The sequence below is a fragment of the Biomphalaria glabrata genome, chromosome 17, assembly GCF_947242115.1.
Source record: "Biomphalaria glabrata chromosome 17, xgBioGlab47.1, whole genome shotgun sequence".
Taxonomy (NCBI): Eukaryota; Metazoa; Mollusca; class Gastropoda; family Planorbidae; genus Biomphalaria; species Biomphalaria glabrata.
The window spans coordinates 2,235,773-2,307,861 of NC_074727.1; the positions used below are offsets into that span (position 1 = coordinate 2,235,773).

The following is a 72,089-nucleotide window of genomic DNA, read 5'->3' on the forward strand; positions in this document are numbered from 1 at the left end:
AGATGCAGCACTCAAATGTGCAGGTGATCAAAGTTAAAGTTCCACTTTAAGACCTTGCAATTTAGATCTATAGCAGAGATGATATAACCGACATATATTTCTGCGGCCCATAGTTAACGAAGATGAGGCCAGCACAACGACCAACCGCTTTCCACTTTCCCTAACTAATGACAGGTACGTATAAGAGTTTAGTGGACACACAGACTACCTAAAGATCCCGAAATTCAAAATCCCAGTCTTTACTGACATTAGAATCCAGGACCCCCAGTTCGGAAGCCAAGCGCATTACCACTTAGCCTCAATAAAGATCTTTTAAAAATGTCTTATTTTTTTTTTTTTTTGCAAACGAACCAAATGTGATGAACTTCTATATTTAGCCCCGAAAGATCACGTGACTTATTTAGTGAGACTCATACACAGAAGCCATAAATAGCAATGTTTTTGTTTGTTTGTGAATTCGATGTACAGAATTCGAAAGAAATTATATGCGAATTATTGCTCTAAGTCTAAATGACGTAATAATTTCTGGGCACCTTTAAGCACTGTAGAATAATATCAAGTTTAAGGACATATATTAGAATACAGCATGGATACATTCTCTTCCCAGCTCTATTGAACATATTTCTGGAGTATGTCATGATAGAAACTCTAGAAGGATATACTGACCCTGCCCAATTTCGAGGCCCGAGAACGTTTCTACAGTCTACGACTGACTTACAAGAGTGTGCACATGAAAAGTCGTTGAAATTCTGAGATCCGAGGTGAAGGTTAAAAAAAGTTGGAACAAACGATTTTGTACAGCGTCAAACGGGACACCTATCTATAGGTAATAGGCACCTATACTTGATGTCTGCGGTGTGTCAAGGGAGTCGGTCGCACGCCTTGCAAGAGGTTTCGCAGTTCTGAGAGCTGCGTGGAGAGTGGAGACCCACTTGCAATCGGTAGCATCTCTTAGCATCGAGTAACATCTACTAGCATCTCTTAGCATCGAGTAACATCTACTAGCATCTCTTAGCATCGAGTAACATCTACTAGCATCTGTTAGCATCGAGTAGCATCGAGTAGCATCTACTAGCATCTCTTAGCATCGAGTAGCATCTACTAGCATCTCTTAGCATCGAGTAGCATCTAGAAGCAGCTGATAGCATCTCTTAGTAGCATCTGATGGAATCTAGTAGCAATTGGTTGCATCTGTTAGCATCAAGTAGCATCATCAGTATCTAGTACCATTTATTAGCATCAGATAGAATCTAATTGTATCTACTAGCATTATGTAGCATCTGAAAGAATCTAGTAGTAACTAGTAGCCTCTAATCGCATTTAGTAGTATCTAGTTGTATCTGATGGCATCTAGTTGTATCTAGTTGTATTTAGTTGTATTTAGTTGTATCTAGTAGTATCTTGTAGCATCTAATAGTCTCTAATAGCAATTGGTTGCGTCTTTTAGCATTTAGTAGTATCTAGTTGTATCTAATTGCATCTAGTAGTATCTAGTTGTAACAGTATGGTTTAAGATGTATACGAAACAGAACACTGGACCACAAACATCGGACAGCATAAGACGGCAAAAAGAAAAAGCTTACATGACTCGATATGGTTACATTATGAGCTGGTGGAGAGAGGTTCATGGCAAGGAATTGAGTAAAACGCAATAATTCTTATTCTATGGCACCACTACCACAAAAACAACAGGAATCTCATATTGAATATGAAACAGTATACAACTATTCCAGTGGGTGCTATTGCCCCACAAAATTAGATATTCTCACATTGTCCTTATATTTCACTAAGCCCTACATTTTATTTCTTCTTCTTTCTTCTCATTTTCCTGTCGGAGGGTTCTGATCAGTAATTCGTTATCCTATATCTGAGATCAACTGCGCAGTGATTTCCAGATCAGGAAGTTCTCCACATATTTACAAAACGTCTCTTACAAGTTGGATTATCGTTAATACTTGATATATGTAAGTTATGGCCCTTAGTCATTGTGAGCTATGCATATATTGTTGTGAACAAGGAGTTCTGCCCAAGATGTCGCCCAGTGATGAATGGAATAAAGGTGTACGGCCCAATATCGACATTCGCTGCCTTAATTCTTTAATACATAATTAACAAATATAATGATCTGTATGTCCATCCATCCGTCCGTCTGTCATGCTCAGATATTCCAAACAAGAAAATCTTTTTTACATATTTGTTTATATGTTTTACGCGTTAAAAATAAAACTACTTATAAAAAAAATTCATGTTTTAAATTAGGTATGAACTCAAACTTAATGTCGCTCAAGTACGTGGAGAAGTTGGAGATTCTGAAAAGAAACACTTCCATCTTTGCATACATCGGACTTGATGACATGAACTCTGAGGGAACATTTGTCTGGCACGATGATAAAACTGTCATTAAAACTGAAATGATTCGTAAATTATTCAAATCAGGTAAGAATAATTTTTTTTTTTGCAGAGCTGACAACTTCCAAACCAGCTTTTTAACGTATTTTTGATTTGGTGAAATATCGACAAAATTGCATCTGATGGCATATAAAATGTCCATTTTCAGTGGCCCCCAAAAGGGGAAACACCGCTATTAGTATTGTGTCTATATTGTAATAACTTAAGTGAGGCAACTCAACGAGGACATAGACGTTTATTTACATAGAGACATGACAAACACAAAGGGCATCTGCCTTGAGTACAGCATCTCCATATTGGCTCTCTGCTTGGGCGGAAATCGTTTTTTTCCTCATGTCAACATCCTGTTCTAGTTTAGTTACTAGAAGTGCGCATCTCTGCACTAGCCTGGATGGTGGTGCGCATGGCAAAGTCATAACAATATATACATATATATTGTGTACATATATATGGTTATAACCCCGTCATGCACACCGCGATTCGAGATAGTGCAGGAGGTGCGCACTGCCAGAAACCAGACTGACAAAAGATGTTGACATTAGAAGGAAGAAAAGAAGGTCAGCGCAAGTCTAGAGCCGATATGAAGAGACTGTGCTAAAGGCAGATGTTGTTTTATGTACTTGTGACGCCCCTGTAAATAAACATCCTTGCCTCCTTGAGTTGCCTCAATTAAGTTATTATACTATATTGATTTCTAGTGTAATAGATTCCAGTTAACAGACAACGTCTACTAAGTTAGTTGTTTCCTGTCTGATTCAGGCACCCATTAAATGCTGGAATGTCTATAGGGATGAATATTCACTTCTGTGAATTTATGAATGGACCTCATTCACCAATCGTAAACAAACAACATTTAGCCACGTGACAATATTGATAAAACAATGAAAAAAAAAAACGTATCACGTGATAGCCTTTATGGATTGCGTAATTTGTATAGAAGAGATAGAGAATCACGTGGCTAAATGTTGTTTGTTTACAATTGGTGAATGAGGTCCATTGTACGTTTGTATGTAAATCTTTCTGAGTATTTGATTAGGTTTTGTTTTTGTTATTTATTGTTTCCTGTTTTTTTTTGTTTTTTTTTTTTTGTTTTTTTTTTTGTATAAGTGCTACTTTATCTTTTAGTCCTTTGACCTAAGATTCACTAAGATAAGTAATGTTCCTACTGGTGATTCTATATTAGAACGCATCTCGAGCCTCTTTAAAGCGAGAGTCGCCTCTGAGTTAATTTCTAAAACAAAGTCTTGGTCGTTAATCTATGGGACAGATCATGTTTCTTTGACCAATGGTTTAGGAGGGTGTCATGTGGCCAGCACACCGACCGCTTTTACTTTTTCCAAACCATTATCAAGTACCCATTAGAGTTGGCTGGATTTGTGGGCGTTCTTATGATTCCACGGTTAAAAATCCGAGTCTGCATCGAGATTTGAACCTGAGACTCCTCTGTTTGGAAACTAAGCGCTTAACCACTCAGCCACCCCGTCTCACTCTATTCTAAACTCTTTTTTTTTAATTTTCATTGGAAACACCTTTGTTTGAAACGCAATGTATTTGAAATTTTCATTGGAAACACCTTTGTTTGAAACGCAATGTATTTGAAATTTTCATTGGAAACGCCTTTGTTTGAAACTCAATGTATTAGAAATTTTCATTCGAAACGCCTTTGTTTGATATATTTAAAATTTTGTATTTAACTGTACCCCTTTGAAATGTAACCTTTAACCTTTCCCCTTTTTTCCAGGTGAACCCAACAACGGCAACAATAACGAAAACTGTGCCAGGTATGAACCCGTGAACTTTGCCCTCAACGACGCCGTCTGCTCCGACTATATCCGATACATATGTGAAAAGTTATGTTTTCATTGGTAACTTGCGTTAAGCTTTGTCTACCGATGTGAAGGCTTTGTAAATAAAATGTTTCTTATTTCACGTGACAAATGCCAGTGGCATGAATCATTATTCTAATGTACTTTTAAACGTATTGATAATAATAATAATCAGGCTTGTCTTCGAGTCCGAAGATTAATGAGGAATACAGTATTTCCCGTGGCTGCGCAGCCCCAGCTGTGACCTACATATTTTGCCACATTTATTGATAGCACTGTTATGAATTGAATAGCTCTGTTTGCATGTCGTACTTAGAACGCAATGTTAGGATTGATATTAAAATAAATATATCTTAAAAAGAAATGTTTGTGTTGAAATGTCCTTTGTCTTTCTGGATCCTTTTACTACACAGTCATAATAATTGCATCATTATTATTAAGATTGACATAAATAGGGGGGGGGGGACCTTCAACATCAATGAAGTAAGAGTGATTCAGAATCTTCGAATCACAACAAAATGAAGCTGATTCATAAATCATTTTGTTGATGATCGCAATTGCCAATACAGTTATTACCTTTGTGTGTGTGAATATATATATATATATTTGTGTGTGTGTAAATATTCAATTATTCAATCACCAAACGAAAATGGATACATCCTAAGTGAAAACAATAATGGACAAATATGTTTGTTCAATCACAGAACTGATGTCTTCCTCTCTAATTATGAGAGTGAGACAAAATGAAGCTACTGTTATGATCGGAGTGCAGAAAGGTGGGAGTGTCGAAAGACGCCTATGACAGAAATAAAAACGTCTTAAAGTTAAAGCTCAGAATATTGTGGAAGTATTGTGTAATCCATTCTTTGCTTTCAATTATAATTAAGTAAGAGTCGTGTGTCGCAGTATTTACAGTACCACGTAATGCAATATATATATATATTTATATATATCTGGGAGAAGGTTTCTTTGCTGGCTTTTCAAATCCAATTTTACACAATGTTAAGTCTCAATTTTAACTCCAGCCCCCATGATGGAAGGCCGACTTGTTAGCCACTAAGCTATTCAATTACTTGTAAAAGTAGAAAGTTTTATAGCCTTTAGTTAGTTTAACAATTTTTTTTTTAGATAACTACCTAATTCTATACACAAGGATGATTTACTTAGCAGGCCTTACATTCTCTCTAGTAAGCAAAATTAATTAATTACTACTAATTGATGAACTAATTGGTTGATTTTTTTTATTGGTTTGTGTGTTGTCATCGACATTCAATATTTGTGCAAAGTTTCAGCTTGATCCAAGAATGAAAAGGGGGAGAAATAACATGTACAAGATTTATACGAGACAGACAGACAGACAGAGTTGACATAATCATTGTAAAAAAAAAGAAGTAGAAAAAGATCAATCAACAAAATGAAAAAGTAAATACAACTGAATATTAATCTAGCATTCTAAGAATCGAAACTATAAAACTGTCAAGTTGAGCTCAAAGGTCAAAGGTCATAGTGTGTATTAGGACTATAAGGTAACGTAATCAAACGCTGCTGATAGTAATTGTACTTGACATGATAGTATGAAATGGCTATTAAGGAAAGATGATATAAGATTACCGCGGTGGCTGAGTGGTAAAGCGTTTGGCGTCCGAACCGAGGGTCCTGGGATCGAATCTCAGTAAATACTAGAATTTTTAATCTTTAGGGCGCCTCTGAGTTCACCCAGCTCTAAAGGATATCTGACATTAGTTGGGGGAAATGTAAAGGCGGTTGGTCGTTGTGTTGGCCGCATGACACCTTCTTTAAGCGTGGGTCACAGAATCAGATGAACTTTACATCATCTGCCCTATAGATCACAAGGTCTGAAAGGAAACTTTACTTTTATGATATCGGTGCTAATAAATTAACAATTTAACGCCATCTGTAGCAGTGATGAAACATTTACACGGTAAATATAGCTGAAGATAGTTATGATTGATTATTGATTGTTTATATTCGATTGGTTATGGATTATCGATATTCGATGTTATCAAGGTGCTCCGTAAAATAAATATTTAAAAATACATTAGAAATTAATACTTCAAAAATGATTGAAGCCATATTATGACACAGGATTATCGATTTCCTTTCTCCAAATGTAGAGATGTATTCATTGTACTGTCTTGTATTAAAGTGTAAATTCAAAGGGAGATAAAAATCCTCGAAATCGATAGCAATTGGGAGATAATGGTATCCAACGTATTATCTTGCAGCTCCAGGGAGGTAATGAAGAAGTTGACAATAATTGAGAATATTGTATTTACCTATTATGATCTTTGAGGATAATATTAATTTGAATGGTTAAGCTTGACTTCCGAACCGAGAGTCCTGGGTTCGATTCTCTTCGAAAACTGGGATTTTGAATTTCGGGATTTTTAGGGCGCCCAAGAGTCCATGCAGCTCTAATGGGTACCTGACTTTAAATTGGGGAAAGTAAAGGTCGTAGTTATGGTCACATGACACCCTGCTTGTTGATTGTGGCCAATAAAATATGAATGTGTCTATATAGTTATAAAAGTTTTCAAAGAGGTTACCCAAGTTATTGTAAGTTTCATAAATAAAAAATTATATAACGCCTACGGTAGTGTAGTTGTCTGCCAGCGGTTAGATGATACTCGTGAACTAATGTTAACAACAGTCTGTATTTAACGAACGCATGTGTTCTATAGCAGTGATGCCCAAAATACGGCCTGCGGGCCAGATCCGGCCCGCGACGTGCTCCCATCCGGCCCGCGACGTCCATCCATCCGGACCGCCGTAACGTTGGCAAAAAAATATAGAAAATATTCCTCCCCCCCCCCTAAAAAATTCTAAATGTGTCTTTACCTACGTTAGGGCCCTCACTTTTTACTAATGGATTACTACCAAGGCATTTAACATTTGTGGGTTCATGAATAGGATTATAGAATCTACTACGAAAAGTGAACGGATCTTTACTATTTGTAGCACATGATACCATTGCTAGCCAACATGCTTGTTTTTATAAAGAAAGTGTGGCTGTTTTGTTTTTTTTTAATAAGAAAAACAATATATAAACAAAACGATTACCATTCTTTTTGAAATGTAAAAGGAAAATTCAAATATCCTAATAATTCAATGTAAGTACTAGACCCCCGAATTTTAAATAAAATATTTGCAGGTCAATTTTATTTGTTTTATATCTTTTCCATCATGCGGCCCGCGACACTAGTGTTGGAAATTAAAATGGACCGCAGATTGAATTAGGTTGGGCATCACTGTTCTATTGGTAAAGACGTGTTTTATTGACAGAGACTAAGACTGTGGCCTTTTCATGGATTAAATAGTATTTTAATTGTTCATCAGTGTTTGAGACTCTTCTCTCTACTTGTCAAATTGATATTGTCCGTCTGTGTTGTTTGTTAATTACACTGGAATACAGCCGAACATGAAACTGACGTCTAGATGATCATAAGATTAGAGATTGCATTGTGTTGCATTTAATGACAAAAGTTATAATGTTAATATGGTTTGTATAACTAACAAATCATATTCTCCTTGTTATGTCCCTTTGGCAATGTTGTCTTTCGTGTTTTGTTTACCTTTCCTGGTGGCGAGGTTTTAAGACCTGATTAGACAATCCTCATTGACTAAACAATGATACACCCTGCTATCAGTGATTGTCAATGTTTCTCTTTGATTTCATGACCAGTTTTTATCTTCTGTTTTCTTGTGCCATTGATTCATAACACATCATCGTCTAATTTGTACATTTGTAGGAGGCTCGACTAAGGTAATTAAAACTTCATTTATTTATTCCTAAACTCTTTCTCTCCTAATCGACGATGCCAACGTTGGTTTGACACCCATTAAACTAAATTGGTTTTATTTAACAAACGCTATTATGTGTTGTGTAAAAAGAGCATGCATTCTCCTGTAATTCGATACCAAAATTTAACATTTTCTGATAAAAGAAACAAAAAAAAATTATTGAAGCTTAATCATAACAGGATAGTGACATACAAATGAGCAAAATAAATAATGCAATCGAAACGAGGAGAATAATTACGGAGAGAAAGAGTTAAACCACTTCCTTGCTTTTTATAAATTTAATTTGTTTCTGTAAATTTTTAAACAAATTTCAAACATAATATTTAATTCGATCAGATCTATTCGGAATTCCGTTGGAAAAAAAACATTCAGAGGATTGTATTGTCATTCGTATTACGTTTGAGGAGGGACCAGACGAGTAGTCCTGCATCTTAGATGAACTGGACAGTGGTTTCCAAAATCAGGCAGCTCTCCACCTAGGTGTTCTTCCATAACGGCGCCATGGTGCTGCGTTCAAAAATTACAAGTTCTCAAAATACTTAGTGAAAGAATGCTTAGTGAAAGGATATGTAATTTACTTAATTTAAACAAATGAATCTAAGTTTAACCTAGGTCAAAAACTATATATGATTCTAGAGCTAGATCTCAATATATAGATCATGCAAGCAAATGTTTTTGTAAGTAAAATATATATGTAGGTCGATTAGCTTCTTAATAGCATCATTCATACTATTTGTAACTTCACACATTCTCTTTACTTATCACATTATTATTTTGTTTATTTTTTTCCAATACACTATATCTTATCTTATATAATCGTTCTGACCACAGCTAATGCCCAGGCATTCATTTCATTTCCCTGAGATGACCCATAGTCGCTTCGTGATTGAATGAGGCCATGAAAATTCCATTGATTATGGAATACAGACGTTACTTCAAAAAAGAAGATGATTACGTCCTACGCGTCATGCATTTAGCCATGCATATTAACCACTATATGAAGGACATGCACATTAACCGCGGGCCGCGGCTAGTTGTATACTATAGTATTATAAATTAGTATTATAAGTATTATTATTATCATTATAAAACATATTAGAATAAAATCATTATTTTTAAAACGTCGCACTTGAATCCATATCTCTCAATAATGAAGAGGTAATTTTCATTCTTGATATCAAAGCATTTTTCCTTTCTTAGAGTTGAATAGAAGACCCATTTACCTCGTAATGTCACAGCGAAATGTAAATAGCATTTGGATGGCTGCCTGGTTGTGCGGTTTGCGCGCTGGACTGTCGTTCGGATTTATCGACGGTCGAGGGTTCAAACCCTGCCCGCTCCCATCCCCCGTCGTCCTGCGGGAGGTTTGGACTAGGAAGTAAACTATCTTTAACTCTGAAGGAACATCCGAAACATGTAAAACATTTTACAAACATATAAACATTTTACATTCAGTGACCTATATATTTTCATGCATACATTTTTAGCACACAGGCTCTACGTCGAACTTGTATGGATTGGAACCAATCTAATGGAGTATACAAGGAATAGAGCATGGTCATCTGATAAATAACTTCCGCTATACAGCGAGTCAGAAAAGCTTCACGAATCATCAAAAAAAAAAATGAATTAATAAGATGTTTGGAATAGAAAAGGTAAGGGACAATGCATCGAAATAACTGGATCTTAATATGCTGTAAACGTGTTACCACATATATTACTTATAATGTTAGATACATAATGCAATATTTATGTAGTTAATATGTGCAGTATAAAGATCTACACCCAATGTAATATAAATTAAGCTGGCACCGAAGCTTTAACTGGCGTGCAGGTGAGAACTTGGAAGGTGGCGGCTTCCTAACGAGACAGCTGGAGATTTATTGCAAAGACCGTGGAATGTACAATTGAGAAACAAAAAAATACTCAGCCGATGATAGACGTAGACGACGGAAAGAGGACCGAAGCTGAACACAGGCAGATGGCGGTTATGTCTGCACTGGAGTCTGGATGTCTTGATATAGTATGCAGCTTTGAAGGACATGGTCAGCATTCTCTGGGGATGCTCCACAAGGGCAGGTTTCGCTCGTCCCGACTTTAAGCTTCCGGAACATATGTCTCATTCTGTTGTGTCCGGTTCTGAGACGAAAAATTATGCGTTGGTCATGTAGAGATAGTATTTAATAGGCGTCCTTTTTCTTGTAAGGTGTAAGCTGGTCCTATTCTCATTTATTCTACACTCTATTATTTTCATCATTTCTTCTGGGTAGAGAGGGAGTTTCATTTGATTGTTCATTCTTCCCTCATTGGCCAGTATGTCTGCTTTTTCATTGCCTTCAGGTTCAATGTGTGCTGGTATCCATTGAAGAACCATTTCTTTGCTGTAGATGTTGAGGTTTACAAGGGCTGTCCTGAGTTGCTTTATATAGACTCTGACCCATTGGTTGTTGGGATAATGGATTTTTAGAAAAGAGTTAACTAATTCCTTGAGCTCCGTTTGGTTGTGATTGGATATTTGGGTTATGCTTTAAATGCTGTCTCTTATAGTATGTCCTAGGGAGGAAAGGCATTATGCTACTTTGTTGACTCAATAGTGATATCTCCTAAGTGGTATTGCTTTTTAAGGCTCTGTGATTTTGAACAAAATGAGTTCTTTTTAGTTCTTTCAACATGAAATAAAACTCACCCTAATCAGGGGTCAAGAAGTCCTATTAAGACTAGATCCAAGGCGATCGCTAAGGCTGTCCAGTAAGGTAAAGCAAAGGACAAATTCAGGACCACATCAAAACGTGCAGTGTCTACTTTCTGACGTCAGAACGGTACCTTACTTTAGGGCACACTTTTACGTAGACAATTAAACCAGGTACATAGCGTCTTTCTGGACACCAAGATGACCTCATTTGGATCCTATGACGATTAATTCTTGTACAAGCATACTCTGAGTGTCTCTCACAGTTCAGTAGCGGCAAGTTCTTGTCCTTCTTAAGTTAATATTATTGGACCTAAGCCATGGGTTCTCAACCTGTGGGTCGCGACCCCCTTGAGGGGTCGATTGAAGATTTGTCAGGGGTCGCCTAAGACCATTATAAATATGGATTGTATTTAGTGTATTCTTCTATTGCTGTGTATGTTATGGGGGGGGGGGGTCGCGGCAGAGTGGGGGATAGTAAAAAAGGGTTGCCGAGCTTAAAAGGTTGAGAACCGCTGAGACCTAAGCTGTTCTTACTAAGAGAAATTGTGAGTCGTAAACCAAAAGGTGGTGAATTTGTCAAGTTAACAATGCCCCGGGGTTCCGCCTCGTACTTCAATGAGGGAGCCAACTGCGGTACTCGGATCCCTTGGCTGGCTAATGGTTGGAAAGGGGCCCATACGTGTGGTGATGGTCCCCCCACGGGTACGATGGGACAGCATAGGCATAAGGATGGCCCCCACGTGGGGCTTGAGCTTCCGGCCACACATGAAAGGAGGAATTCATGCAGAGGTTCGGAAGAGCGTGCAGCATGCCAAGACGGGTGTGAATAAATGAATCACTTAGTAGACGCGACTCTCCTGAAAAGAGAGATCGGTGAAGAGCCAATTTCTCATCCTGGCCACGAGATAAAAGACTTTCTCGGGTCACATGGTTCATAAAAGGGACGCGCTTGTCTCGAACCATATGGACATCTGAATCAGGCTAATGGTTGGAGGGTGGTGGCCCATGAAATTTTTGGTTGATGCCATGTGGATAAATTTGAGAAACACTGATCTATGCCTGCGCACTTCTTGCTGTGAGTTCTAGAGAGGGATAGACAATCAATCTTGATGTTGAACGTTTAAAAAATGTATTTTTGTTTGGCTAAAGAAACACCGCCTAAATGAAATCAATAAACAAAACGCAAATTATGCATTTTTATTCTTTTCGCCATATTTCCTTGTTGAACGCCAAGTATGTTGCCTGGCAACAGGGCACCGGTGTCATAATATTATCATCTATTGTTTATTAATGAAACAGGATCGATTCTTATTCTAAAATTGAGAATGCATCTTTGACATGTATAAATTCCAAAAAACAGAAGTCGAATCAAGTAAAGGTCCTTAACTTTGATCTCATTCTTGGCTGATGTTTTAATTGTACATTCCAGAAGATGAATTAATTTATTTCAAAATTGTGTTGACAGGAATAAGTCGGTTCTGGTTCTATGTATTTCCATGATTAAAAAAAAATGATTTGGTATTAATTAATCAAACTGAGCTACTAGTTCTAGGTAATAGGTTCTCGGTATTTGTGTTAATTTAGGTCACGATTTCTTAATCTATGTAGAGCAGCGGTTCTCAACCTTTTAGGCTCGGCGACCCCTTTTTACAACCCCCCCTCTCTGCCACGACCCCCATCCCCCGTACATACATACAGCAACGGAAGAATAGACAAGGGGGTCGCGATCCACAGGTTGAGGACCCCCTGATGTAGAGGATGAATTGATATAATTAGATCCATTATGCAGATTATATTCGTTCTTTTTCGGTCTATAGTTTTCAAATGTTTTTAATGGTTCATCTATTTTTGTTATATTCGTTAATATTCTTTCTGCTTTCCAATTGAAAGACATTTCTAATGTCCGTGCAACGATTTGGACTTTAGTGCTAATCAATTATTCGCTACAAATTAACTGTTAAAGGATTTTTTTAAAAATACACAGGACACTAATTCCACACAAAGTTTCTTTTTTTTTCAGTACGAAAAAAATACTATTCAGTAATCTGTAGAAGCGAAGTAAGGTAGTTACTATCCGTAATATAATGTAGATATTTCGAGTTAGATAATACATTTAATAAACAGCATTATATTCTTATTATAGAGTGTATTCAATTTATTATATTACTATGTAATGTTTTTAGAAATCTTACTGTCAATGATTGTTTTTTTTTTTTTCTTGCCAATGAAAAAGAAAAGCTTCTTTGAAAATCTCAATGTTTCAATTTTCTGATTACAGAAGTGTCCTTAAAAGACCAACAAAGACTTGAAATGAGTTTCACCAAAGATGTTTTCATGTTTTTAGTGGCAGCTGTTTTCTTGTTTCAAGGTACACATTAACAGTTTACGTCATAATGATTTTTTTTTGTTTCAATATGCTTGTAGGTTAATTATTATTATAGCTTTTATATAGCGCTATTTTCATGCTTATAGCATGCTCAGGGCGCTTTGGTCCAATCTCATTTGTGGACCAGTGAGGGGGGGAGGGGGTATCTAGGAGTTGCTACCTTTAGGCAGGGTTAGGTAATAACAGGGTCAGTAATAACACAACTCTGCCCGTGACGGGTGTCGAACCTCGAGCCCCCTTCTAGGTAGCCAAGCCATGCCAAGTTCAAGCGCACCTGGCCTCTTGACCACGCTTCCCACAACACAACGAACAACTGTAGTGTAGATCTCATACCTAGAGGCCTACAACTTTTTAAAGCCGTTTCTTGTCATTTTGGATTCATGTATCGTCAGGATTGAACGCAGTGGTCGTCTCATCTCAATTAAGGCTAGAACAGAAAGATTTTAATTCTCCTTTACTCCACTTTCAGTCAGAGTGCTTCAAGGTCACTCGTGGTCACCCGGAAGTACTAAGAAGCCTAGTTCATCCAGCACTGTGTATGTGTGACTTTGAGTGTGTGTGAATGCTGTTTATGTTTGCAATCTATATTACTATTGTTGTTGCAGTGATGCTGGGATGGACAATGGCTACATGGTCGTGCGGTATGCCGTTCGGTCGACTCAATAGTCCAGGGCTCAGACCCTGCCCGCTGCCATCCCTCGTCGTATCGCGGGAGGTTTGGACTTGGAAGTAGATTATCTTCAACTTTGAAGGAACATCCGAAACATGTAGAACAAATACTTGTAGTCAAACTGAATTTCCATCGTTTGGACCTATAAGTCCTATAAGTTTTTTTTATCCGATCTCCATTATTTTTCAGTCTGAAGAGATAAAACTTTACATCACGTGTGTCAAGGGAAGTATATAAAAAAAAAAGTAAATTAACCCTTTCAGACCTTGTAATCTATAGGTCATCTGTTAACGGTTAACAAGGATGTCATGTTGCCAGCACGACCAACCACCTTAACCTTTCCCTAACTAATGTCATGTACCCATTAGAGCTGGGTGGACTCAGAGGCGCCCGAAGATCCTGAAATTAAAAACCCCAGTCTTCACCAGGATTCGAACCACGGTCCCCGGTTCGGAAGCCAAGCGCTTTACCGCTCAGCCACCGCGCCTCCAAGGGCAGTATTACCGTTGAAGAAAAAATATGAGTCTAGTGGATTGAGCTGAGCCTAATCGGATTCGTTATGCTCTATGATAGAACGAGGAGGGTGTATGAACTCTCCACGTTCATATCGCTCGTGAAATGGTCATGGGAATCATGCAGAAATGATTAGCCTATAAGTGAATTAGTGAGATAAGTCGTTGATTGACCCCCATGTAAAGACCGAGTCTGTCAAGAGACACACAATTCGATTCAGTCCCCAGTGAAGTCAGTCCGAGACAGTGAGTCCAGAATGAAGCAGCACGACTCCTGGGTGAGACCAGTAGAGTTTAATACAGCAGGACCATTATGTACAGTGAAGCCTTGGTAGTTACTGTATCGTGTTGTCAGGGCCGGTCCTACAGATTGCGGAGCCCTATGCGAAACGGATAGTGCGGAGCCCAGTCTTGGTAGGGATAAGGATAAATAGTGAAAATTAAAATTTTGAATAAGAAAATAAATTCGTCTTTGCATTTTACTCATTCTTTACTAAGTAAAATATCACGGTCAAATTAACTATACGAGCCATCTATAGAAGATGGTAGTTTTCCTACAAAAAAAAAGGATAAACATTCAGATCTGATTTTTAGATTTACTATCGACTTTCAAAATATATGCCAATGACTATTGAAGTAAATTAAGTATTTGAACTTCTTGTTTGGATAAAATTCGTCTTATTATTAAGTTTCTAAATGAAAGCTTACAAAGATTTTTTTTTTATTTCGAGAATGATTGGCGTTTTCCATATTGAATGACACACCGGAATGACAATTTGGTCTGCTTTTAAGGAGATTTGTATAAGGTTCCAGATTTTAATAATTTCATTAGATTTTCATGACTTTTTCGTATATATTTTGCTATTTCTGGAGTCCTATAAAATAAGGAGGCCGTAATAACCATTTAATAATTAGTTAAAATTGTTTTCATTTAATAATTTACACCTAGAAATAACGCGGAGCCTATGAACGTGTGGGGCCCACTGCGGCCGGATAGGTTGCAGTGGCCTAAGTCCGGCCCTGCGTGTTGCCAGTTGTACAGTTTTGGCTGCAGGTTTATTAGTTATTAAAGTGTCCCGTCATTTCGCAGCAGAGTTGTCAAGTTTTTGTTTATGTTGTGTTTATAGTGTAAGCAGAGAGCTTGGTAGCGTAGCAATACATATAATCATAAATATTTCTCTTAAGATACATAAAAAATAACTATTTTGTTATAGTTTTAAAGCAAGAATAAATCATAAACAGTTTTTTTTTATAGATCTAAATAACACACTTAACAATCCTTTGTAGATATTGTCGGCCTGATGTCTACCTCATATTTACATAGATACCCACGTGACCACGCAGACCTGTGGTCAACAGGACCGGAAGTGTTCAGCGAAGACAAAGTGCAATGCGCCATGTTCTGTCAGACGAACCAAACTGAGTGTCAGAGTTTCTCTTACGACCAGCTGACCGGGAAATGTCAAATAGGTGATTCTAACGGAATTTTTAGTTCTGTCAGTGATATCTTATCTTATATAATACAGACACTACTTCAAAAAAAGAAGATGATTACTTCCTACGCGTCATGCATTTAGTCATGCATGTTTAACTAATGACCTAAATTCTGCCAAGTCACTGGTTTTCCTGGCTAATATTAAAACGAACTGTTGTAGTGTAGCTCGCTTTGTTGCGATTCCTGTTCAGTTAATCTTTATTTCAAATTAGCCATAAAAAGAATACAATTAGAGGCCAATTATTTTAAATAAAAACTTTTTTTAAAGCCTAAATTATTCTACTTTTTAATGTCAAACGTCACTTTCATTTAAGTTTCTGATATTATCTTTCCACTTTCAGAGATGCGATATAGCAAAATCTAGAATTTAAGTAGCCAGGGTGTCATGTAACCAGCACAACGACCAACCGCCTTTACTTTACCATTATTTTTACTAATGTCAGGTACCCATTAAAGTTGGGTGGACTCATGGGCATCCTGAAAATACTAAATTTTTAAATCCCAGCCTTCACTGGGATTCGAACCCGAGACCCCCGCTTCACAAATCATGCGCCTCACGACTTGGCAGCTACGCCCCCTCAGTTTTAAAGAAACAGAGCTACTTTCTGGGGCAAAACTAAACTGTTGAAATGCAAACAAAAGTTTCAAAATTCATCATTTCTATGTTATTCTAACTCTGAATAGACATCAGAATAGTAATACGACTCCTATTATTAATATAATTGTTATTGTTATTATTATTATTATTATTATTATTACAGTATTAATGTTTATTCTCTGGAACTTGTGATAGTAAGTGTACGTGTTTTGAGTGGCTGGTAATGCAGTGTGTGTGTGTGCCTGTGTATGAAATGACCAGTGGACCTTGAGTGTACATGGTTGAGTGAACAGCAGTGTGTCAGGACTGTGTGTAAAAGGAAGTCAGTTTTAGAGAACAGGTGGCTGGAGTAAAGAACATAAATAGAGACTAATAAAAGCATTGTGTTTATCGAAGCGCATTATGTTTTAGTGTCTATTAAAGAACTGCTAGGGCAGCAGTTCTCAACCTTTTAAGCTCTGCGACCCCTTTTTACAATCCCCCCCACTCTGCCGCGACCCCCCCCCCCCCCACACACACACACATACAGCAATAGAAGAGTAGACAATACCAATCCATCTTTTCGATGGTCTTAGGCGACCCCTGGCAAATGGTCAATCGACCCCCAAGGGGGTCGCGACCCACAGGCTGAGAACCCCTGTGCTAGGGGCGAGCTTCGTTAAAGAAAAACAAAATTCATTGTAGTTCCTTTAAGTAGTATCCACTGAGAAATTATAGCAATTATGCATAAAACCCTGAACCATAATCTTCAAATACAAAAACAAAATTTAATAAAATACTCTGAAAGACACAAAGATAAGGGCACACTCCTCGTCCCATACGCTAGGACAAATTTGTACAAATACTCCTTCTTCCCTAGTGCTATTATGCATGGAATGGGTTGCCTGAGCTAGCCAGTAAAACCAGTGACTTGGCAGAATTTAAGTCATTGGTTAATGGGTTCTGTGGCATTTTACGTCTCGAGAGACGATCTTTTCCCTTTGCAACTTCTTGTGTGACAAAAGAGGCCAATCCTTGATACACAGCTGCGATCGCAGGTTGTGCATATATAATTGGTTAATATGCATGACTAAATGCATGACGCGTAGGACGTAATCATCTTCTTTTTTGAAGTAACCTCTGTATTATATAAGATAAGAAGATAAGATAAATTATCTGATGATTTGGTAGGTCTGCAGCAGTAGGCCTATTTCCCTCTCTCAGGTAATGAGGATCCTATTAAGAATGCCCAGGGCTTCTAATGTGTATGTGTCAGTGCCATTGTCCCATCGGTTTATATTATTAATACTAATATTATTATCCTTATTATTTAAAAAGCGGTCTCTACATGCTTTGCTCTGGGAATAAATGTATTTGATATTATCATGTGTGTATCGTACAGTGTTTGTATAACACAGTGCACGTATCGTATAGTGCGTGTATCATATAGTGTGTATATTAAACATTGTGTATCATACAGTGTATGTATCATTCTGTGTGTGTCGTATATTGTGTGCTCCATACCGTGTGTGTATTATATAGCGCGTGTCGTATATTGTGTGCTTTATACAGTGTGTGTATCATGCAGTGTCTGTATCATTCAGTGTGTATTAAACAGTGTGTACATCATACAATGTTTGTATTAATGTAGCTTTGACCCTGACATATTTACATATTTCTAATCCCCAGGTCGTTGTGTAATTCCGTGGCCTAACAGCACAAGTTCTTCCATACAGTTCTATCAGGTGCAGCAGCCGTTATGCGAGAGTACCCCAGGCTTCAAGATGTTCACTTTTGGCAACATCAGCGCCTGCCTCTGGCTGTCTTCCTCATTTAAAAACTTCACAGATGCAAAAGCTCATTGTCAAGGTACTGCAGAAAGGTCCCGGATTCAATTCTTTTCATTCTCATTGTAAATACGTATCATTTAAGTCAATTGTTTCTTTTACAACGAGTGGTTTCCCTTTGTATATAATAGATAGAAATGTTGTCTTTGGCCAAGAAAAAGAAGAAGCAAAATTAACAGTGGCTGGTGATGTGGGAATGGTGGTATGGGTACTTTCTACTTCAGAAAAATATTGTATTTTCTTAACACACACTTGTGCTAAATTTCTGAAAATTTGCAGTATTTTTACAAGCATTGTGGGCGTTCAATAAGGGTGGTTGAAGCCTTAATCTGTGGGTGTCTTTAAAAGTGTGTGTGTGTGTGTGTGCGTATTTTTCGTGTGGCCTATGGAGGCAGGTAATGTAAAGGTCATCTGTATCTATGGCCGACGGCTTACGAAACTGTCACGAGGCCGGCACAACGACCGGCCGCTTCTACTACCGCAAGGCATGACAAGTTAATTATCTAATGGCTTAATTTGTTTTTAATTGATACTTGCTTTGTTAGGTAAAAGAAATAGTCTCGCAAAATTTTTAGCTTGATCCGAGATTGGTTGTGGGAGAAAAAAACGTGTACAAACTTTTGGGCAGACAGACACACAGACAGACACACAAAGCTTAGTTAAAAAGACACAAAGATTGAGTGGGAAGCGTGGTCGAGAGGCAAAGTATGCTTGAACTTGGCTTGGCTTGGCTACCTACAAAGGGGCTTTAGGTTCGACACCCGACTCGGGCAGAGTTGTGTTTACTAAGCCACTAAAGGCAGCACGGAAGCTATAATAATAAAAAGGCAATATAAGCTTTGTACAAAAAATGATCTTTTGTCTCTTTAGGTATGAAATCAACTCTTGCGTCAGTGAAAAGTGTGGAAAAGCTTCAACTTCTAATTAGTAGCCGAAATCAAGATGCATACATCGGACTTGATGACCTGGTCAAGACAGGGACATTTGTATGGCACGATGATGGCACTGTGTTACGAAGTGAACTGATGCCTCAAATATTTGCTTATGGTGAGTTCTCGGACAATTAGTTGTGTATTAACTTGCTTTTCAGGGGCATTGCGAGGTAACTAGTTATGGCTAAAGTGGCTTCCGAACCTGGAAGTTCCGGGTTCGAATCCTGGTGATGACGGATATTTAATTTCTGGATCTTTAGGGCGCCTCTGGGTCCACCCAGCTCTAATAGGTTCCTGAAATTAGTTGGGGAAATGAATGGCGGTTGGTAGTTGTGTTGGCCACATGACGCCCTCGTTAACCGTGGGCCATGAAAGAAAGATGAACTTAACATCATCTGCTCCATAGATCTCAGGGTCTGTAAGGGGAACGTTACTTTACTTTGACATATATTATAGCTGTGGTACAATGATCATGTATTGCAGCGGTTCTCAGCCTTTTAAGCTCGGCAACCCCTTTTTACAATCCCCCACTCTGCCGCGACCCCATTCTCACACACATATAGCAATAGAAGAGTAGACAATACCAATCCATATTTTCGATGGTCTTAGGCGACCCCTGGCGAATGGTTAATCGACCCTCAAGGGGGTTGCATTTTAGAGGTTGAGAACCCTTTGAGTGTAGAGTTTTATACTGATCAACGACACAAAGGTAATTAGATGGTATATTGGTTAAGTCTGTTGGTCACTATCAGTATTTTATTTTAATCTTTTGTAGCACTATTCCTTCCTTATATATATATTGTTATTAAAATAGTTGATGGCTTTCTTTTAGTGGATATTTAGATATATTATAAACATTTATATATATATATTAATTGTTTAAAATGTTACGGTATAGATTTATTCATCCTTTTGTTTGTCTCAGTTTATGTTGTCTCCCCTTAAACGTAATGTCCAAGAATTAAAGTATTTATTTTGATTTTTGGACGAATCCCACGTTAAATGTATTATGTCTTCTAAGCAAAGATCAGTGGCAGGTTTTTCTCGGTTCAAAAAAAAAACAACCCAGCAGTCTTAGACATTGGTGATCAGTTATCTGCGTTTCTGTATTGATTAATCTATGCCCATCACGTCATCTCAATGTGCTGTCTTTCACGACACTTGATCTATGACGGAAATGTTTGTATGGTGTGTTGCTGCTTTAAAAGCTGGATTGGAAGAATTTAAATTAATAAAATTATCAAACGTATATAATAGTAAGCTATTGCTGATAATTAATAAGGCTTAAATTAGAATGCCCTGCGCTATTATGACTGACACCGTCCCCACAACTAAAGAAGGAAAAAGTTCAAGTATTTTAATTCATAATTTGAATTTTTTTTTCGGTTTAACTACTTTGTTTTTTAACGCGCTGCTTAAAATTATTTTACTCTAAAATTATTTCATATACGCTTTTATGAAATTGTTCTGTAACATATTTGCTACACTTTTTTTTTCATTGCCTTTTAACACACGTTGGACAAGAGGCGAAGCCTTAGAGAACCCCGGGAAAGACTCCTCATTTTCCTTCTGTGTACCCATCAGCCGTCCGGGTGCCTGCCATAAAGTGACCCCTTGATAAACGGTGTTGATATTGACAGGGTTGTTAGCAGGACCGACCTTAGATTATTTGAGGCCTTAGGCCAGGGGTTCTCAACCTGTGGGTCGCGACCCCCTTGGGGGTCGAAAGACGATTTTGCAGGGGTCGCCTAAGACCAACAGAACTATGGATTACGATTTTTATAACATTATCGAAAGCGCTGTTACTTTAGAATATTTACGGTTGGGGTTCGCCGCATGGTGGGGTAAAAAGGGGCTAAAAAGGTTGAGAACCGCTGCCCTAGGCGAAGTGTATTTGTTGGCAATTTATTTATAACCTACTGGGTTAGTGTACTCCTTTAATAACATTAGGGACAATTTTCGCTATTTCTACTCTTCAGAAAAATTGTTTTGATTCTGAGGCCTAAGGCAGCTACCTAATGTACCTATGGCTAAGGCCAGCCCTGTTGTTAGGGCCCTCTTCCATCCCAATCAGTAAAATAGACGCATATCCTTGGCACCCCATAAAGGATCCTACCTTTACCTTTACCTATTCCTTGGTCTGTTGGACCGTTGAGGCACCATGGAAGATTCGTCGACCGTCTTTCTCCTTTCCTCTCTGTCTTTTGCCTTAGAACCTCTTTCAATGGTAGACCCGTCCATTCTTTTATGTTGTCCTCCCATCGCTTTCTCTGTCTGCCTCTTCTTCTTTTTTTCCTGGTACTGTTCCCTGAAGGAAGGTCTTTGCGAGCCCCGAGGATCTTGTCATATGGCCATAGATTTTAAGCATGCGTTTTTTTTAACGATAGTTAGCAGGTCATCGTGGGGTCCGATCGCTGCAGTATTCCTGTCTCTAATCTCTTGGTCTTTGATGCGGTCTTTGAAAAGATCATGTCCTCACTATTGGACGTACTCCACCTGGGTGTCAGGTTGAGGCTCAGAGGCGTTGCCGTTCTCCACCAGATGACGATTGTTTAAAAATTAGAGCTCGTATGAATAAACACAACAAGCGAAATATACAAATTACTTTAAAGTAAAAAAAAAAAAATTATCTAAAGGGAATAACTCCACGTTTACAACCGTATATCTCAATAATGTAGAGTATATGTCCATTTTATATTAAAAAATAATTAATTAGCAGCCATTAATTTACTAATCTATTTATTATCTTCTTCTTATATAATACAGACGTTACTTCAAAAAAGAAGATGATTATTAATTGATTTGTGTAATGTCTTCGCCAATGGCTAATTGTGCGGAGTTTCAGCTTGATCCGAGACAAAATGTGGGAGAAATAACGTGTTCAAAATTTTAAACAGATAATTAGAGGGAGTTGGTATAAGCTTTGTAAAAAAAAAGGATGTTATCGTGTTCCTGTTTGTGGGAATAACTAAAGCTATATTGTGTTCAAGAGTCTATACATAGTAGAACATGCCATAATGTTGTAAGTCTAACAAAAAGTGTAAGCGTATAGACTAATTAATTTTTTTAAGTTAAGCTATTGAAGTCTTATTTTAATTTTCGGTACAGTGGCGTAGCTAGGACTTTGCCATCATTTGGGCGCCTGGGCAGGAGGAGCTTGAACTCTTTGAGAGCCCCTGCATTTTGCGTAATATTTAATGTAAAACAGTCATTTGGGGGCCCGACTCAAGTGGGGGCCCGGGGGATTTTTTAAAATTCTCCCTCCATCCTAGCTACGCCTCCGTTTCGTTACCAACATGTTGAGGTAATTAGCAAAAGCTTATTGTATAATTTCAGATGAGCCCAGCTTTGGCGTCACTCCAGAGAACTGCGTCATGTACACCAAAAGCCAGCTCGCCCTGAACAATGTCGTCTGCTCTCGAGCACATTATTACGTCTGTGAAAAACAATGTTTCCAGTTTTAATTCATTGTGTTGCCTTGGGAGAGGGGGTTGGGGTAGAAGGGAAAGGAAGGCCCCGGGGGGGGGGGGGATGATGTGAAATGTAACTCTAGCTTTGGACAAATTTGTTAACAACTAGTTGACTGCAGTGTCCTTATGTTAAGCCAACTTGCATGCTACACGGTTGTGATCGTACTACGAAGAAGAAGAAAACCCGTAAGGCTGAAAGTGGGAAGAAGGGCATGGACGCGTCCACACTACTAAGTTTGACGGCCAATCGCCGTGCAGTGCTTTGAAACAACCGTGTCTTTTCAATTTGACTAAATGACTGCTATGGTTTCAGTCTATTATAAGGCCTACTAACACAAGCTATGTTTGAGTTGCTGTTTTTTTTTTCACCTGGGTATCGCCATTCTGGATTCAATTATGTTATAAGATTGTCTGAAACTTATTCTGATCTACTTATTACCCGGATGGTAGCCAGACACATTCTCTGGGGCAAAACATCAGAAGTGTACGAAATAATTCTTCTTCTTTCTGTTGATTAAATGGGTGCAAGCGGATGTACCAATAGTATTATTATTTCTGGTTCTCTATTTTACCGAGACGGTCAAGCTAATACAGCAATAAATATGCTAGGGTATTCTTTCTAAGAAATGGAATACAACTAATTTACTTTATGTTCAGCACGCGAAATTTCCACCCAAATGAAAGTCACTACATATACACTAGGCTTTTTTTCCGTAGAACAAAAAACGTGTACTATGCAAGCGGTCTTAGGAAAAACATTTTTATTTTAAAGTTTTTAATTGTTGAGATATCAGTAGACATGCTATCTACAAATAAACTACTTACTGTACAAACTGTCTTAAAGTTGTTTTTTAATAAGAGACATTATTATTTTTTAATCTGTTTGACTAATGGTCGTGCGGTTTGCGCGCTGGACTGTCGTTCGGACTTATCGATGGTCCCGGGTTCAAACCCTGCTTACTCCCATACTCCGTCGTGCTGAGGGAGGTTTGGACTAGGACGTAAACTATCTTCAACTCTGTGTAACAAAGCATTTGAAGTTAGTGTAGCCAATTGTGTTTATTGGCTGTCGTTGAAGTATTTGTAATTTATAAAGTATTTGTGGGAAGCGTGGTCGAGAGGCTAAGTCTCACTAAGGGTGAACTTGGCTTGTCTCGGCTACCTAGAAGGGGGCTCGAGGTTCGACACCCGACTCGGGCAGAGTTGCGTTTACTGAGCGCCTAAAGGCAGCACGGAAAACCAACTCCTAGATACTTAGCCTGAAAAAAAAAAAAGAAACATTACCCCTACAACATTAGGACAGTCGAGCATAGGGAAAAAGAAGTATTACCCTACCAGCTGGAGATGGCAAAGTTAATCGGGCTGCTGCTGGTTTCTGCTGGTGTCGATTTTAAATTTTCTTAGCTTTCTGAGATAGAAGAGTCGTGTAAGACTTTTGGTGTAAAAGTTTTTGACAGTTTTGATAGTTTTTTTTGTTTTTGTTTTGATGATTGTACCTAGTTATTTATATTCTTGCACTTGATCTATGGTTTGGTTGTTTATCTGAGTTTCAGCAAGATGGGATTTATGATTCATAAATAAATACTCCATAATAAGGGTCATTAGATTGAATAGTGAAGGAGACAAAATAAAGGGACATATAAATTTGAGAGCTAAAAAATTGTATTTATTAAGGGATTTAAGAGTGTTCCAGGCAAAGAAATATACCAACTTTTTAAACCTTTGTGAAGCAGGGTATGTGCTAGTACGTATTATAAAATATATATTTCAAGCTAAGCTTTGAAAAAAAATACCGGTTTTTTGAACACATTTGTTTAAAGTAACAATTGGTGATAAAATAATAATAATAATAATAATGACAGATACTCGCCACAAAAAAAAATGAAATGGAAAAACAAAGAAAATATGGGAACCTAGGCTTGGAGATAAAGCGTCTATGGAAGTCAACTAAAATAACAATATACAATTTACAATATATATGTTATCTTATCTTATAAAATACGGACGTTATTAACACTCGTTCGTTTCTAAAATAATAATAATAATGTTTGTCTTGAATCCGAAGATTAATAAGGAATGCAGTATTTCCCGTGGTACACAGCCCCAGCTTGCGACCTACATACGTTCTCACGTGATACGACACAAAAAATAACATTCTCGTATATGACATAAATTGTCGATATTTACTGTTTTAAAACTTATAAGAACATATACATTCTTATAGCATGGGAAAAAATGAACGGGCGTAGCCAAAGAGTAATGCAAGTAAGCCATATATCTATGGTTAAAAACAAAACGATTTGCACACCATCGATTGAAGCAAGAATTTTAGGTTCTGCGCGAATGAGCTCTTTATTGAATTACCGCAAGAAAGTGTGTGTCACTACGGCAGGTGTATAAACAATAGGATAAAAATTAATAATTGAAATAATGTTCTAGATTCTATTTAAATCTATAAATATTTTGTGTTTCCCTCTTTTTAGCTTAAATATAAAAAGTCTGCTATAGATCTAAACTATAAGAAGTGGTTTGTATTCTTTATGTTGACTCTAGACGTGGGTCAGAGAAAATCTAAGATCTAGATCTAGAGTAGATCTATTGTCTATTGTCAATATCATCGCGTCGGAGATCTGATACTGTCAACGTGTGACGGTTTGTTACATTCAGTGAAATTCATTAAAGCCAAACAGGTAAAGATTTTGGCGTTCAAATAAACCTTTTCTAGCAACGAAATTGATGAAATGAATCAAATGACAATTTTTTCATGTACAATACCTTTTGCTTGTATCTGTATATTATAAGATAAGAATTGTCCTTAGTCGAGCTTAAAACTCTTACATCACTAGGCCTAAGGAAGTTTGCCTCTATCTGCCTGTCTGAACAAAGTTTTGTCTGGGAAAGAACCATGCAGATGTAAATTATTACATTTCTAATACCGATTAATCGAATCACAGGCAGTCCGGACTAGAAGTGAGGCCAAAAGCCGAGCACACCGTGTAAACTTCCCCGCGTTCCTTCTCTGTACCTCATCAGCCTTGCAATTGTCTTGACATAAAAACAGCCTTGTGTGTGGATAGTGACCTGTTAGTTATTGTTTTCTTCCATCTCCGCCAGCACAATGGACTCGGTCAGGGGCGGACTGGCTATATGGGCATTCGGGCAAATGCCCGGTGGGCCGGTACCTAAATGGGCCGGTAGGCCACCAAAATGGCCGCATGGATGCCACTATAACACGTACTAAATTGTTAAAAGTTGTATAACATTCTCTTATAAAAGTGACCCTTTGAGTGTCCATTTAAAGAAATCTTTTACAGGCTCTACAGTCTAATACTAATGTAATCTAACACATTTTCCGAAATAATGTAATAGCTTACATCCGTAGACAGTGCTACTGGTAGGCTCCATTCCTTTAGGACCGACACGTTTAGCGATTAAAAAGTAATATATAGCCTACATTTCTTATAAAGCTTTGAAGCATGTGTACAGTTATCGATACCTTATCTATACTCAACAATGATTTTGAGGACAGGTTGACATATAATTGGATGCCCATCATATAATATACAATTTTTGGGGGGCCGGATTGTATAGAAGTGCCAGGGCCGATTTTGACATCCAGTCCTCCCCTGGACTCGGTCCTTAGGCACCCCTATGGGGCTCTTTTGTTTGTTTCACATTGGCCTAATCTGAGGACAATGTTTACAATGTCTACAATGCCTGTGTTGTGAGCACTCTTCTTTATGGCAGTGAAAGCTGGTCAACATTCATGTACCAAAAGCACAGATTGAATAGTCTCCACTCGCGCTGCCTGAGACGCTTAATGTGCATCTCTTGGAGGGACCATGTCTCCAATCAGGAAGTTTTGAGATTGGCCAATATGAACAGTATGTATGCTCTCATGACTCAAGGAAGACTGCGATGGCTTGGACATGTCACCTACATGCCAGATGGTAGAATCCTGAAGGATATCTTATATGCTGAGCTTGTGGAGGGAGTCAGACTCAAGGGCCGCCCAAGACTAACCTATAGAGATGTCTGCAAGCGAGACATGGGAGCCACAGACATCAACGAAAGTATGTGGGAAGAAATAACCAAAGACCTGAGTGAGTGACAGACTGCGTGCTGGGCGATCCTCGCTGAGAGCAAAAGAAACAAAACGGCCTTAATTAAGTGAAAAAAAAAGAAAACTGCTCTGTCAGCTAGCCCTGAATCAGATGCATACATATACATAAAGTGTGGCAAAGTCTTCCGCTCTAAAATTGGCATGATCAGTCACACCTGATCTCAAGACGAAACCAAAACCAGTCACTCATATGGGCGCATCTATTGCCTTCCGAGACTAAAAGGGGCCATATAATCTGAGGACGGCCGTTTATCAAAGGCAGAGATTTTGGTGACATGATAGGTGCCTCCAAAAACGCTGTAAAGACCAGCTAAGGCTGATATAGAAGAGAGCATGTGACTGCAGGAAGCTTCTAAACGAGACAGCTGGAGATTTATTTTAAAAATCGTGCAATACACATTTGTGACTAAAGGGATATCTACCTCCGAAGACAGACCTAAACAGAAAAGAGTACCATAAACCGACCAAAGGCAGACAACGGTTACTTTTGTTTTGGCTGTGACAAAATATGTAGGTCACAGCTAGGACTGCGCAGCGACTTGAAATACTGCCGTCCTCATTAATCTTCGTACTTGAAGACAAGCCTTATTATTGGCCTAATCATCTTCTCTAATGACTGTTTCGAGAGTAGATTTACGGTTTGACTGAGAAGCATTGTAATATACTCCTTTTAGACCTTGCGTTCTATATGGCAGAGAATGTTTCTATTGCCGACAGATAGTGTTCAAAAACCGACTATACTTTCCCCAACTAATGTCAGATACCCACCAGAGTCGGGTACACTCAGTGGCGTTCTAAAAAACTTCAAATATAAATTCAAAGTGTTAAGCGACTTTCGAACCTCAGACTCTACGGTACGGTAGTCAGGCTGGCACCACGCCAGTGGCGTAGCATCCATGGCGCGAAGAGGTTCAATGAACTCGGGGCCCACGACCATTAGGAACCCACTGCCAATGTGCATAGCAGCAATAGCGTAAAGGGTTCATTAGTTTAGGCCAACTGGAGAACTTGGGGCCATGACTTATGGCTAGTTGGGGCCCACATGAGAACCTGGGGCCAAAGCGAAAAAATTAATTGCATTTTTTTTTGTAATACTGATTAAAAAGATTCATCAACATGTAATGAACTGCTTTCATCAGGTTTACTGTCATAATCAAAGTAAATTTAAGAAACGTTCCTTTTTAAGATCTTATGTTTTATCTTATTTATTCTTTGATAAAGTTGTACAAACATTGACTTTAGAACACTATTAAGACTTTTGAAACATGGAGGAGTTCACACGGTGTGCTCGGCTTTTGGCCTCGCTTCTAGTCCGGGCGGCCTAACTAATCAGATGTACAAACAATAAAAAATATTTTTAAAAAATATACCTTACGAAATATTAAAGAAAATTACTTAAAATTCCTTTTAGCTCAAACCTATATTGAACTCGTAAATTTGACGCTTTATAGAGGAACAGCCAGCAGAATACAACTATTAACGAGGCATTGGGAAAAAAAAGGTACGCTACTTGCATTAATATGTTTTTTGGTGAATATACATTCAGATTACTCAAATGTTTTGTCCCACACTGAATTCATGCTATTGGGCTAAAGAGGGCCCAACAAGATAATTTCGAACCTGGGCCAAACGGATACCATAATATGGAACTGCAACACGACCCATATTTATGGTACTATAGGAGTAAGAAAAACTCTCAAACTATCAATACAAATTTTAAGTCTACCAATACAAATGCAAAATTAATTAAAGTCAATAGAGAGAAAGCATTGTAAAGAAAGAGACATCAGTGTAAAGAAAGAGACATCAGTGTAAAGAAAGAGACATCAGTGTAAAGAAAGAGAAAGCATTGTAAAGAAAGAGACATCAGTGTAAAGAAAGAGACATCAGTGTAAAGAAAGAGACAGCAGTGTAAAGAAAGAGACATCAGTGTAAAGAAAGAGACATCAGTGTAAAGAAAGAGACAGCAGTGTAAAGAAAGAGACAGGATTGCAAAGAAAGACACAGCCGCGTAAAGAAAAAAAAAGTGTAAAGAAAGAGACAGCATTGTAAAGAAAGAGACAGCAGTGTAAAGAAAGAGACAGCAGTGTAAAGAAAGAGACAGCAGTGTAAATAAAGATACAGCAGTGTAAAGAAAGAAACATCAGTGTAAAAAGAGAGACATCATTGTAAAGAAAGAGACATCAGTGTAAAGAAAGAAACATTAGTGTAAAGAAAGAGACAGCACCGTAAAAAAAGATACAGCAGTGTAAAGAAAAAAAAAGCAACAGTGTAAAGAAAGTGACTTCATTGTAAAGTAAGAGACAGCAGTGTAAAGAAAGAGACTTCATTGTGATGAAAGAGACGTCATTGTAAAGAAAGAGACTTCCTTGTAAAGAAAGAGACAGTAGTGTAAAGAAAGAAACATCCTTGTAAAGAAAGAGACTTTATTGTAAAGAAAGAGACTTCATTGTAAAGAAAGAGACAGCAGTGTAAAGAAAGAGATTTCAGTGTAAAGAAAGGGACATCAGTGTAAAGAAAGAGACAGCATTGTAAAGAAAAAAAAACAACAAAGTAAAGAAAGTGACTTCATTGTAAAGAAAGAGACAGCAGTGTGAAGAAAGAGACATCATTGTAAAGAAAGAGACAGCAGTGTAAAGAAAGAGACATCAGTGTAAAGAAAGAGACTTCATTGTAAAGAAAGATACAGCAATGTAAAGAAAGAGACTTTATTGTAAAGAAAGAGACATCAGTGTAAAGAAAGAGACATCAGTGTAAAGAAAGAGACATCATTGTAAAGAAAGAGACTTCCTTGTAAAGAAAGAGACTTCATTGTAAAGAAAGATACAGCAATGTAAAGAAAGAGACATCAATGTAAAGAAAGAGACATCAGTGTAAAGAAAGAGACATCAGTGTAAAGAAAAAGACATCAATTTAAAGAAAGAGACGTCCTTGTAAAGAAAGAGACTTCATTGTTAGGAAAGAGACTTCATTGTTAGGAAAGAGACTTCATTGTAAAGAAAGAGACTTTATTGTAAAAAAAGAGACTTCATTGTAAAGAAAGAGACTTCCTTGTAAAAAAAGAGACTTCAGTGTAAAGAAAGAGACTTCAGTGTAAAAAAAGAGACTTCAGTGTAATGAAAGAGACTTCAGTGTAAAGAAAGAGACAGCAGTGTAAAGAAAGCGACTTTATTGTAAAGAAAAAGACATCATTGTAAAGAAAGAGACTTCCTTGTAAAGAAAGTGACTTCAGTGTAAAGAAAGAGACTTCAATGTAAATTAAGAGACTTCATTGTAAAGAAAGAGACTTCAGTGTAAAGAAAGAGACTTCAATGTAAAGAAAGAGACTTCAGTGTAAAGAAAGAGACTTCAGAGTTAAGAAAGAGACTTCATTGTAAAGAAAGAGACTTCATTGTAAAGAAAGAGACATCAGTGTAAAGAAATAGACAGCAGTGTAAAGACAATGACATCAGTGTAAAGAAAGAGACATCAGTGTAAAGAATGAGACATCAATGTAAAGAATGAGACATTAGTGTAAAGAAAGAGTCTTTATTGTAAAGAAAGAGACAGCAGTGTAAAGAAAGAGACTTCATTGTAAAGAAAGAGACAGCAGTGTAAAGAAAGAGACAGCAGTGTAAAGAAAGAGACTTCATTGTAAAGAAAGAGACTTCATTGTAAAGAAAGAGACTTCATTGTATAGAAAGAGACATCAGTGTAAAGAAAGAGACTTCATTGTAAAGAAAGAGACATCAGTGTAAAGAAAGAAACAGCAGTGTAAAGAAAGAGACTTCATTGTAAAGAAAGAGACAGCATTGTAAAGAAAGAGACTTCATTGTAAAGAAAGAGACAGCAGTGTAAAGAAAGAGACTTCATTGTGAAGAAAGAGACATCATTGTAAAGAAAGAGACTTTCTTGTAAAGAAAGAGACTTCATTGTAAAGAAAGAGACAGAAATGTAAAGAAAGAGACATCAATGTAAAGAAAGAGACATCAGTGTAAAGAAAGAGACATCAATGTAAAGAAAGAGACTTCCTTGTAAAGAAATAGACTTCATTGTTAGGAAAGAGACTTCATTGTTACGAAAGAGACTTCATTGTAAAGAAAAAGACTTCCTTGTAAAGAAAGAGACTATATTGTAAAGAAAAAGACATCATTGTAAAGAAAGAGACATCAGTGTAAAGAAAGAGACAGCAGTGTAAAGAAAGAGACTTCCTTGTAAAGAAAGAGACAGCAGTGTAAAGAAAGAGACTTCATTGTAAAGAAAGAGACAGCAGTGTAAAGAAAGAGACTTCATTGTAAAGAAAGAGACAGCAGTGTAAAGAAAGAGACTTCCTTGTAAAGAAAGAGACAGCAGTGTAAAGAAAGAGACTTCATTGTGATGAAAGAGACAGCAGTGTAAAGAAAGAGACAGCAGTGTAAACAATGGGACAGAATTGAAAAAAAAATTATTGTGCGAAGTTCTGGCAAGAGGTTGAAAATTTCTCCGGGCCCTGACTTGAAGGGCGCCTCAAATGAGTTTTTTTAATTTTTTAATAACAAATATTAAATATTACCAAATTATTTTATATCTTGATGTCGAATGTCAACATGCAGGGGCCCCTTAAATAGTGGCCTATCGAATTTTTGTTGTGTATTAATGTTTCAGATTTGCTCTTTATTACCACTTTAAAAAAAAACAAACAACTGATTATGCTTTTAGACGGGTGAATGTGTGTATGCGTGTATAATCTTTTTTTATTTGTATATCTGTCAGCTGAAGGGTAAATCAACTTTGTAAACCGGTATATGAACAGACGAAAATGAAAAAAGGTAATTATTTTAAAGATGAAAGAGACACTTGTACAAGATAGAGAAACATTGATCTTAGCAATAAGTGTTCTGATAACAACAGGCGAATCACAATGAATAATTTCAGCTTTCTTTTCTCTGTCTCTTTAGGTGATAAAAGGAAAAAGAAAGACGGTCAAGACAAGAAGAGAGCTGTAAGACCTATGCATTTTGCATTATGAATTATTGTCTTTCTTTTAGAACACCTTTCTTATTATATTTTGAAATAAAAGCAAAAGAATTTTAGTGAAACGGAAACGCTGTAGAAAACGCTGATTTTATTTACAGCCCAAGCCAGAGAGTCTGATGAGAAGCTATCTGAGGGGCACACTGTTGTTCGTTTACAGGGCATTCGGAACTTATTTGGCCACCCGGCCAACTGATCTGAATATAAAAATAGGCGAGTACTACCTGAGCCGCTTTGCCCTAGGCAATGTAAGTCTATACTACATTCATTATAATACAATCATTATAATAAGCAGAATTTACACTATGTCCATTATCTTTTTTTTTTTTTTTAATGAATAAAGGGTTAGGCAATACCTTCAATTCTCTACTTAAATATGAGCAACACCGGCTCATGTTGTGGTCTCTTTTTGATAAATATTTCCATGGATCCTCCAATATCTAAGCATATTATTTAACAATCTTTTATTCGCGGCTCAAACCAAGAATGCCACCATATTAATTTTTATAATGCCCTTTTTATGTTGTTGTTTTATTAAACAGCCACACTTTCTTTATAAAATAAATATGTTGGCTTATTATCATGTTCAACAAAAAAAAACTTGTCCTGGTAGAGTCTACATTCAGAGCCCCATTTCATAAACACACAAATGTTAAAGTTCATGCTACCAATCCATCAGAGAAAAAGTGAGGGCCCAAAAGGTAGGTAAAGATACATTTTTTCAACCTTTTTTTTTTTTTTGTTTGGAAGGTAGATTTCTACACATAGTGCCGACGTTTCGGGGGGCCGGATGGAACCACGTTGCGGGCCGGATCGGGCCCGCAGGCAGTAGCCTGGGCATCACTGATTTAGAACATTTTATCAACATTGTTATACAACATGTATAGGAAATATTTTAGGAAGCATCTCAAACACAATATGTGCCTATGGGCTGATTACAGTTACGTGACTCGTACGATAGGCCTATGTTAACCCTCCAAGTTGTACATATTTAAAAGCCTGTGACAAGGGCTATGACTATTAGTGTAAATTGCAGGGCCCGTGCCAGTGGAGGGGCCCAAATAGTGCAATCGGCCTAAGGCCGACTCTGTGTCTTTGTAATTTAGCACATTTTATTACTTCTGCCATGTTATGTCTAATTTAAAAAAATGGACTGTATTAATATTATAAGCTGTTTTAACATAAACATGATCTAGACATATAATTGTAAAATAATATTGCTTCATTATATACTGTTTGTAAGTGAAAACTTTTTTACTCTTAAATATAGTCAGACTTCATCGACGGCGAGACCTTACATGGTGGTCAAGGAAAGCTTAGGACCAGTTACCTCAGACACATTTTTTTAGGTAATTTCAATTTTCGTTCATGTCTAACTTGGTTGTGGTTAATTTAATAGTGAAATTAACTAAATATTCATATCTTTAACATGCTAACTGTTCTTGCTCCACGGATCCATTGATTCGTTTTCAAATTAATCACAATTTACTGCTTCAACACTCAAAAGTTATCCCTTAAGCGAATTATTGAATCCGTGTTAGCCTGATCTCACTTTTCTCGTTTTCTGACAAAACCATCCTATTGCATATGTGTAAAATATATTTCAGAGAGAGATAAATGGATCGTACTAATATATGATATATATATATATGATATAAAGAGAGAGAGAGGGGGGGATAGAGAGAAAAAGAAAGAAAGAAAAGATGTAGTTATATTAGACTTACTTAAACATAGATCCTCCCCCGCCATTTTGAGCATTGGGAGGCAAGCTGTCTCTACAAAGATCTATCACTCGCAATATCTGAAGCCTCCTCCCACCTGATGTCCACTGTTCTGAGGTCCTCCATGAAAGTGTAGCGCCAAATTATACGAGGACGTCCCTGTTTGCGCTTTCCTCCTATTGACCTCCATGTCATTGTGACTCTTGGTATGAGTTATTCATTTTGTCGGAGAACATGTCCAGCAAACCTCATGAGACACTTTCTCACAACCTCACTAAGTGGTCATCTCCCAGTACGGTATAGGATTTCTTTGTTTGAAACACGGTCTCTATAACCAACTCCTAAAATACGTCTTAGCCGTCTTTCCTGGGCCACATTTAGTCTTTTCTTAATTTTGGTTCAGGGACTTCCATGCCTTTCATGCATATGTTGCTGTTGGTATGACAATTGTATCAATTCAACACCGTTATAGATATATACTATATACTATTTTAAATTGTTTTTGTTACAGACGAGGATCTTGAGACATTTTTTAAGTTACTTAGGAAATTAGGGCTAGTGGCCACCAGCTCAACTGTAAAGGAAAAATCTTCCATACCTATGCCTGGTAATTATATTAGTCAGATGAAGCTTTCGATAACTGTAACACTCTAAAATCTATATGCTCAGCCAAATGAGCTTATCGTAAATTTAAATCAAAATCGTCGTTCGCATTGTTTTTGTTTTGTTTTATAGAAGAGAAGGGTTTAACAGATAAAACAACAACCTGGTAGGTGGTTTGAAACTCCAAACCCCCTTGGCTGTGCTGGGGCAAGTGATGGTTTAGTATTAAAATCTCACATAAAATAAACAAAATCTAAGCACAAAAATCAGTCACTAAATTCGGGGGGGGGGAGATTTCATTTCAAGGGACATTAATACAGTAAATGTAAAAGTGTAGCAAGGGAGGTAACAGGTATATTTTTAACAGTACAATAAAAACATTATTGCTCGATGTATAATGCAAGCGTTGTCAAATGGGAATAACAACGCTACTTAATTATTTAAAGTGTCAATTGCTACACAGCATGTGAGAAATATAGTTTCAAGCAGAAGCGGCCCTAGAGAGTGGCCAGTTGTGCCTTTTCGCATCTATACACCAATTGTCATGCAAACTACCAACATAGCATTTTTTGCTTTCAAATACCGTTCAGTTTCGGTAAAGACAGCATCCCATGACTTTACAATTCTACGACTAGTAGGCAATCACACGAATTAATCTGTTTAAAAAAAAATAAACAAAATGTCAATACTCAGAATGTTCGAAATGTTCCGTTATGGAGCGTGAAACACTCTTGTAAAAGTGTAGACAGATATAGGCAGGTTAGGGTTAAAAGCGGCTAGTTTAAAGTAAATAGTTAATTAGTTCTATTGTATCATCATTAATATTATAGTATAAAGTATAATGTGTATATGTTTATTATTTTAAATTCGAGTTCAAAATTATATATATATTGTCATATATTGTATGTTTAATTCAGTCTGACTATTAAATGTAACCGGTTCATGAATATATATATGTGATGACAAATATAAAGATTAAATGGATAATCATAATGCATTTCACGTACTGATTTATTGAAAAATAAAGTGAAATACAAACACAGTTAATGGTAAATGACATATCTACTATTAAGTAATATCCAATAGAACAATATCCCGTGGACCGAATAATATTTCAACAAAATTACAAGTCTAATTATCTTGGTAAGAAATAATGTCTATGAATTGAATTCAATTTAAATCTTTTTAAATTGAATCAAATTAGGGACACCTTCGATTCATAGCTTCGGTGTAATAAAACGGTCCTACTTATAAATAACAAAAACAATGTTTAAAGATATACCTTTTATAATTATAGCGCAGCTTTGGCTGCTTGGTCGTGCGTTTTTCGCGCTGGACTATCGTTTGGTCTTATCGAAGGTCCAGGGTTCAAACCCTGCCTTCTCCCATTCCCAACCGCCCTGCGGGAGTTTCGAAGAAAATTATCTTCAACTCAGAAGAAACAAACTGAAACATGGAAAAGAAAGAAAATTATCTTTAACTCAGAAGAAACAACTGAAACATGGAAAAGGAAGAAAATTATCTTTAACTCAGAAGAAACAACTGAAACATGGAAAAGGAAGAAAATTATCTTCAACTCAGATGAAACAAACTGAAACATGGAAAAGGAAGAAAATCATCTTTAACTCAGAAGAAATAAACTGAAACATGGAAAAGGAAGAAAATCATCTTCAACTCAGATGAAACAACTGAAACATGGAAAAGGAAGAAAATTATTTTCAACTCAGAAGAAACAACTGAAACATGGAAAAGGAAGAAAATCATCTTCAACTCAGATGAAACAACTGAAACATGGAAAAGGAAGAAAATCATCTTCAACTCAGATGAAACAACTGAAACATGGAAAAGGAAGAAAATTATCTTCAACTCAGAAGAAACAACTGAAACATGGAAAAGGAAGAAAATCATCTTCAACTCAGAAGAAACAACTGAAACATGGAAAAGGAAGAAAATCATCTTCAACTCAGATGAAACAAACTGAAACATGGAAAAGAAAAAAAATTATCTTTAACTCAGAAGAAACAACTGAAACATGGAAAAGGAAGAAAATTATCTTCAACTCAGATGAAACAAACTGAAACATGGAAAAGGAAGAAAATCATCTTTAACTCAGAAGAAACAACTGAAACATGGAAAAGGAAGAAAATCATCTTCAACTCAGATGAAACAACTGAAACATGGAAAAGGAAGAAAATTATCTTCAACTCAGAAGAAATAAACTGAAACATGGAAAAGGAAGAAAATTATTTTCAACTCAGAAGAAACAACTGAAACATGGAAAAGGAAGAAAATCATCTTCAACTCAGATGAAACAACTGAAACATGGAAAAGGAAGAAAATTATCTTTAACTCAGAAGAAACAACTGAAACATGGAAAAGGAAGAAAATTATCTTCAACTCAGATAAAACAAACTGAAACATGGAAAAGGAAGAAAATCATCTTTAACTCAGAAGAAACAACTGAAACATGGAAAAGGAAGAAAATCATCTTCAACTCAGATGAAACAACTGAAACATGGAAAAGGAAGAAAATTATCTTCAACTCAGAAGAAATAAACTGAAACATGGAAAAGGAAGAAAATCATCTTCAACTCAGATGAAACAACTGAAACATGGAAAAGGAAGAAAATTATTTTCAACTCAGAAGAAACAACTGAAACATGGAAAAGGAAGAAAATCATCTTCAACTCAGATGAAACAACTGAAACATGGAAAAGGAAGAAAATCATCTTCAACTCAGATGAAACAACTGAAACATGGAAAAGGAAGAAAATTATCTTCAACTCAGAAGAAACAAACTGAAACATGGAAAAGGAAGAAAATCATCTTTAACTCAGAAGAAACAACTGAAACATGGAAAAGGAAGAAAATCATCTTCAACTCAGATGAAACAAACTGAAACATGGAAAAGAAAGAAAATTATCTTTAACTCAGAAGAAACAACTGAAACATGGAAAAGGAAGAAAATTATCTTCAACTCAGATGAAACAAACTGAAACATGGAAAAGGAAGAAAATCATCTTTAACTCAGAAGAAACAACTGAAACATGGAAAAGAAAGAAAATCATCTTCAACTCAGATGAAACAACTGAAACATGGAAAAGGAAGAAAATTATCTTCAACTCAGAAGAAATAAACTGAAACATGGAAAAGGAAGAAAATTATTTTCAACTCAGAAGAAACAACTGAAACATGGAAAAGGAAGAAAATCATCTTCAACTCAGATGAAACAACTGAAACATGGAAAAGGAAGAAAATCATCTTCAACTCAGATGAAACAACTAAAACATGGAAAAGGAAGAAAATCATCTTTAACTCAGAAGAAACAACTGAAACATGGAAAAGAAAGAAAATCATCTTCAACTCAGATGAAACAACTGAAACATGGAAAAGGAAGAAAATTATCTTCAACTCAGAAGAAATAAACTGAAACATGGAAAAGGAAGAAAATTATTTTCAACTCAGAAGAAACAACTGAAACATGGAAAAGGAAGAAAATCATCTTCAACTCAGATGAAACAACTGAAACATGGAAAAGGAAGAAAATCATCTTCAACTCAGATGAAACAACTAAAACATGGAAAAGGAAGAAAATTATCTTCAACTCAGAAGAAATAAACTGAAACATGGAAAAGGAAGAAAATTATTTTCAACTCAGAAGAAACAACTGAAACATGGAAAAGGAAGAAAATCATCTTCAACTCAGATGAAACAAACTGAAACATGGAAAAGGAAGAAAATTATCTTCAACTCAGATGAAACAACTGAAACATGGAAAAGGAAGAAAATTATCTTCAACTCAGAAGAAACAAACTGAAACATGGAAAAGGAAGAAAATCATCTTTAACTCAGAAGAAACAACTGAAACATTGAAAAGGAAGAAAATCATCTTCAACTCAGATGAAACAAACTGAAACATAGAAAAGAAAGATAATTATCTTTAACTCAGAAGAAACAAACTGAAACATGGAAAAGGAAGAAAATTATCTTTAACTCAGAAGAAACAACTGAAACATGGAAAAGGAAGAAAATTATCTTCAACTCAGAAGAAACAAACTGAAACATGGAAAAGGAAGAAAATTATCTTCAACTCAGAAGAAACAAACTGAAACATGGAAAAGGAAGAAAATTATATTTAACTCAGAAGAAACAAACTGAAACATGGAAAAGTAAGAAACATGGAAAAGGAAGAAAATTATCTTTAACTCAGAAGAAACAAACTGAAACATGGAAAAGTAAGAAACATGGAAAAGGAAGAAAATTATATTTAACTCAGAAGAAACAACTGAAACATGGAAAAGTAAGAAACATGGAAAAGGAAGAAAATTATCTTTAACTCAGAAGAAACAACTGAAACATGGTAAACACTTTACAAACAAACAGTTTTACTTTTATTGTTATAGCATGCTCAGAACGCTATGGCCCAATCTCAGTTGACGACCTGGAGGAGGGGGGGGGGTTAGATGGTATCTGGGAGAAGGTTTTCCGAGCTGCCTGTAGGTGTCAAACCTCGAGCCCCCTTCATAGGTAGCAAAGTGTCCCGATGTGCCAAAAACTCAAACTCAAACCCATATCTAACATCTAAAGCTTTATTACACGGAATGACAACAATAACTAGTGAAGGTAGAGACACAGAAAAAAACAGTCAGCACACGATCTCACAAGAGTTCACAAATATAAACGAAAACTAAAGATGATATTAATGTTATTAGAGCATGGAATGGGTTGCCTGTGCCAGCCAGGAATACCGATGACTTGGCAGAATTTAGATCATTGGTTAACATGCATGATTAGATGCATGACGCGTAGGACGTATTCATCTTCTTTTAAACACAACGTCAGTATTACAGAAGATAAGAATATAGGAGGGCATGGTAAAAAAAAAAAGTTGAAATAGATCTAGAGCTACTTTCAATACAGATAAATTAAAACATGAAGCAAATTTGTTTACTTTTTTTTTAGGCTTAAAACAAGCAAGCTTAGCTTTAGTCTCTTTACAGCATTGGTTTTACGTCATATTTGTAAGGCTATTTGGAAACAAAGTTTTTACATTTAGGAAGATCTAAATTTATATAAAGATTCATGAATTTAACAAAAGATTCGATTCAAACTTCGACTTACTTTTTACAGAAACCAAGAATGATCATGCCAGATTCTTGAAAACCCCACCTAAGAATAAGGAGTACGAAGTCATACAATATAACTTGGGAAAAGAAGCGCGGACGTTAAGCTACTGTGAAGCTGACGGGAATTGTATGTTTCGAGCCCTAGCGACGTTGGTACATGCCGATGAATCAAAGCACCCCTACCTCAGAAGGAGCATTGTGCATTTCATTCACAACTACAAAGACTATTTTCATCCTTACGTAGAGGAAGGGGATGTTGAGGTAAGTGATACTAAGCATAGTTGATTATAATAAAAGCTTCATAGACATTTTATTGGAAGTATAAAAACAATTCAAATTTTAAAAAGTTAAACAAAAACTATAATTGAAATAGAGTAGTTTAACTAAACACTTATCATAAATTTAAATCGACCAAATTTAATAATTATTTCTAAAAATACATTTTTTTTAACTACTGTAGAAATATTTCTCCACAATACAATCAATACAATACGGAACATAACTTTAGCACTGTAAAAGTAAAATCATGATTACAAAGACACTTAGTGTGGAAACACAAACTCAAAACACCAACACAAACTCCACTGCGTCAGTGGATTAAAGATTTTCTGATAGGGAGAGAACAAACTGTAATAATAAATGGTTCTAAATCAACACCGATAACAGTAAACTCAGGTGTACCTCAAGGAACAGTCTTGGGCCCGCTACTATTTTTAATTTACACAAATGATTTACCAAATTGCATTAGTTCAGGAACAAAAGTCAGATTATTTGCAGACGATGTGCATAATATATAGAACAACACAAAATATAGAAATTTTACAAAAAGATTTAGATGTATTAGAAAAATGGGAATTAAATTGGAGCATGTCTTTCCACCTAGAAAAATGTCAGTTGTTAAGAGTACTGGGTAACAAAAAAAACTAAAACAAATTAATTCCACTTATCTTATACATGGCAAACCAGTAACACAGACTAAAAACGCAAAATACCTGAGTGTTATAATAAATGAAAAACTGTCATGGAATCCCAATATTGATGAAACTACAAAAAAATCAAACAAAGCATTAGGATTTATTAAAAGAAACTTCTATAAATCAAATAAGAACATAAAACTAAAATGTTATTTAACCTTGGTTAGGCCAATAATAGAATATGCATCCTCCGTTTGGGACCCCTCAACTCAAGAAAACATTAAGAAACTGGAACAGACACAAAATAGAGCAGAGAGATACATAACTAACGAATATTCACATATGATTAGAGTAACACCTTTAGTTAAATCACTAAATTTAGAAAGCCTTCAGATTAGCAATTATGCACAAAACACTATAATATTCAAATACAAAATTTAATAAAATAATCAGAAAGACACAAAGATAAAGGCGTACGTCTCGTCCCATATGCTAGGACAAATTTGTACAAATGCTCCTTCTTCCCTAGTGCTATTAGAGCATGGAATGGGTTGCCTGAGCTAGCCAGGAAAACCAGTGACTTGGCAGAGTTTAATTCATAGGTTAATATGAAAGACTAAATGCATGACGCTTAGGACGTAATCATCTTTTTTGAAGAAACGTCTGTATTATACACGATAAGAACATTGTAGGTCTAATAAGATGGCTGCCTGGACGTGCAATATGCACGCCGGACCAACGTTCGGACTTCGCGTTGGTACAGGGTTCAAACCCTGCCCGCTCCCATCGCCCGTCGCACAGCAGGGGATTGGACTAGGAAGTAGATTCTCTTCAACTTTGACCCTAACCCTAACCCTAACATCCGAAAAATGTCAAATATTAACGAACAAAATAATCTTACAACGCTAAATGAATCTTTCATATACTTAGACAATCGAAACAAAATCATGTCTTGAATACTCCTTGCAAAATAGGCAGATTCGATAGGTATCCATAGGGGGTCGCCTCTGAGATTGTGTGGTAACACAAACTCTCTTTTTGTAATCATGTTGATAATCAATTTGTTGATATTAGAAAAAAATATAAATTGAAATGCTTGCAAAATTTTCTATTGAACATTATATTTGAAACCTTGAAATAAAAAAAAAAAATAAAAAAAATTCTAGCTTAATTAAATTTAACAGAAATTCAAACTTCGGCCTTGTTTTTTTTGTTGTTTTTTTACTTTAACTAAAACTATTAATTGTCCGTGTTTTTTTTTTCTTTTGCTACAGAAACATTTAGAAAATATGAAGAAAGATGGCTACTGGGGTTCAGAAGCTGAACTGTACGCATTAGCAACAATTTTAAAAGCAAACATCTATGTCTACACGCCTAATGCAAGCACTTACAGGTGGATTCTGCTGGAACCGTTATTTGAATGTGATACTTTAGTAACTGGTTTTGAACAAACTCAAGTCTGCAAATACTTAACAGTGTGCTTCACCAACGGAAATCATTACGACTCAGTATTGCCTGTCAAGGACTGTAATTGTTGTTTAGCTCCTCCCAGACTGGAAGGCAAAGAAGCATCCTCAACTTTGAGTGAGTACAATTATGTTATTAAAGTAGTAGCTGATTTTCTTGCTATTTATGTTATTACAGGCATACTTTGAATTGTGGAACACAAAGTAAATATATAATATATATATATATATATATATATATATATATATATATATATATATATATATATATATATATATATTTATTTATTTATTTATTTATTTATTTATAAAAAACGGCTGACAGACTGACGAACAGACGAACAAACATACAGAACACACAAAAGGAAAAGTGTCTATTCCCTTTTTGTGGAGTCGCTAAATATTGCTTTTCTTTACGTGGTCTTTTAATTTACATATTCACAGGTAAAGGTCAAAACGTGATGGACGCATTACCCCAATGTAGTTGTAACTTAAAGGCCTTGGACAGTAGAGAGGAACCATTTAGCTGCCAATTTAAATCCACTTTTAAAAATGAGGCAGAAGACTTGCCGTGTAAGTGTGAAAAATCTAATTAGATTCATGTTTTGATATACATGTTTTGCGTCTTTTTAGTTTCTGTGTCAAAATAAGTATAGTACCTGTGAAAAAAATAATTATAGTTCTTGCATTGCTTGGTCATGTCCTTTAAATAAAGGATTAACGTACCACATCTCGAAAGTTATCTTCTATGGACAACTTTTGATGGGTTCAAGAAACAACTTGGTGGTGGCCAACTGCAATATGTGGTATAATCAAAACGATTCTCAAAGCAACGAAAATCAATTTTTGACTAATGAAAACACAGAGCCCAGGAACGCAACTGGTGGAGAAAGACCAAGACAACACCAAATACTTATGGACAATGGAAATGCAGCCTAAGAAAAGCTAGCAAAACGAAATTCGGCTGGTTTCTCTGCTACCAAGGAAAATGCCACCTTTACCTGCGTTGCACATGGATGAAACAGTCACCTCTACAACAAACGAACACTTGACACCTCCCCCCCCCCCTCCCTCCCCCCCCCCCCAGGGAACGTAACCAAGGTAGTTTATTCAGCCATCTTGACTCGAACTGTAGCCTGTCTGCAAGGACGTAACTCTTCATATGATGACATAAATGTAAACGAGAATAGCCTAAATAAAAGTTGTATGAAGGAACATTGCATGATCCTAGCAATAATTATGCCTCTAGGTTTCTTGTTATTTATATTCTTTATATTATTAAACTCTTCCACCCGACCATTATGTTGGAACTTGCAGCGTTCTCCTAGACCTTCAGTTGGGTTAGGGGAGAGATATACAAAGTGATAGAGAAATAACATGTTTTTAATTCTAGCGTGGTGAGAGGGTGAATGATTGAAGGTTGTGATATTATTTTTTAAAATACAATGTGTATTGGCAAGCTTAAAAAAGGCTCTGAGTAACAGAACCCCCCTCCCCCCCCCCCACCCAGTTAGCGCTTCAAAGAACAACTCAGGCAAAGTTTCGCCCTTACTGGTATAAAGGAAAGCAGCTGGCAGCAGATGGCCTCCGCTTAAATAACAGACGGAGAGCTATCACAAAGTGTGCGGTACACTCATTTTAGACAGAGACGATGGAAAGAAAACTTAAATAGACCTCAGTCGGAGAACCAGGGCCGGTCTTAGGGCACTGCAACCCATACGGCCGCAGTGGGCCCCGCACTTTCATAGGCCCCGCGATAACACTAGTAAAACACTTATTTCCATATTTCCATATTATTTTATCCACAGCTTCCAAACGATCAAGTGAAGGGTGTTCTGTAGCTCCACCGGTAATTAGCATTTTAAAAATATAATTAGGTCCTATCTACTACATTAGCAAATAATGCTTTTGCGTAGTGTATGTATGTCAGCAAGTCAGGGGGAGATCAGCAAGTCAGGGGGAGATCAGCAAGTCTGGAGCAGTAGAAAAGAATATATAACACGTGTAATACTCTTCTTACCCACAGCGGGGGCTCTTGCGCATGCCTTAAGATCATGCAATCATTGAATAGTTAAGTGCAACAAAGTCGTTTTTTTTTTTTTTTTTCATAAAGCATTTTGTTTTAAATATAGTATTTTGTTCGATTATTTCAATGATGTGTGTGTGTGTGTGTGTGTTTAATTAATTTTGAAGAATTAGATTGCCAGCAATAATATATGATTGTCATAAAAATGCTAATCAAAACGTTTTTATAAAGATTCCAGTGCATTCACTTCGTGTAGAGGACCAAGCCAAGAGGAGCTTCAGTGATGTGCTGTTTGATGACATCAAGAGCTTTAAGCGAACAATATACAACAAAGACTGTCAGGAAAATGAATTAGTAATTGCAAGATTTTATTTACATCTTTTCAGTAATAATTTAACAGTGAATAGATTCTCTATACTGTGTTAGTTGGTAACTATTTGTTATAATAATGTATTAATAATATATTTATTCTTATGATTATTTTTTATTTTATTTTTTTTTTTCAGAAGAAAGAAATCAACCAATGGAAAGACCGTTCGGATTGGTTTGAAGCACAACTTGACAACGAGCAGCAGAAGGCGAAAGACAAGAAAGATCGTCTTCATAAGGTAAAGGCAAAGTTTGCAAATTTATCTCTCTTTCTCTCTCCCTCTCTCTTCCCCTCTCTCTCTCTTTCTCTCTCTCTCTCTTTCTCTTCCTCTCTCTCTCTCTCTTTTCTCCCTCTCCCTCTTTCTTTCTCTTTTTCTCCCTCTCTCTCTCTCTTTCTCTCTCTTGGCTAAGGATTTGTTAATTAACATTAACATTTTCTTAACAGTTTCACTAATGATTAGTCCTTCTTCATTTATCCATTTAATAGGTTGAACCATTACTGAAGGCTAATAAGTCTAAAATAATGAACAGTTAAAAAATAAATATAAAACACTGTGTATATATCATATGCCTTCGATTCCGAAGATGATGATAGAGTGAAATGTTTGACTTAACTACGGAAACCCGGTTGTGACCTGCATATTTTCCCGCATTTCATGCAGACTAATCCGTTGTCCGCTGGCGGTCTATCTAAGCTTTCTTTCCGTTTTTTGCGCCTGTCTTTAATAATGGCTTTTCTTTGAGTCTCAAATGTTTGTCCCGCAGCTTTTGTGAAAGCTCTTCAACGGTCCCTTTCCTCTACGCTAGTGAGGGCGAAATGGCGTCTGAGTTGACCTTTCTAGCGTTTACGGGGGTTGGGGGTGGGTGAGCCGTCTTCTTTAAAGCTCGCAAATAAGATTCGGCCGTCTGCCATGCGGAATAAGTGTCCGACCAGCGCAACGTAAACCCTAGGAACAAATCCGGTCACAATAAACAATAAAAAGCATAGGAACAAATCAAAGGCGTTGCCATCCAATTGTGCTTATGGTTGCCTCAGATTGAGAGTAAGGTGGAACAGATCTCTCCACCTAGTAACAAAAAGTCAATGTTTATAAAGCAGTGTTTCTCATTACACTCTGCTGTAGCTCTGAGACTTGAGTTCTGTATCGAAGGCTCCTTGAACGCCTCCATCAAAGAAGCCTTCGCTTCATGGTGTACATAAGCTGGCAAGACTACACTACTAATAACTATGTTCCGCTGGAGGCCGTGGTGTGGACAGTATACAAGCACTAATTACCGCATATATATATTAAAACGCACTAAAAAGTAGAAATAAAAAAAGTAGCTGCTGTGAATTTCAAACGAAATTATACTAAATACAGAAGCTTGGTGGCAGAGTGGTAGAGCGCTTGTTTCCAAACCGGAGGGTCCCATGTTTGAATCCTAATGATCACTTGGATTTTTACTTTCGGGATCATTAAGGGCACCTGTGTGCCCACACAGCTCTAATGGGTACCTGGCATTAGTTGTGGAAAAGTAAAAGTGGTTGGTGATTGTGCTGGCCACATGACACCCTCGTAAATTAACCGCGGGTCACAGAAACCGATGATCTTTACATCGTCTGCGTCATGGATCATTGGAGTCTGAAAGGGGAGTTCACATATGAACGTAATTGTGATTTTTTTTGTTTGTCTTTTTCTAAGTAGACATCTCTTTGAATACAGCTTTTTTATTTCAACGCTTTTCGTTTCAGACATATGTTTCTATGTCATGTTGCTCATGTACACACCATCTTGACAGTATTGAGAGAAGACCTTACTTGTTAGATTGCGGACATGTTGCGTGTGGTGTTTGCTCAGAAAAGTCCGTCCAGGAAGCACTTCTATGTAGAACATGTGGACAAATCTGCCATGCCCAATCGGAGAAAGTCTTCGAAATTCTTTTAAACACCATAATGTGGATAGAGAAAGAACTTTTAGATTAGTTACCAACTTAGAAGCATTTATTGTAAACTAAATAAAAATTCATCAGGTTTCGTTAGTCTAGATTTAAATTTAGAATTTTAGTTGCCTTTAAAACTACTTTTGGAGTACTAGATTAAGACTCTCAATCTAGTTGAGACATTCCTACAGATAGAAAAGAAATTAAGAAAATAGAAAAACACACAGAATAAACTAGTAATGAAAGAAAATATTCAATAATTAAAAGTCAATTAACAATAACAGTATAAATATTGAAACAAAAATTAAATAAATAAATAAGTCTAGTATCCCTCATGAATAATTTATTTACTAAGACCAAAAGTATCCATATAACATAAATGTGATTTTTTAAATCTAGATTTGGCAGCATGGTAGAGTGGTGTTAATGTTTAAGCCGAACTTCTGGCAAGCAGCAGATAGTTTGTCAATCAGGGAGTGTAGCTGATTAACAGAGCGGATGTCCTGGCATCCTGCTCTTTGTAGCACTTCCTCTTTGGTTATCTTATCTTGCCACCTTATTTTAAGGGGAGGTATCCCTAGAGAAAATCGAGTTTTAGGTCTAGGATATCGATTTTTAACTAATAACATAGTTAAGTAGATCAATCATTTTTCATTACATTACAATCATTTTTATTGCTTAAATCTGTGTCTAAAACATGTTTTTTTAATGTTTTTGTAAGGGTTATAAGACAAAATCTTAATAAAATTTATACTTTAAACTCATTTTTCTCAAAATGTTAGTTTTTGCACATGTCATTGTGCCTTATTAGGAATTTCTCCTAAACTACTTGATAGATTTTGATGAAATTTAAAACACTTCTTAAGGACATCATTAACTTTACTGGTACAATGTTGTTTTTTCAATATTTTATTCACTTTTTTTTTTTAAATATTTTTAATTAATATTTATCCTGTTTTTTAGGTCTAAAAAAATACTAAAAATTCAAAAATTTGTAAAAAATTTAACATACTTAAATTTTTAATTCTGACGTTGTACCAATTTAGAGGATCCTTTTTCCTTATCTTTTAATTCAATTTCATGTATTTCTGATCAATAGTTTTTACAAAATTCAGAGTTTTAATTTGTATACAAAAACAATATGGCCGCCGTTACCATGGCAACCATCATTCAAAAACTTTCTTTTTTAGCATTATTTATTTTAGAATATCATTATATGTTACCATAACAAATTTCAAAGGCCTAGCTTTAGAAATAACAAAAATAAGATTTTCAGGGATACCTCCCCTTAAAGATCCGACTCAGGCATCGGAGGTGGAAGACATTCAGCTTTCTTTCCTGCCATGAGTAGGTTGACCATGTTTCACTTCCGTACAGCAAGATGCTCAACACACAGGTCCGGTAGACTAGGGCTTTAGTACTGCTAGTTTGCAATATGTTGTCCCAGACTCTTTTCTGCAACCGTGTCATGGTGGCCATTGCCTTGGCTATCCTGTTGTTTATGTCTTTATCCAGTAGAGTGTTGTTGGATATGATGGAGCCAAGGCAACAAAAGTGATCAACCATTTCTAGTGGTTGGCCATTAATGCTTACTTGAGGTGCAGTGTTTGTGTGTTTGGACAAGTATCTTAGTCTTGCTTTGACTGATGTTTAAGCCGAACTTCTGGCAAGCAGCAATAGTTTGTCAACCAGTTTTGCAGTAGGAAAAAACTTTAATAAGTACATTTTAAAGTGTACATTCTAGATCCCAATCTAGTAGATATTAAGATTTTTTAAAATTTGTTTATCTATTGGATCTAGAATTCTAGACTATCTATAGTTGCATTAACTTTAGTTTAAATCTAATTAGATCTAAAAATAGATCAGTGGATCAGTAGTTTGAATAAAATAATTAGTAGATCTATTAGATTACAAACTAATGTGAATTAAGATGTAGACCTAGATGTTCTATTTTAAATTGAGATATAATGAGCTACCGGTAGTTTAGATCTAGACCAGAGTCTAATTATAATACTGAAATGTAACCGTTCTAAGCTACACATATATTACAGAAATTGCGTCCTACACATTCTCAATTTAGTCGTGCATGTTAATCAATGACTTAAACCCATTATTCATTAGAAAAAGGATGGACAGGCCTACAAGATCTGCACTCATGGTATCAGCTGCCAAAACAGAGCAAACTGTGACAACGTTTTTTTTTTCTATACCCATATTTCCTTTTGGCTCGCTCCTCCACTTCTTGAAGTTGTACTGGCTCTGGCTCCTAGCCATCAGCAATGATTGCCAGAGACAGACGGGTACCAAACCTCTTATATTTCAGAATAGATAGAAGAGTGCCATCTTTGAAATTTCATCTTAATTGACACACTTTAAATATATTGTAACATGTATCGTTTTCTATGCCTTTAATCATTATATCTTCATATAAATATATATTTTTTATTTCTTTACATTAACATAAACCTATAAATTAAATAGGGGGAAAAAATGGATTCAATTTTTTTTTTTTTTGTTGAATACTGTTGTTTTTGTTTGTTTTTGTTTGTATTGTAAGTTTTTGATGGCCCACACGTTGTAAACCCTATGATGGCCCACACACTGTTTACTCTACCATGGCCATCACACTGGTTACCCTATGATGGCCCGCACACTGTTTACCCTATGAAGGCCCACATTCTGGTTACCCTATAAAGGCGCACACACTGGTAACCCTATGATGGCTCACACACTGTTAACCCTATGATGCTCAAACACTGTTTAACCTATGATGGCCCGCACACTGTTTACCCTATGAAGGCCCACATTCTGGTTACCCTATAATGGCCCACACACTGTTAACCCTATGATGGTCAAACACTGTTTAACCTATGATGGCCCGCACACTGTTTACCCTATGAAGGCCCACATTCTGGTGACCCTATAATGGCCCACACACTGGTAACCCTATGATGGCCCACACAATGTTTACCCTATAATAGTCAAACACTGTTTACCCTATGATGGCCCACTCACTGATAACCTATGATGGCCCATACACTGTTTTTCCTATGATGGACCACTCACTATTTCCTCTATGATGGCCCACACACTCTTTACCCTATGTTGGCCTACACACTGTTTACCCTATGATGGCTTACACACTCTTTACCCTATGTTGGCCTACACACTGTTTACCCTATGTTGGCCTACACACTGTTTACCCTTGATGGCTCACACACTGTTTACCCTATGATGACTCACAAACTGTTATCCCTCTGAAGGCCCACACACTGTTTACCCTATGATGGCCCACACTGTTTACCTTATGATGGCTCACACTGTTTTCCTTATGATGGCTCACACACTCTTTATCCTATGATGGCTCACTCACTATTTACCCTATGATGGCTCACACACTCTTTACTCTATGATTGCTCACCCCTCACACACTCTTTACTCTATGATGGCCTATACACTGTTAACCCGATGATGGCCCACTCACTGTTTACCCCATGATGGCCCACACACTCTTTACTCTATGATTGCCCATACACTGTTTACCGGATGATGGCCCACTCATTGTTTACCCCATGATGGCCCACACTGTTTACCTTATGATGGCTCACACACTCTTTCTCCTGTGATGGCTCACAAACTGTTATCCCTCTGAAGGCCCACACACTGTTTACCCTATGATGACCCACACACTATTTACCCTATGATGGCTCACAAACTGTTATCCCTCTGAAGGCCCACACACTGTTTACCCTATGATGGCCCACACTGTTTACCTTATGATGGCTCACACTGTTTTCCTTATGATGGCTCACACACTCTTTATCCTATGATGGCTCACTCACTATTTACCCTATGATGGCTCACACACTCTTTACTCTATGATTGCTCACCCCTCACACACTCTTTACTCTATGATGGCCTATACACTGTTAACCCGATGATGGCCCACTCACTGTTTACCCCATGATGGCCCACACACTCTTTACTCTATGATTGCCCATACACTGTTTACCGGATGATGGCCCACTCATTGTTTACCCCATGATGGCCCACACTGTTTACCTTATGATGGCTCACACACTCTTTCTCCTGTGATAGCTCACAAACTGTTATCCCTCTGAAGGCCCACACACTGTTTACCCTATGATGACCCACACACTATTTACCCTATGATGGCTCACAAACTGTTATCCCTCTGAAGGCTCACACACTGTTTACCTTATGATGGCCCACACTGTTTACCTTATGATGGCTCACACACTCTTTATCCTGTGATGGCTCACATAGTATTTACCCTTTGATGGTACACACACTATTTACCCTATGATGGCTCACAAACTGTTATCCCTCTGAAGGCCCACACACTGTTTACCCTATGATGGCTCAAACACTATTTACCCTATGATGGCTCACAAACTGTTATCCCTCTGAAGGCCCACACACTGTTTACCCTATGATGGCTCAAACACTGTTTACCCTATGATGGCTCAAACACTGTTTACCCTATGATGGCTCACAAACTGTTATCCCTCTGAATGCCCACACACTGTTTACCCTATGATGGCTCACACACTATTTACCTTCTGAATGCCCACACACTGTTTACCCTATGATGGCTCACACACTGTTTACCCTATGATGGTACACACACTATTTACCCTATGATGGTACACACACTATTTACCCTATGATGGTACACACACTATTTACCCTATGATGGCTCACACACTATTTACCCTATGATGGCTCACACACTATTTACCCTCTGAATGCCCACACACTGTTTACCTTATGATGGCTCACACACTATTTACCCTCTGAATGCCCACACACTGTTTACCTTATGATGGCTCACACACTATTTACCCTCTGAATGCCCACACACTATTTACCCTATGATGGTACACACACTGTTTACCCTATGATGGCTCACACACTATTTACCCTATGATGGCCCACACACTATTTACCCTATGATGGCTCACACACTATTTACCCTATGATGGCTCACACACTATTTACCCTATGATGGCTCACACACTATTTACCCTATGATGGCCCACACACTATTTACCCTATGATGGCCCACACACTGTTTACCCTATGATGGCTCACACACTATTTACCCTATGATGGTACACACACTGTTTATCCTAAGATGGCCCACACAATGTTTACCATATGATGACCGTTAAGATTATACTCAAAATCTTTCATCTGCCACCTTAAAATGTCATCTGTTGAATATCTTGGTTATCTATAATCTGTGCACATTATGAGGTCATCTGCTGATAACCCAAGATGTGTTACCAAATGTATAGATGAATGAGGAACTGACCATTTAAAGTATTACATTTACACATGGGTTGCGTGTGATTAACATAAATGGCTCTGTAAGTGTAGCATTCTTTAGTAAGCTATATCACCATGAAGGAAATGTCACTTTCCATGACCCTTCTTTGTACTTTTGAAGCATGTTACACTCATTAAAAGAGTGCAGACTTCATATTTGTTTATTATTGTAAAAAAAAATGGTGATCGATCTGATTACAAACTCAAAGCTCACACCTTTTTGGACAGACATGCTAATAATTCTATTGGCGAGGTAAATCTAGGGAAGTGTATATATATATATATATATATATATATATATATGTTTCAATTTAGAGTGGCGACCTATAAAGGGAACTAATTCAGATTATACCATCACTTCAGTCAAAAACAATTTCTTTCCTTTGTTTGAGATACCAAACAAAATAATTAATTACCAAATAGTTTATTAACTAATTGGTTATTGTTTTAAATGGATTCTTGTGTTAGTATGTAAGCTTTGTAAAAGTGAGTGCACATCTCTTTACTCTAGAGAAAACGCAACCAAAAACAACAACCAACACCCTACCCAGACCAGGTCAGCTCTTAAACTAGCAAACTGACCACTGACTAAACTTGTTACCCTCCCCCTTTCCTTTGAATAACCCATGTTAAGAACTTGGCTCACAACAACTAAATAAACATACACACACTCTCGAGGTGCGGCGGCTAAGCGGTAAAGCCAGGTTCCGGGGTTTGAATCATGGTGAAGACTGGGATTTTAAATTTCAGGATCTTCGGGCGCCTCTGAGTCCACCCAGCTCTGATGGGTACCTGACGTTTGTTTGGGGAAAAGTAAAGACGGTTGGTCGTTGTGCAGGCCACATGACACCCTCGTTAACCGTAGGACACGGAATCAGATGAACTGCCGTAAAGAGCTAAAGGTCTGTAAGGGGACCTTTACTTTTTTACTTTTACATTCACTCTCAACATGTTACATACACCATGCTTAAGACCGTTCAAACATTTACAGAACACAAATACTGTGAGAATGTAGTAAGACGTTTCACACTAACCTAATAATGAATACGGCGGGTAACAGTTACTCACAAAACCATGCACTAAACCTATTCCACTAAGGGATCAACTCACATACTTAGACAACGCGACAGCTGGAGGTCACTTACAAAGGCCGCGGGATACTCATTTGAGATCAAACGAAAATCCGATGCCAAGGACATCGGATTTCTCGGAAGTCCGCAAACAAAGTTTTTCAATAAGTGTAAGGCTTATCTCCTCGGGATGTGGTGGGATCTAAAAAATAAATACGCGGCAGCCATTCCATATAAACGCTATAAATTACTTTTTTTTATTGTTTTTTTATTATTATTATTTTGATCATGATTATAATTACTATTGGGATTATTGTAAATGTCAAAATATTGTATACGCTTGCTTCTATCGTTTTTTGTCTCTTCTTCCTTTTTCTCTCTTTCTTTCTCTCTTTCCTCCCCCTCTCTTTTTCTCTCTCTCTCTTTTTCCATCTCTATTTCTATCTCTCTTTCAGTCTCTTTCTTTGTCTGTTTTCTCTCTTTCTTTCTCATTTACTTTTTCTATATCACTATCCATCTTTTCTTTTTCTTCTTTATATTTTTCTCTATCCCTCTCTCATTATCAATCTCTTTTTAAGTCTCTTTCTTTCTTTCAGTTTCTTTTTTTTTTTTTTTCATTTGTTCGTTTGTTTGTTCTATAATGATAGTTTTTTGTTTGTTTTTGTTTGTTCGTGTGTTTGTTCACTATGGATTGCTGTATTTTGTTTGTGTGTTTAGTTGTTGTTTTGTATATCTTTATTCGTTTTTGTTCGCCTGTGATGTTTATTGTTTATTTTATTTTTAATTATCTGCACTTAACACGCACCATGCATATGTGCTAACAAAGTCAAAACAGCTCCGGACCTAAATCTTTTTTTCCCTACACTAGGCCACAGACTTTTCACTAAACGTAGACAGTTTTTCTCCACAAGATACGATCCATTCGCCACACTAAGACACGACACCTAAACTAACAACATGAGGCAAGCACCACATCAAGACGTTAGACGCATCCCCCCAAAAGCCCCTCCCAAAATTAGTGCTAGGACCACGGGTGGAGTGGGGGAGATGGGGAGCTAAAGTTTAATGGTCTGGTGGGACCTGGGATGAACCATAAGGGCTTTTTTGTTAGCTCTGAGGGAGGCAGTGGAGCATAAAGACTATAGTCCAACAGCCCCCAATTAGTGCTAGGACCGCGGGTGGAGTGGGGGAGTTCAGAAGTTAAAATTGTATGTCCTGCTGGGACGTGGGATAAAACATAAGGGATTTATGCTAGCTCTGGGGGAGGCAGTGGAGAAACGGTAAGGGGGTCTAGTTTTAGCTATCCTAGAGTCAGCCCAAACTCTAAAGGGCAACTAGCCCATAGGTGCCATTTCTTTCTACAGGACAATGTCGCAGACAAACGATCTCAGTTATTTTGTCTACCAATGTGTAAATGGTAATTTACATCTTGTAAAAAACGAGGGCCAGAATTCTGGCCTAGTGAAGATCGATATTCATTTTTAGAAAAAGCGTAAATCAAGTGTAGTTGTATCACTAGTTTGGATCAGTCATTTAATTTCATTTGTGGTAGATCTAGATTCTAGACTAACATGGCCTAATTAAATAGCTTCCCACTTAAACATCTTAATAATGTAGTAGTTATTTCCTTTTTTTTCTATTTTAAACGAAATTGACCATAGAAAATTATGATGCAATGAAATATCCACTCTCTCTCTCACTCTCTTAATCTATCTCTCTCTTTCTTTCTTTCCCTTTTTCTATCTCTCTTTCTTTCTTTTTCTTTTTCTATCTCTCTCTTTCTTTCTTTTTCTTTTTCTATCTCTCTCTTTCTTTCTTTTTCTTTTTCTATGTCTCTCTTTCTTTCTTTCTCTTTTTCTATCTCTCTCTTTCTTTCCCCTCTCTCTACTTCTCTTTTTCTTGTTTATCTCTTTCTCTATTTTTCTTTCCCATTATCTCTTTTTCTTTTTTTTCTTTCTCTTTCTCTCCTTCTCTTATTAAAAGAACAAAATCTCTACAGTTATTGATCATTATTGAGATTTATTTTCAGACATTTGTTTTGTTTATATTACAAATAATGTCTCTTTCTCTCTTTCCTCCCCCCTCTCTTTTTTTTCTCTCTCTCTCTCTCTCTCTAGGACAATGTCACAGACTAAGGATCTCCGTTTTTTTTCGGCCATTTGTGTAAATGACAACATACATCCTGTCAAAAAACGAGAGCCAGGATTTTCGCCCAATGAGGATTGACATTCATTTTTAAAAATGCTTTAGTCTAGTTGTATCACTAGTTTGGATCAGTCATTTAATTTGTGATCGATCTAGACCAGGGGTTCTCAGCCTGTGGGTCGCGACCCCCTTGGGGGTCGATTGACCATTTGCCAGGGGTCGCCTAAGACCATCGAAAATATGGATTGATATTGTCTACTATTCTATTGCTGTATGTGTGTGTGTGGCTAGGGGGGTCGCGGCATAGTTTGGGGTTGTAAAAAGGGGTCGCCGAGCTTAAAAGGTTTAGAACCGCTGATCTAGACTAACATGGCTTATTCAATTAAAAAAAGGTTCCCACCTATGGATTCAATAATGTAGTATTCTTTTCTTCTATCTTAAACGTAATAATTAATTATCATTCATGAATTGACTAATTTGTTATTTTTAGCGCTCCCGAAAGGGGAAAAAACGCTATTTTGTTTTATGTGGAATATTTGTCTGTTCGTCCGTCCCGTTTAGATCTCGTAAACTAGAAAAGATGGAAAATGCGACATCATAATATTTTAGACCATTCAAAGTTCTGATGGAACAGCTACTTTTTCTTTTCTGAAAGCGAAAAATCTAATTTTTTAAATCACTTATGCAGGTAGTTTTTTTTCATAAAAATACACCACTTTTACAACTATTCACTATTAATAGTGAAAAAAAACTCAATAGGCTCCTTAATAAGTATCAGAGGCACATACAAACGGTTTTAGATTTTGTCTTTTTTTTTTATTTTACATTTTTATTTTATTATTGCTAAGTTAAGTAAGTTCTGTTTTACAAACTACTTCATTTACAAAAAAAAAAAAAAAGATGTTTACTTTGTTTAAGAGAAAAAAATCTATTTAGAATGCATACAAGTTGGACATAATTAAAAACAACAATTAATAAGTAGTTTTTCATATTATCACGTGAACAGTACGGACAATTCAGAACAAGAGAAACTGAACTAAACGATATTTTTTGTTTTCGGAAATGTTTTTTTTTTTCGAGAAGAAAGATTGTCCTTTTACAAAAATATTAGAGCCATTACATGTTCATTATAAGACATTAGGCCAGGTTAACATTCACTTTTACCTATCCTTAGGTCTGTGGACCGCTGGGGCACCACACAAGATCCGTCAACCTTCTTTCTCCATTATTCTCTGTCATTTGTCTTGGATAGAAATTCCTTCTGATGCTCTTTCTGAAAATATCCTTCCTGGGTGGTCCACTTCGGGGATCGATTTTGAGTTTGTCTTTACACAAACTGTCTTTGTAACCTTGTTTTTAAATTGGTTCGTGCTTCAAGAAAAAGGTTCAAGTAAAAATTGTGCGAAATTTCAACTTTATCGAAAACTTTTTTACTAGACAGACAGGCAGACAGACAGGTTGTGTTTATATAAGCTTTGTAAAACTGGACCTTGATGGATTTTCACAAGCTTCACTAACGCTAGCATCACCTGATGGACTTGGTTGCTCTAGTATCACACAGTACAGAACTCAGCACCAGACTGTTCAGACTCCCATGACCCTTGAGCCGGATCCACAACAGTCCTTCTTCCTATCTAAACCACTCCCCCCCCCCCACCATGGTTCACAAATGAGATTGGACCATGGCGCTCTGAGCAAGCTACAAGCATGAAAGTAGCGCTATATAAAAGCCATAATTTATTTATTTAATTATTTCAATCAATGGAACTCACTTAAGCAACTATACCCACTTAATTTAATGGTACTCACAATTAATCAATGAAACCCGCCCAATCAAAATTAGTGGATTGGATTATTTTTTTTTTCGCGTTTCTAGAAGCGGATTTCTTGGAAGTCCGACAACAATGTATTCCACTTAGCGTAAAGTTTATCTACTCGGGGAGTGGTGGGATCTAAAAATAAATACGAGGCAGACATTTCATAACTACTATACAGTTTATTTTTCTTATTGTTATTTCGATTATTATTTTGATCATGAGTATATATTGTAATTATTGTAAATGTCAAAATATTTTATTTATAATCTGCTGTCGTTTTTTTTTTTTTTTTTTGTATGTTTTGCCCGTTCTATATCTAGATTTTAATATTTTGTTTATTGTTTGTTTGTTTGTTAAGTATGACTATTTTTTGTTTGTTTGTTTGTATGTTTTGCCCGTCTTTATCTAGATTTTAATATTTTGTTTATTGTTTGTTTGTTCACTATTGATTGCTATTTTTTTGTTTGTTTGTTATTTTTTGTATATCTTTATCTTTGTTTGTTTTTGTTCGCCTGTGATGTTTTTTGTTTGTTTTGTTTTGTTTTTATTATGTGCACCAACAAGCAACAAGCATATGTGCTAACAAAGTCAAAACAGATCCGGACCTAAAGTTTCCCTACACTAGGCCACAAACTATTCACTAAACGTAGACAGTTTTTCTCCACAAGATACGGTCCATTCGCCACACTAAGACACGACGCCTAAACTAACCACATGAGGCAAGCACCACATCAACACGTTAGACGCATCCCCCCCCCAAAAGCCCCTCCCAAAATTAGTGCTAGGCCCACGGTTTGGGTGGGGCAGCTGGTGAGTTAAAGTTTAATGGCCTGGTGGGACCTGGGGATGAACCGTATGGGCTTTTAATGTTAGCCCCCGAGGGAAGCAGTGGAGACTTAATGATGATAGTCCAACAGCCCCAAATTAGTGCTAGGACCGCGGGAGGGTGTGGGGGAGCTCGGGAGTTAAAGAATGATGTCCTGCTGGGACGTGGGATAAAACATAAGGGGCTTTTACGTTAGCTCTGAGGGAGGCAGTGGAGAAACTTTAAGGGGATCTAGTTTTAGCTATCCTGGAGTCAGCCCAAACTCTAATGAGCAACTATTTTAAACGAAATAGACCATGTAAACTTATGATGCAACGACATATTCACTCTCTCTCTCACTCTCTCAATCTATCTTTCTCTTTTTTCTCTCCCACGTTTTTTCTCTTGTTTCCTTTATTTTACTTTCTCTCTTTCTCTATGGCTTTTTCTGTCTTTTTCTCTCTTTCCTCACCCCTCTCTTTTTCTTTCTCTCTCTCTTTCTTCTCAATTATTTTTGTCCATCTCTATTTCTATTTTATATTTCTATTCTCTATTTCTCTCTCGTCCTCAATCTCTCGTTCAGTCTCTCTATTTCTTTGTCTCTTTTTCTCTCTTTCTTTCTCTTTTACTTTTTCTATATGACTGTCTTTTTTTTTCTTTCCTCGTCACTCTTGTTTCTCTTTCTATTTTTCTCTCTCTCTCTCTCTTTATCAATCTCTTTTTCTGTCTCTTTCTTTCTCTCCGTTTCTATTGTTTTTCTTTTTCTTTTTTTCTTTCGTTTTCTCTCTCTTTCTTTATTTCTTTGTCATTCTCTCTCTTTCTTTATTTCTTTGTCATTCTCTCTCTTTCTTTATTTCTTTGTCATTCTCTCTCTCTATTTCTTTATTTCTTTGTCATTCTCTCTCTTTCTTTATTTCTTTGTCATTCTCTCTCTTTCTTTATTTCTTTGTCATTCTCTCTCTTTCTTTATTTCTTTGTCATTCTCTCTCTTTCTTTATTTCTTTGTCATTCTCTCTATTTCTTTATTTCATTGTCATTCTCTCTCTTTCTTTTTTTCTTTGTCCTTCTCATTCTTTCTTTATTTCTTTGTCATTCTCTCTCTTTCTTTATTTCTTTGTCCTTCTCTCTCTTTCTTTATTTCTTTGTCATTCTCTCTATTTCTTTATTTCATTGTCATTCTCTCTCTTTCTTTATTTCTTTGTCATTCTCTCTCTTTCTTTATTTCTTTGTCCTTCTCTCTCTTTCTTTATTTCTTTGTCCTTCTCTCTCTTTCTTTATTTCTTTGTCCTTCCCTCTCTTTCTTTATTTCTTTGTCATTCTCTTTCTTTCTTTATTTCTTTGTCATTCTCTCTCTCTCTTTATTTCTTTGTCAATCTCTTCTTTCTTTTTTTCTATGTCTCTCTTTCTTTCCCCTCTCTCTACTTCTCTTTTTCTTGTTTATCTCTTTCTCTCTTTTTTTTCCCATTATCTCTTTCTCTTTTTTTTTTCTTTCTCTTTCTCTCCTTCTCTTATTAAAAGAACAAAATCTCTACAGCTATTGATCATTATTGAGATTTATTTCAGACATTTGTTCTGTTTATTTTACAAATAATGTCTCTTTCTCTCTTTCCTCCCCCCTCTTTCCTCCCCCCTCTTTCCTACCCCCTCTTTCCTACCCCCTCTTTCCTACCCCCTCTCTTTCTCTCTCTCTCTATATATATATATGACAATGTCACAGACTAAGTATCTCCGTTTTTTTTCGGCCAATTGTGTAAATGACAATGTACATCCTGTCAAAAAACGAGAGTCACCAATTTTCGCCTAATGAGGATCGATATTCATTTTTTTTAAATGCTTTAGTGTAGTTGTATCACTAGTTTGGACCAGTCATTTAATTTGTGGTCGATGTAGACTAACATGGCTTATTCAAATAAAAAAATGTTCCCACCTATAGATCTCAATAATGTAGTAGTTATTTTCTTTTCTTCTATCTTAAACGAAATAATTAATTATTATTAATGAATTGACTAAATAGTTATTTTTAGTTTTCGGAAATGTTTTTTTCTTTCGAGAAAAAATATTGTCCCTTTACAAAAATATTAGAGCCATTACATGTTCATTATAAGACATTAGGCCAGGTTCACATTCACTTTTACCTATCCTTAGGTCTGTGGACCGCTGGGGCACCACACAAGATCAGTCAACCTTCTTTCTCCATTCTTCTCTGTCATTTGACTTTGATAGAATTTCCTTCTGATGCTCTTTCTGAAAATATCCTTCCTGGGGTGGACCACTTCGGGGGGCCGATTTTGAGTTTGTTTCGACACAAACTGCCTTGGTAAACTTGTTTTTAAATTGATTCGTGCTTCAAGAAAAACGTTCAAGAAAAAGTTGTGCGAAATTTCAACTTTATCGAAGATCGGGAGTGGGAAAAATAGAACTAGCGCGGGTCCTACTGCGGTCGCCTACGACCGGCCCTGCTAAAAAGCGGTGTTATGCTAGGCCGCGGGTCGACTAGTTTTTTCCAACAAGTTGTCGCAGCAAAAAGAAACAAAAGCGCAAAACGAAAACAGTTAAAGGGGGACATAACCTTAAGTCAGATAGCACAGCGTCACGTGACGTAATAATAATAATAATAATAATAATAATAATAATAATAATAATAATAATAATAATAATAATTATAAAGCGCTGTTGACAATCAAAATTTAGGCTCACGGCGCTGTAATAACATTACAAGACACAAATACAACAGGTAAAATAACTGACTAATCTAAAAAAGTTTTAAACAGGTAGGTTTTAATGTCCTTCTTAAAAGTAGTGTAGCATGTTGTCTGTCTGAGATCAATAGGGAGTGAGTTCCAAACCTTTTTTCCGTGCACTGAAAAAGCCCGCAGACCGTAGCTTTTGAGGGAGAAACGTGGCACCACTAAAAGCGTTGAGTCCATTGAGCACAGGGCTCTCTGAGGGACATTTGGAGTGATCGAATCTTTAAGATACAAGCTTGTTTTTATGCCAGAAGGCTTATGAGAGTACCATGTGACCAGCACAACAACAACAGACTTTACTTCCTCAAGTTTGATAGGTGAAAAGTAAAGAAAAAGTAACGTTAGACCGTGAGGTCTATAAGGCAGATGATACAAAGTTGCGTGGATTCAGAGGCACACAAATATCCCGAAATTTAAAATCCCAGACTTCACCATGATTCGAACCCGTGACTCCCTGTTCAGGGGCCAAGCGCTTTGCCGCTTAACCACCGCGCCTCCCAGAGCTAAGATGCTCAGTGTTATAATGTCCTCGGTTGACCCTTGTCAGTTTTAGTCAAATTAAATACTTCCAACTTTAAAGTAAAATAAAGTTCGGAATTTAACAGTCTAACCACTGTCCCATTGCACTACAATAGACAATGTAAATAAAAATGTAGCTCTATTCTTATTGCCAATATGAACAATTCTTTTTAAACTTTTTAAAAATAGCATGTAGACTACAGACAATGTTTATTTACCCTCTTCAACATAAGTGATAATAATTAAATAATGTAAATAAATATTTTAAAAATTGTTTTATTTTCACATAATCCTTAGGCACACCTGATTTCTGTAGGTGTCAGCGGGCAGCTTAAAACACCCCGGCGTCCGTAAATTGCCCACCCCTGATAAACTTAAGACACTTTAACATCACAACAGTACAGTGCAACAGTACCACTCATATAATAGTATCTCTATTCACTCCTTCATTGAGGAACCGCGAGGCTGAATTGGTGGGCGGACAGTTGACATCAAATGAAAGGCTCTAAAAATTTTCCTAGGAATTTAACAGTTGAGAAAAGAATTACTAGCTCGATGGCCACATTGAGAAAAATATAGTTTGAATGTTATAATTTTTCAAAGTAGAAAAAAAAAAATAAATGTTAATTTGGCTTTAAATCTAGGTCTAGAGTTAGCATGACATAGTCAGTCGTATTACCGTAATTAAATTGTACTTCAGTAAAATATATTTAATATATTGTTATAACCTTGCCATGCACACCGCCACCCAAGATAGTGCAGAAAGAAGGTGCGCACTATCAGTGACCAGACAAGTCGGATGTTGACATGAGGAGACAAACGATTTCCGCCCAAGTAGAGAGAGCCAATATGGAGATGCTGTACTCAAGGCAGATGCCCCTTTTGTGTTTGTCAAGTCTCTGTATAAATAAACGTCTTTGTCTCGTTGAGTTGCCTCACTTAAGTTATTACAATATATTACATATACATTCTAGAAGAAAATCCCAACATATTTTGTTCTAACATTTTTCTAACATTGAACACAGTGTTTGCTTTTCTTGTTTGACTATCACATTCAAACCGTCATAAGGTGATTTATCAATGCACTATTAAGGTTTTCCTTTTTTGGCCATGCTCAGCAGCAGGGTCGTGGCTCTTCGTACAATAACATGCGATAACATGCGATACAGCATTGAAACTCCAGAAGATCCACTGGCTTCTTGAAATATATTTTATGCAGTTGCTTTGCAATGTGTAAGACCAGATTAAAACAGAACAAGCAAATTAAATGTGTCTTACCATAAACAGATGGAAGAGCAAGGTGTTCAAGACAGAGGCATCCAACAACGCACCCCATTACAAAGTGGAATAGCATCCATAGCGCGAAGGTATTCAATGAACCCGGGCCCACGACCAATAAGGTCCCAGATCCTTTGGCGTAGAAAACAAAGCGCAAAGGGCTTCTTGGCACTTGAGCCTATGATTTAAGTCCAATATCAAGATGGCTGCTTCTTATATTTAATAAGGAGAGCAAGGTTTCTAGGACACTCAAAAAAATGTGTCCAACAGGGTGGTCATCAAGGAATGAATCAATGAGATTTAGTTATTTCTATTCTATACTCTTGGGGTAGCTATCACTTTTTACCATGCGTATCCCCAGGTGGTGGATACGCGAAGGACACTTAGATACGAGAAATATGGCGATTTATTGGAAAGGCCATGGAACAGATGTAGATGATATCGACTACCGGCAGACAACGGTTATGTCTACGTCGAATGTGGCAAAATATGTCGGTCACAGCTAGGACTGGGAAACCACGTGTAATACTTCATTCTTCTTTGACTCAATGACAAATATGTACCCCATGGCTGTATCAATCGGTTAGAACATAGTACATACTAACACATTTGATTTTCTTCAAACCGAAAGCACCACATAAAGGATTTCTTTTAAAAAAAAAATACATAATAAACCCATGTTAAAAAAGAAAATTGCACACCATTGATTAAAGTCATATTGTTTGACTCTGCACCTAAAAAGTTATTTATTGAATAGCCAGTAAATAGTCATTGCAAATAATTTATTTAAAGACGTAGACTGTGATTCAACTTTAAAGTTATTAACTATTAACAGCCCCATATGATTGCTAAGTTTTTTCCTAAGTAGTCAAAAGTCAATATTAATTCGTCATATATTTTTTGATTTAAGCTAAATATATATTTTAATTCAGATCTTGAGTCGACATAATCGGTAGAGTTCTACAACTAGTTGATTAGTTCTAGATAATTTGATAATTTGAATTGTGACTTCGTCGAATTTTTTTATTCAAAAGATAAAGGTAATGATTTTATCACTATTTTAATAATTTACCATGCATAAAAGGAAATACGTATAATATAAATAAGGTAATGTACCTTTTTCTGACCTAGGCAGCGCCTGATGATGTAAAAGTTAACGATGGTGTCATACGGCCAATAAAACGATCAGCTTCTAAGTTTTCTTTTCCACAACATGCCCGGTACCCATTACAGCTTGTGGACACAATGGAAGCTTAACAATTATGAAGCTCAAATTATTTTAGAATTAGGCGCTAGTTTTCTTCCATGTCTAAATATCCTACTACTAAATTAAAGTACTATTCTGAGGTATTTTACGTCTCAGCAAGTTCTAGTGTAACTAAAGAGGCCAATCTTTGATACACAGCTGCGGTCACAGGCTGGGCAACTGCAATCACCAGGCCCTGTTGCATTTTCACCCTTTTTTTTCTACTACTGTGGTCGAGAGGCTAAGTACGCTTGAACTTGTCTTGGCTTGGCTACCTGTGATGGGGGCTCGAGGTTCGACACCCGACTCGAGCAAAGTTGTGTTTACTGAGCGCCTAAATGCAGCACGGAAAACCTCCTCTAAGATACCCCCTCCCACCCCATACCACCGGTCCACAAATGAGATTGGACCATAGCGCTCTGAGCATGATATAAGCATACAAGTAGTGCTATATAAAAGCTCAAATTAATTAATTTTATTTTATTTTGTATGAAGAGCGAGCATAAAGAAAGTGTCCTGGATTGCAGATGATATAATGATCATCTGTTTATATGGCCAATGGTTAACGAGGGTGTCATGTGGCCAGGATAACGTCTAACCGCTTCAACCTAATGTACTCATTACAGTTGAGTTGACTTACTATACGTATCCCAAAGCCATTCTCTCCGATACGTAGATGTTATCAAACTGGACCTCAAAGACCTCAAAGAAGTAGGCATTAATGCTGACTTCTAGAAACAAGGAAATCCTATGCCGAACTGGGAGTCAAACACTTAGTAAGGTTGTGACAGAGCGTCGAATGAGGTTTGCGGGACATGTTCTACGACAAAATGAACTACGCATACCAAGAGTTGCGATGACATGGAGGCCAATACGAGGAAAACAGGGACGTCCTCGTATAACTTGGTGCCACACCTTCATGGAGGACCTCAGAACAGTGGACACCAGGTGGGAGGAGGCTTCGGACATTGTCAATGACAGATCTTTATGGAGACATCTTGCCGCCCAATGCGCCGAACGGCGCGGGAGGACCTACGTTCTAAGTAAGTCTGGGAAGATATAGCCCAAGCGCATTAAACCGAGAGAGATTGTGACCAAGAAAGCCATGGATGGCGAGTAAAGGCATTGGCCTCAGCTCTTGCAGGATTAGACTTTATGCAATCGACATTCAACGCAGAATAGCGTGCATACGTCTTTAATATGGTGTGATCATAGTACGAATATATTCGGTGTTAAGTAAAGCTCATTTTCGTTGGCCTTGTTTTTTCATCAATATAAATATATACTCAGTTTAGAGAAATTAACCATTTTTATCAAATTAATGTAGAGAAAAATCGTGGTGAGAAGTAATCTTAACAACTTTTTTAATCGACCTTGTATCAAAACGCATCTTTTGGGAAAATGAGATATCCTTTCATCCTCAAAAAACGGTAACACTCATACATCTACACAACATACATACATCTACACAACATACATACATCTACACAACATACATACAGCTACACAACATACATACATCTACACAACATACATACATCTACACAACATACATACATCTACACAACATACATACATCTACACAACATACATGCATCTACACAACATACATACATCTACACAAAATGCATACATCTACACAACATACATACATCTACACAACATACATACATCTACACAACATACATGCATCTACACAACATACATACATCTACACAAAATGCATACATCTACACAACATACATACATCTACACAACATACATACATCTTCACAATATACATACATCTACACAACACACATACATCTACACAACATACATGCATCTACACAACACACATACATCTACACAACATACATCTATCAAAAAAAAAACTATAAATAGAAAGAATATTTTATATTCAAATTCAAGGAAATGTCGATGAGCTATGTTAGAAAATGTTCAGTACTAATTGTGCTATGCTGCAAAATCTACAATATCAATAATTTTGATTCATTAGACAGTCCCACATGGCAGCAATACTTTACCAAGCAAAAATAAAAACAATATTGATCTATTTACATCTGTGATCTTACCTTTCTTAGGAACTACAAAACTACAAATGTTCGCTCAGACCAATCAAGCACAAGATAACATAACAGTAAGACATAAGTAATTAGTGTTGGTTGTTATTGTCCATTCTAGTATTAAGATATAGATTATTAAAAAAATACATTTATTCCCACAATGTATTCTGAAATCAGATATCTAATTCTTTTTTAAGCCCACCGCAGATATGTTGAGTAGTTATCTTGGAAGAACCTCAATGTACGTACTTAGGGCAAAGGGAGACTATTTTGCATCCCAACCAGACCAACTTAATTTACGAATCGGGGACTATTATTTGAGCTTTCAACCTCTCGGAGAGGTAGGAATTTTTTTTTTTTTTTTTTTTTTTTCATGATAGCCTTTAGCATCTGTTAGGAATCACTACATAACAATATAGCGGTTAGTTTTTCTGTAACGGTTGCCAGTTATCATGGGTGGTAGAATTAAATAGCCCTAGCTATTGCAGCTGGATAAAACATTAGGAAAGCCTATTGTTGTGCCGTGTTAAGCCTTCTTGACTTAGCGGACCACCAAACAGCAACACTTAAGGCGGGACTCGTACACTTTTGGTCCGTGTTTCGATCAACCTGCACAGCTATTGTATGGTTAGGTTTCTCTATAAACCTGCACAGCTATTGTATTGCTACTTTTCTCTAAACCTGCACAGCTATTGTATTGCTACTTTTCTCTAAACCTGCACAGCTATTGTATGGTTAGGTTTCTCTATAAACCTGCACAGCTATTGTATTGCTACTTTTCTCTAAACCTGCACAGCTATTGTATTGCTACTTTTCTCTAAACCTGCACAGCTATTGTATTGCTACGTTTCTCTATAAACCTGCACAGCTATTGTATTGCTACGTTTCTCTATAAACCTGCACAGCTATTGTATTGCTACGTTTCTCTATAAACCTGCACAGCTATTTGTTTTTGTTAGGTTTCTCTATAAACGTGCACAGCTATTTGTTTTTGTTAGGTTTCTCTATAAACCTGCACAGCTATTGTATTGCTACGTTTCTCTATAAACCTGCACAGCTATTTGTTTTTGTTAGGTTTCTCTATAAACGTGCACAGCTATTGTATTGCTACTTTTCTCTAAACCTGCACAGCTATTGTATTGCTACGTTTCTCTATAAACCTGCACAGCTATTGTATTGCTACGTTTCTCTATAAATCTGCACAGCTATTGTATTGCTACGTTTCTCTATAAACCTGCACAGCTATTTGTTTTTGTTAGGTTTCTCTATAAACCTGCACAGCTATTGTATTGCTAGGTTTCTCTATAAACCTGCACAGCTATTGTATTGTTACGTTTCTCTATAAACCTGCACAGCTATTTGTTTTTGTTAGGTTTCTCTATAAACCTGCACAGCTATTGTATTGCTACGTTTCTCTATAACCTGCACTGCTTTTTTATTTGTTAGGTTTCTCTATAAACCTGCACAGCTTTTTTTGTTAGGTTTCTCTTTAAACCTGCACAGCTTTTGTTTTTTTGTCACGTTTCTCTATAAACCTACACAGCTATTGTTTTTTGTTACATTTCTCTATAAACCTGCACAGCTATTTTTTTTGTTAGGTTTCTTTATAAACCTGCACAGCTGTTGTATTGCTACGTTTCTCTATAAACCTGCACAGCTTTTTTGTTAGGTTTCTCTATAAACCTGCACAGCTATTTTTTTTGTTAGGTTTCTTTATAAACCTGCACAGCTATTGTATTGCTACGTTTCTCTATAACCTGCACAGCTTTTTCTTTTGTTAGGTTTCTCTATAAACCTGCACAGCTTTTTTTGTTAGGTTTCTCTATAAACCTGCACAGCTATTTTTTTTGTTAGGTTTCTCTTTAAACCTGCACAGCTTTTTTTTTGTTAGGTTTTTCTATAAACCTGCACATCTATTGTTTTTTCGTCACGTTTCTCTATAAACCTGCACAGCTATTTTTTTTGTTAGGTTTCTCTATAAACCTGCACAGCTATTGTATTGCTACGTTTCTCTATAAACCTACACAGCTTTTTTTTGTTAGGTTTCTCTATAAACCTGCACAGCTTTTTTTTTGTTAGGTTTCTCTATAAACCTGCACAGCTATTGTATTGCTACGTTTCTTTATAAACCTGCACAGCTTTTTTTTTTGTTAGGTTTCTCTATAAACCTGCACAGCTTTTTTTTTGTTAGGTTTCTCTATAAACCTGCACAGCTTTTTTTTTTTTGTTAGGTTTCTCTATAAACCTGCACAGCTATTGTATTGCTACGTTTCTTTATAAACCTGCACAGCTTTTTTTTTTGTTAGGTTTCTCTATAAACCTGCACAGCTTTTTTTGTTAGGTTTCTCTATAAACCTGCACAGCTTTTTTTTTGTTAGGTTTCTCTATAAACCTGCACTTTTTTTTTTGTTAGGTTTCTCTATAAACCTGCACAGCTTTTTTTTTGTTAGGTTTTTCTATAAACCTGCACAGCTATTTTTTTTGTTAGGTTTCTCTTTAAACCTGCACAGCTTTTTTTGGTTATGTTTCTCTATAAACCTGCACAGCTATTTTTTTGTTAGGTTTCTCTATAAACCTGCACAGCTATTTTTTTGTTAGGTTTCTCTTTAAACCTGCACAGCTATTTTTTTGTTAGGTTTCTCTATAAACCTGCACAGCTATTTTTTTGTTAGGTTTCTCTATAAACCTGCACAGCTATTTTTTTTTGTTAGGTTTCTCTATAAACCTGCACAGCTATTTTTTTGTTAGGTTTCTCTATAAACCTGCACAGCTATTTTTTTGTTAGGTTTATCTATAAACCTGCACAGCTATTTTTTTTAGGTTTCTCTATAAACCTGCAAAGCTATTTTTTTGGTTAGGTTTCTCTATAAATCTGCACAGCTATTGTTTTTTGTTAGGTTTCTCTATAAACCTGCACAGCTATTGTTTTTTTTGTTAGGTTTCTCTATAAACCTACACAGCTATTTTTTTTGTTAGGTTTCTCTATAAACCTGCACAGCTATTTGTTTTTTGTTAGGTTTCTCTATAAACCTGCACAGCTATTGTATGGTTACGTTTGTATATAAACCCTTGACAAAACAATGTGGCTAATTCAAGAACCAGACAACTTGGGCTCTAGTATAACGAGACACTGAAATGAGTATAATAAATAATGAGGAGAGAACAATCAAATACTTTAGAAATGGGCAGAAGTCAATGTCTGAATATAACAGCTATACATAACTTGTTCCTCTCTAAGTCTGCCAGACTTGACCCAAACTTGTTTTTTATGAAACAACACATAGTTAATAGTCAGATAACCACAAACACCGTTGACCTACAGGGAGAATGTTTACATCCGTCCCTTTCAAGTACACATGCCTGTGTCGCATGAGTTGGTTGATTACACCGAGGCTACACTGACCAGCATCACAGTTTAGTAACAACAATAGAGGATTATAGAACAGAATTACAAAATATTTCTATTTCTTCTTCGTGTTAAAAATATTACAACTTGTATTTTTATTTGTTTAGCAAACCGCAAACGTAAGGGCGTGTCGGTTTGAGGACCATCCCAAAGTTTGTACGAAAATACACCTTCCTTTTGTAATCTCATTTATTTTAATAACCCTCCGATGTCATATAGCTAGTTTTAAAGATGAATACGAATAATATCAAAAGTTTTCACGAATGTAAACAGAATTTAGATCTCCGAATCGTACAACGATAGTTTCATTCCAGTTTTATGTTTTTATACGGAAAACATTCTCTTTCTGTTTATAGAGTGAATTTATTCTTGGACAGTCCATGTCGGCTGAGACCGGAAACTTGAAGACATCCTATCTTATGCATGTTTGTCGTGGTAATTTTCCAATTTGCAATATTCGAAGTTCGATATAGTGTAGATGTCTGTTTGATTTACAATCAATTTCTCCAAAATGTTAATGTTACAATTAAATTTTCATTTTGCGACATATTGTATGTTGTTTTACTGTTACACTTGTTTTGTATTACATATACCATTATTGCATAAGTTTTTTATTTGTCAAAAAATCAATTATGAATTGAATAATATATTAAATAATAATAATGATAAGGCTTGTCTTCGAGTCCAAAGATTAGTGAGGAATGCAGTATTTCCGTGGCTACGCAGTCCCAGCTGTGACCTACATATTTTGCCACACCCAGGGCAAGCAAAGCCATTGTCCACAGGTGGTCCATTTCGATTTCCTTTTTGCCGTCTGCGTTTGTCCTCAGCAGCGGATTTTCTTTTGGTCTCAAATGTAAGTGACCTCCAGCTGTGTCGTTCTGAAGCCGGATGCAACCAGGTGCTCTCAGCTAAGGCAAGTTGGTGCTTAAGCTGGTCTTTGAAGTGTTTTCGTGGAGCAACGCTGTTACGTCGACTTTGGCATACGTTAGTCTCCCATACGGAATACGTGCCCTGCCCGGCATAACCGTCAGACGATATTAAATCTATGATAGTATAACACAAATCACAAGAGTTCTTCGTTTAAAAGGAAACAGTGCATAAAGGGCAGATTGAGAGAAAGAAAGATATAATAAAGAAACATTGGTGAATCCATGGATGGAAAGAGAGATAGATAAATACTTTAAAAAGATAATCTATCTATTTATCTATATTTCTACAATTCTACCTGTCTATCCATCTATCTTTCTATCCATCTATCTATATGTCTGTCTGTCTATGAGTCAAGCACTAAATCAATCAATTAATCCATCTATATAGCTATCTATCTAGCTATGTTTCTATCTTTCTCTCTTTTTCCTTCTATCAATCTATCTATCTATCTATTTTTCTGTGTATCTATATCTCTTTGTATTTTGTATCTATCTTTATGTCTGTCTGTTTATATAATCTTATTTATTAAATCTAATACTATTAATATAATATCTTTTCTATCTAAATAACCATTAATCTTAATATCTCTATCTATCTATCTATCTATCTATCTATCTATCTATCTATCTATCTATCTATCTATCTATCTATCTATCTATTAGTCTGTCTGTCTGTCTGACCGTCTATCTGTCTATGAATCAATTACTAAATCCAACTATCATTCAATCAATCAATCTATTTCTCTCTCTCTCTCTCTCTCTCTCTCTATCAATCTATCTATCTGTCTGTCTATGTTTTTGTCTCTTTCTATCTAACTATCTATCTATCTATCTATCTATCTATCTATCTATCTATCTATCTATCTATCTATTAGTCTGTCTGTCTGACCGTCTGTCTATGAATCAATTACTAAATCCAACAATCATTCAATCTATCAATCTATTTCTCTCTCTCTCTCTCTCTCTCTATCTATCTATCTATCTATCTATCTATCTATCTGTCTGTCTATGTTTTTGTCTTTATCTATCTATCTATCTATCTATCTATCTATCTATTTATCTATCTATTAGTCTGTCTGTCTGTCTGTCTATGTTTTTGTCTCTATCTATCTATCTATCTATCTATCTATCTATCTATCTATCTATCTATCTATCTATCTATCTATCTGTCTGTCTGTCTGTCTGTCTGTCTGTCTGTCTGTCTATCTATCTATCTATATATCTATCTGTCTATCTATCTATCCATCTGTCTGTCTACTGTCCGTCTGTTTGTCTCTATCTATCTATCTAACTATCTACTTATCTATTTATCTTTCTTATATCTGTATGTCTGCTTGTCTATCTAATATTATCAATTTAATCTAATCTCGTCAATCCTATAAACTAGATAACAAATTGTAATTTTATTTTAAATAGAAATGGATGTGGACGAATTTCATCTCTATTTAGAGAAGAGCGGCCTGATTGAATTTAAGGAAAGCAACGGCTCAAATAGTCCAAATGTTACAGTTGATTCTGAAGGTAATTACATTTTCTAGATATTTCAGAAATGCTATTTTAATAAACACACCCACAATATGTTTGTTGTTTGTCTAAATTAGTCGGATGTTATAGATTTGTAGATTTGTATATACATCGCAGCTATACCACTAAACAGGTCTGGGGGAGTTTTTAAAAAGACATAAGCTTTTTGCTGTGCTCAGATCTATAAAATATCAGAGTACTAGCTTTTACCATGCCCTTTTTCTTATTGTAAGTAAAGAGATGGTTTAATAAACTAAAAATGTTTTAACTGCTTGCCGATACATTTGTTTGAATTTTTAATAGATATACATTTCCTAATGGGGGGGGGGGGCGTTGGCTGAGTGATTAAGCGCATGGCTTCCAAAGCTGGGGTCCTGCCTTTGAATCTTTTGAAGACTGTGCTTTTGAATTTCAGGATTTTTAGGATGCCCTGCGATGACCTTAACATTTTTTGCCCTACATAACGCAATGTCTTAAAGTTTAAACTTTTTAAATGGATGTGTGACTTAAAGGGGAAATAAGCAGTAATGATTGGTTGTAAAGACTGGAGTGATTCCTCTTGGTACGTTTATATAAGGGCATGTAGACCGTATTTAGGTACCGATTAAGAATGTGGTACTTGATGTGTTGTGAACTGTATATATATTTTAATATCTTTACATATTGGATGTGTTTTTTGTGGTACTTTGGAGCAGTGTGCCCTGCTCTGGAGATACTTGGGCTAAGTATATCTTTAGTCATTATTGTATTCTATATATTGTGATTGATTTGTAGACATCGCCTCAAATGATATATTTACCATGCTGTTATGCATCCTCGGGGCATTCCCAACGTAACATTTTTCTAGCCCTGTCTCTGAGGAATTCAACTTTATATTGAGTCATCTGATAGGCTTTACCGAACGGATGTCTATAAGTGGAATTCTATGAAGCTTGTAGGCTCACAGGTTTCCCTAAAGCTTATAAGCTCATCATGACGTTTTTTTTTTTTTCGGCTAAAAGTATCTGTGTTGACCTGAATCCTGTGACCCCGAAGTGGCCATAAGTTGACCTGAGGCCTCTTTCCTTCATTTTTGTGTTTACACTGATGTGTGATTTCCCAGATTTAACAATAGTTTGTATATTTAGTTGTAATATATGACAAGGGCGGTTTGCCATACTATTTTAGAAGGTGTAACTTTTGTTTATTTCATGTTGAGAAGACCTTTGATTTGATGGCCATTTATTTACACATTTATTAAATTCTTTGTGTAAATAAACTTTGTACAGTGTATCTATCTATCTT

The 72,089-nt window shown here is 36.5% G+C and overlaps 3 protein-coding genes and 1 long non-coding RNA gene across 4 annotated transcripts; all 4 read left to right on the forward strand.

Annotated features, from left to right (window-relative positions):
- Positions 1 to 2,266: 2,266 nt before the first annotated feature.
- LOC106067610 (low affinity immunoglobulin epsilon Fc receptor-like) lies at positions 2,267 to 4,559 on the forward strand. Its single transcript, XM_013226813.2, has 2 exons — positions 2,267 to 2,436; positions 4,151 to 4,559. The coding sequence occupies exons 1-2, from the start codon at positions 2,277 to 2,279 to the stop codon at positions 4,276 to 4,278; spliced, it is 288 nt and encodes a 95-aa protein (XP_013082267.2). The 5' UTR covers positions 2,267 to 2,276; the 3' UTR covers positions 4,279 to 4,559.
- An 8,484-nt stretch (positions 4,560 to 13,043) lies between these two features.
- LOC106067609 (uncharacterized) lies at positions 13,044 to 22,645 on the forward strand. Its single transcript, XM_056016405.1, has 5 exons — positions 13,044 to 13,117; positions 15,605 to 15,787; positions 18,079 to 18,258; positions 19,107 to 19,283; positions 22,505 to 22,645. Exons 1-5 carry the CDS (start codon positions 13,060 to 13,062, stop codon positions 22,630 to 22,632), a joined length of 726 nt encoding a protein of 241 aa, XP_055872380.1. The 5' UTR covers positions 13,044 to 13,059; the 3' UTR covers positions 22,633 to 22,645.
- Positions 22,646 to 25,023: 2,378 nt separating this feature from the next.
- LOC129923724 (uncharacterized) lies at positions 25,024 to 46,039 on the forward strand. The gene is made up of 14 exons (XM_056016187.1): positions 25,024 to 25,328; positions 28,173 to 28,262; positions 31,493 to 31,548; positions 31,678 to 31,721; positions 31,855 to 32,001; positions 33,024 to 33,102; positions 33,986 to 34,081; positions 39,208 to 39,464; positions 41,392 to 41,701; positions 42,028 to 42,156; positions 43,392 to 43,432; positions 43,841 to 43,963; positions 44,116 to 44,217; positions 45,711 to 46,039. The coding sequence occupies exons 3-14, from the start codon at positions 31,539 to 31,541 to the stop codon at positions 45,939 to 45,941; spliced, it is 1,569 nt and encodes a 522-aa protein (XP_055872162.1). The 5' UTR covers positions 25,024 to 25,328; positions 28,173 to 28,262; positions 31,493 to 31,538; the 3' UTR covers positions 45,942 to 46,039.
- Positions 46,040 to 62,462: 16,423 nt separating this feature from the next.
- On the forward strand, positions 62,463 to 65,278 carry LOC129923772 (uncharacterized). Its single transcript, XR_008775732.1, has 3 exons — positions 62,463 to 62,671; positions 64,962 to 65,017; positions 65,141 to 65,278. It is a non-coding gene; the product is annotated as an uncharacterized LOC129923772 (long non-coding RNA).
- Positions 65,279 to 72,089: the final 6,811 nt, after the last annotated feature.

What these genes read in the sequence shown, in the direction of transcription:
- LOC106067610 (XM_013226813.2), top strand. Translation starts at nt 2,277, where the DNA reads ATGTCGCTCAAGTACGTGGAGAAGTTGGAGATTCTGAAAAGAAACACT. An exon ending in TCGTAAATTATTCAAATCAG is followed by an intron (nt 2,437 to 4,150) that starts GTAAGAATAATT and finishes CCTTTTTTCCAG; the next exon opens with GTGAACCCAACAACGGCAAC.
- LOC106067609 (XM_056016405.1), top strand. Translation starts at nt 13,060, where the DNA reads ATGAGTTTCACCAAAGATGTTTTCATGTTTTTAGTGGCAGCTGTTTTC. An exon ending in AGCTGTTTTCTTGTTTCAAG is followed by an intron (nt 13,118 to 15,604) that starts GTACACATTAAC and finishes AATCCTTTGTAG; the next exon opens with ATATTGTCGGCCTGATGTCT. An exon ending in GACCGGGAAATGTCAAATAG is followed by an intron (nt 15,788 to 18,078) that starts GTGATTCTAACG and finishes TCTAATCCCCAG; the next exon opens with GTCGTTGTGTAATTCCGTGG.
- LOC129923724 (XM_056016187.1), top strand. An exon ending in TAGAGGAAGGGGATGTTGAG is followed by an intron (nt 39,465 to 41,391) that starts GTAAGTGATACT and finishes CTTTTGCTACAG; the next exon opens with AAACATTTAGAAAATATGAA. An exon ending in ACTGTCAGGAAAATGAATTA is followed by an intron (nt 43,964 to 44,115) that starts GTAATTGCAAGA and finishes TTTTTTTTTCAG; the next exon opens with AAGAAAGAAATCAACCAATG.